A 60,948-nucleotide genomic window follows, 5' to 3' on the forward strand; every position below is an offset into this window, starting at 1 on the left:
TTTGGATGAGTTGTGATTTTCTGGACGTGTAGCTTTTTACGGAATCGAAATCGGGGGTCCGGAAGGCCTCCAACGGCGAAAAATGCGGGTAATCCTGCATTCTGTTCGTGTTAGCGCAGGAACAACTTTCTGTCTTGCGTTAACCGGTTAACCCAGGGTGTTAACCAGTTAACACTGTTATGATAATTAAAATAATTAATTTCTGTCTTGCGTTAACCGGTTAACCCAGGGTGTTAACCGGTTAACACTGTTAAAATTTGCCAGGAAGCGCGTTCTGTTTTGCGTTAACCGGTTAACCCAGTGCGTTAACCGGTTAACACTGTTTGAAAAGTGAAAAATTGATGATTGGCCTATATTGGTGTATGATATAGTAGGGACCTTTTCCCGTTGTTTTGAACAGTATAGGTATTAGTAGAGTGTGTTAATACGGTGATTTATTATTTGACATGACATGATATGATTCTGTGATAAATATGCTGATGATGTATGATGGTATGCATAATGCTGTGAATATATCTATTGTGGATTGGAGTGTGATGTATGTATGATGTATGATGGACTGTTTATGGCTTAAAGTGTGAGCATATGTCCATTGTGGATTGTCGTTGATGTTTGCATGCTAGGTGATTTAGCGTGCATAGCATGGCCTTTATGGTGGTAGCTAATTCCCATGGTGAGGAATTAGTGAGTGAGTCACTAGGTCTCAAATGAGTGGGACTAGTGAGCTTGGTAGCCGTATCTGGGTTTGATCGGTGAGGTTGAACTATGTGTTCACGAATAGTCGGTACCGCATGCATGGAGTCTCATTGCATAATGTATGTATGGCGTATAATATTAATGAATGTATTCCAATATTATACGTGTGTTTTGTGTTTGTGTTGAGTATGATTTTGAGTTGATGTTGCCGTTGCTGAATGTGTGATCTGATTAGGGTGATGAATGTGTTAATTTACTTAGCATTACATGATATTTTATAATGCTTATTATATCGATTGAGGAACTCACCCTTACAACTATGTTTCAGGTAACGAGCAGTGATTGAGTAGAAGCTAGTGCTTGGAGTCTAGTGTAGTTCCTTAGTGGGTCATGCTCTGGTATATGTAACATCGGGACGGGATGTTTACTTTGTTTTCATTTGTGGTTGTTGAACAGTTTTACATGTAATGTGATTACATGGTTTGCATGTTGTTAGATTTCTATCCGCTGCGAATTATGCAATGTTTTCATTTTGATTAATAAATGAGCATGACCAGTTATTTTGATGAATGGTGTGAAGTGTCAAGTGTGACACCCTGAAATTGCATATCTACTCTGATTTATATTTTGTTGTTTTAATTAATTATTGGGGTATTTTAGAAGGGTGTTACAGCAAGTGGACTCCAAACTATGAAGGTCCATATGTTGTTAAGAGAGCCTTTTCAGGCGGTGCTTTGATGCTCACAACTATGGATGGGGAGGATTTCACTCGTCCTGTGAATTCAGATGCAGTCAAGAAATACTTCGCCTAAAAAGAAAAAAGAATAGCTCGCTAAGTTGAAAACCCGAAAGGGCGGCTTAGGCAAAAATGAGCGTCTCGGTGGATAACCCGAAAGGGTGATCCAGGCAAAAATTAGAGATATGAAAAAAAGTATTTGCATCCCGCTAGATTGAGTACCTCACCCTGGGGAAATCTAGGCAAAAATTAGGGATTTGGCAAGTAACTGCATCCTGACAAGACTTTCTGTTTCACAGCCGTCTGTTCGTCAGAGATTCTTGATTCGTCGTCGACTGAAGCTTCGAATACATCGGATTCAAATTGGTAGAGAAATGGTCATTATGTTCAATGTAGCCCTCTTCCAATATATATCACCGATTTCAAATTTGTACAGATCTATGGAGTCTTGCCATTTGCAGGCTACCATTCCATCAAATAAATTTGAGCTTTTATCCAATTATTTGCACTCTTATTTGTTTCAATTCAACAAATGTTTTGCATGTTTTAATTGATAAAATGTCATTGTTTTAAACAATAAAAAAAAAATTCAAAATTGTTTTTAAACAAAGTGAACATTCACAATGATAAAAGGATACTTAAGAATTTCTCAGTGCTCTCCCAAGGGTGGCATGATTTCCAACAGGGTAAGACATTTGTTTATATTCCTGGCATGGCTATATCCTCTTTCTCCAGATTGTTATTGGGGTTGTTCCCCCAAGCAGAGCTTCTGTTGAGATTTTGTGTTCTCAGAGCAGAGTGCTTGTTGGAAACTTCAGTTTTCCTCTCCAGCAGCATTCTATCCCCGACATGGGTGCTTTCCTTTTGGAAGATTCGGTAATTGGTGGGTTGATACCCTAGTACCTCGTCACTCTCCTCAGTGAAGTCGCCAGCTGAGTTGTTGGTATGATGTACTTCATCTATGATATCTCTCCATCAGAGTGCTTGTTGAGGCTTTCACCTCCACTCCCTTCAGCAGAGCAGTGATTTCTTTCCTCCTCAGCAGTTGTGGTCCCTTTTGGAAGTTTTGGTATTTGGTGGTTGATCCCCATTTCTCCTTCTCTGCCTCAGATAAATCCCCAGTAGATTTGTGGTATGGTGGATTGTATCTGTGATGATTTTCTCTCCTGCAGAGATTTGGTGATTTCCTGATGCTTTTGATCCCCAGTAGAGTTGCTTATGTGCAGAATCTACTTGTGTGATCTATTCTCCCTCAGTGGATTTATCCCCAATGGAGTTGCTGACAGTATCCCCAGTAGAGTTGCTTGTGCGGCCAGATTCTACTTGTGTGTTCTGTTCTCTTCAGCAGTTTCTGTTTATACAGTAAACTCCTGTTTCCCAGCTGAGACTGGTGATTCCCCTTGCATAAGTCTCGTGATTTCTCCGCTTCCCCAACAAATTTGTCTTTTGTGGCAGTTGTTGCCTGTTGTGAACTTCTGTTCCCCAGTGGGTTGATTGATGATCCATCACTCAGAGATTTTGTGATTTCTTGATATCTCTGATTTTCCCAGTGGATCTTTGCTTTTTAGCATTTAGATCTCCAGCAGTTTGGCTTTCCAGTCGGATTTCTTGGGTTTTCCTCTGGAAGTGTAGTACCGGGCGTTTGATTCCTGGACCTGTTTGTGTTAGACATGTCTGTTTTGTCAGCATTCATCAAACATAAATCACGCATATTCATGCATACTTTCAACATTTAGATATTCATGTTGCATTTTTGCCATATATCTTTTGTTTGTTGTCTCCTGCTATTGGTGATATAGATCTCTCTAGTAGATCTTCCCAAGCAGATGTCGAGTGTTTAATCTCTCAATATAGAGTCAGCCCCATAAGCAGAAAGTGTCTGTCATTCCTTCTGCAGTTCCCCACTGAGATATATCCTCGTGGATGACGGTTGTTTCCGTTTCCTCCCAACACATATATTGGGATGGGTTTTCCCTATTGAGTTATTTCCTCATTAGGATGAGTCTTGATTCAGTTTGCCTTTTTGGTTTGATCCTGAATTGGCATTTTTACTGTCTCTTGTGATTCCCTGTGGAATAAATGAATAAATTGCCCAGTAACCGGCAATAGTTCATTTTATCCCCAGCGGAGTTTTGGGCCTTCTACCCAGTAACCGGTAGTTATAACTCCTATCTTTGCGGTTTTCTACCCAGTAACCGGTAGTTGTACATCCTGCATACCTTTTTCCCTTTTGTGCAATCTGTGGTTGTGAACTTTTTGTTCCTCAACAAGATGTTTGTTGGTTTTCTACCCAGTATTCGGTAGTCGTAAATCCTATTTTCTTGCTCTCCAGCAGTTTGTGGTTTTCTACCCAGTAACTGGTAGTTATAAACCCTATTTTGTTTTCCCGTGCGGAGTTGTGATCCTTTCACTCCCCACGCAGAGGCTTTGGTTTTCTACCCAGTATTCGGTAGTTGTAAACCCTACTTTTGTATCCTCATCAGAGTTGTGGCCTTCTACCTAGTAGCCGACAGTTATAAGTCCTATCTCTATTCCCTTAGCAGAGGTAACCTTTGTGGTTCATTCTGGTTGATGGTGGATTTTGTGGTCTTCTACCCAGTATTCGGTAGTTGTAAATCCTATGTTGTTGTTGTCTCCCTAGTGGAGTCTGTGCTTTCTTGTGGATAATTGTCGTATGCTAGCAACCTTATCCTTAGCTGAGTCTTTGGTTTTCTACCCAGTAGTCGGTAATGATAAACCTCTTGTTTCCTCAGCTAGAGTCTTTGGTCTTCTACCCAGTATTCGGTAGTTGTAAATCCTTTGTTCTCCCCTTTGCAGAGTTAACCTTGTTGTTCATCCTAACCGATGACGGTTACTCTTTGTGGTTATCCTCATCCAGTATTCGATGTTGATATTCCTCTGTTCTGGGCATTTGCTCTGAGTAAGCAGTTGTATCCCCAACAAGTTTTTGTGGATAATTGCCGGATGCTAGCAATTTTATCCTCAGTGGGTCCTTTCACCGTATGCCAGTGATTTGTTCCCAGGATCATTGATTTTTGTATCAATGCATCCCCGGTGAGTCCTCTTTCATTTACCCTTTTGTTGGTAATGTTTGTTGCTCCCTTTGATTGGTCATCATTATATACCTAGTTTTGGTATCCCGATGCCTTTCTTTTCGGTTGATTTATCCTTTATTAACCCAGTAACCGGTTGTGGATAATCTTCCATGCGAGTGTGTTATCCACGTTCTGACGGTAATGGATAATATATCTCATGCACTCTTCAGTCAAAGCCTATTGTGTTTCCCCAGTCGAGTAAGATTCGTGTTTCCTTTTGCGGAATCGAATGTTCATTGTTTCCCCTTTTGTTGAGCGTATCTCCTAGTAACCGGTGATATGTCTCCTGGATAGTTGTCGGATGCTTGCAATTTATCCACAGCGAGTTATCTTTCGTCTACCCTGTTGTCGTTGGTAACGATTGTTTCTCTTTTCGGTCGGCCACCTATTATATACCCAGTAACCGGTATCCCTGGTGTTCCTTCCATGCGAGTATATTATCTATGTTCTGACGGTAATAGATAATATATCTCATGCACTCCTTGGTCAAATCTTTTGATTTTTTTCTCCAGCGGAGTAAGATTCGTATTCTTTGTAGAATCGAATATCCATCCTTTAAACAAGTTTGCGTTTTGCTCTCTTCAGGATGATGAGTGTTTTGGCAGTAAAAACCAATTCACGTCTTGGTTGATCACCTATTATATGCCCAGTAACCGGTATCCCTGGTGATTCTTCCTTTCGAGTATATTATTTATGTTCTGACGGTAATAGATAATATATCTCATGCGAGTGTACTATCCACGTTCTGACGGTAATGGATATTATATCTCATGCGCTCTTTGGTTGAAGTCTTTTGTCCTTCCCCATTTTGAGTAAGATTCGTTTTCCCGTTGCGGAGTCGAATGTCCATCCTGTAAGTCGATTTGCTTTTTCAAGCCCTCCTTTCGGATGATGAGTGTTTTGGCATATATACCAATTCACGCTTTGGTCGGTCACCTATTATATACCCAGTAACCGGTATCCCTGGTGTTCCTTCCTTTCTGCTCCCTATTATGACCTTGGTCCCCTGTGGAGTCAGATTTTCCTGAGTCGATGTACCTTTTTCAGGTCTTTCTCAGATGTTTGGTTGATTGATATCTCTCACCCTTATACCGGTCTTAGATATTCATTCTTCCTGAGCTTGTTGTTCTTTCACCCAGTAACCGGTGTTTAGATCACATGTCTCTTTGAGCTTGTTACCCAGTAACCGGTAACACCCCATCTTGCAGTTTTTCCCCTGGAGAGTCTCTTTGTTAGACATTCCCCAACGGAGTTTCTGTTGTGATTTTACCCTTTTGCTGTATTGGCGTTTTCCCCAATATATGCAATTTTCCCCGACAGGGAGGTTCTGTGTGAATCTTTTTCCCCAGTCCGAGTCCGGATTTTCATCCGAAGTATCCTTTGTGGATAGTTGTGATGTATTGGTGTTTTCCCCAATACACGCATCTTTGAGTCAGCTTGAGTCTTTCCAATGGATGTGTTCCCTTTGGAAACTTCTTCTTTTCCCCAGTTTAAGTCCTTTACTCCCCAGTAGGTCTCCAGTCCAGTCGTGTCCTGCTCACGCAGTGTTAGTTTGTTTCCCCCTAATTCAGAGTCGTGTCTCACTCACGCATTCTTTTTCTTATCCCCATGAGAGCCCTGTTAGAGTCTCTGTTCCTGGTGAGTGTATTACTCCGATGGATCGTCTTTTTCTTCTTTGTGGACCTATATTCCCCACATAGTTTTGTTTCTTTTGCATTCATACATTTTGCATCATGAGGTCTCTTAGGGACCAATATTTGTCTCATTACTGTTATTTAAGCTCATTCTACCGCGTCGAGATGAAGATTTTAACCTTCACTTCTCCGGTTAGAATGACCTTAAATAGGGGCATCTGTAAGACCCCAATTTTGTCCCTAAGATCCCTCATGGCATCATATCATAACATTGCATTGCCTCAAGGATCATTGGACACCTTGCTTCCTTCCCTGTGGGTGGGATCCCTTTGAGAGTGATTCTTGATCACCAAGCATTTCTTGCATTTTTATGTCATTGCTTTTCTTTTTATCACTAACCAAAATGTACAAAAATATGTCATTAACTTTTGTTACTTGCAGCTTAAGCAATCAACAGTCAAGGCAGTTCAAGTGAATCTTGTGTGCAAGAGATGAAGTTTCCATTGAGATATGGATCATATGATCATTATTTGGAGCTTATGTGAGCTATAGGTTCATTTTGGACCAAATCCCCAAGTGGTTGAAGCTCAAGTTCATCAGAACATGTTCAGGTCATCTAAGGGCCTATGCAGTCAACTGAAAAGTTAACTGTGGGTTTTGAGAGTGGGAATTGAGTTTCTTCATCCCATTCATGTTCAAATCATGCTTATTCATCATTTCAAAGATCAAGGTTGAAGAATTTGAAGTCAAGTCAAAACTTTCCAAAAATGGAAAGTGACCTATGATTTCAACTTTCCAAAAATGGCAAGTTTTTGATCCAACTTCAACTCAACTTTCCAATATCAAATAAGCTTCAAATGAAATTTTGTCCAACATGAAAGTTGAAGATATCCCTCTCACATTTCCAAAAAGTCCAAGATCATGAGCATCTGATGAATGGTTGAGGAGATATGATCAAAGCATTGCCAAGTATACATGAAACTTCAAATGAGCATATCTTTTGAACCAAAGCTCCAAATTGAGTGGTTCTTTTTGCAATATTACATAAAATCTCATCACATGATCACTTGCATATCCATGCCTTTTTTGGAGGGAAATTGCAAAATTCAAAATGGTGCATTGTATGGACTTTCTACCATTGCCATTGAGTTTAAAAAAGGATTTTAAGTGAAAATGATCAAAGGAATGGTACTGTTCACGTGTAATTATCCCATGCACCATGCATTTTAAATTTTTTGCAAAACACCTTATTTCACTTAACCAAACTAAACATGGATTAGCAAGGTGATTAGTAGAGCATATATATATACTCTAATCATAACAAAATTGAAGGAGGTTAATCACAATTCTGGATCTAGATCTCACATTCTTCTCTCCCTCCAAAAATTTCTCACAATCAAATTTCAAAATTCTTCAACATAACACCTTATTTTTGTTGAAGATTCGTGATCAGAGAGTGGAATTGAGTGTGAATTCATCATTAGTTTGAAGATTTCGTGCCAGATTCATGCATGCTTGAAGCTTGAAAGTGTTGATGGCAACTTCAAATTAAGCTAGATCCACACGTGTTTGAGCTTCAATTTCTTCATCAATCATCATAACAAGGATTCTGGAGCAGCTTTGGAGCATTTAGAGCTGTGGATCGTGCAAAACAAGAACCTACTCTTCAAGAGGTAGGATTTTTGACCTTCACAATTCTCCAATTCATGTACATATTTGTGTAGATCTAGGTTTGCTGATCATTCTGGTAGAAAAATCAATTGAAATGGTGTAGTATTCATTGAGTTATACGCGTTTGAAGTTTGAGATGCAAAAATGTTCATGCTCGATTCTCACTTGTTATGATGAATTAAGATTAGGTGTTGATTGATCTGTGTTCTACATTGTGTAAGCTTTGATTTGGTATGCTTCTTGTTGAATTCTGGACATTTCTGGAATTTTCTGGAAAATGGATGCATGAAGTTCATCATCTTCATCTTCATCTTCATGAAGAAGATGAAGATCATCATTAGCGACGGATTTTGCCTCATTAGCGACGGATTCTGGAATTTTTCGCTGGCTTAGGGTTTTAGACAAAATGGTGTCGTTTTGTGTATTGGCGCGCGCGTTTCATTTGAATTTGACCAGGGATCGATTCCCAGCGTGTGCAGTTTTCAAATCCATTTAGCATTTTCACATTTCCTCATATTTTCCATGTATATGTCCATTTTGATTTTTATTTTTCTCTCCAACTTAGAAAATCCATATTAAATTGAAAAATGCATCAATTCACTCCCAATTTTTTGCAAAATGTTCCTTGTGATGTCTAGTTTCTTATGATCATGATTTCAAAAGTTATGCATGGCTGGAATTTTATTTGTGCTAGGTTGATTGATCATGTGTGCATGTATGACCTTGCCTTGTTCATCTTATTGTGAAATGCTTGATTTTAATCCAATGGACATGAAATTTTACATGATGATTCTAGACATGTTAATGGATGTTTTAGGCTTGGGTTGGTATTTTTCTCATTTACCATTTCTGTTTTATGCCTGTGTTAACATGGTGTGACAATTTGTGTCACACATTTGATTGTCCTAACTTGTTCAATTTAATTTCCATGCCAAATGACCTCTAATGATTCTGATTTTTTGTATGTTGATCATGTTAGATGTTTTGAGTGCTCATGATTTTTTCCAGAATTATTTGAATCATTTCTGTTTTGATTTGGAATTTTCATTCATGATGATCAAATATGAGCTTTGAAATTGTCTTTGACTTCCCTTGCTCATTACTTGCCTTTGATGGATGATTTTGATGTGAGCCTTTTTAGGATATGTTAATATGTGTTTGAAGTTGCATTGTGTTGAATTTCAGATCCTGTTTTGAATTTTTTTCTTCACCTTTGACCCTAGGCTTTGACCTAGTGGTTTGTTGCTTACATGTGAGCTTTGATTTCAGGTTTAAGCATGCAAATGCCATGGTTGATGATGCTTCATCATTTTAATGTTGATATTTGCTTTTGATTACTAACATTTGTTGTTTTGTAGGTGGTTGATAAGTCACTTGAGTTTGCCTCATGGCTTATGTGTTGCTCATTGGGATTGTCTGTTTGTTATTGACTGTTGTCTGTTTGTCTGAGTATTGTACTGATTTGTTTAGTTGTTTCCACAGGTACTTAAGTTGCTTTAAGTTCATTTGAACTTTGCTTTGCTTTTGCTTGTGGTTGGCATACCACTTAGGTATAATCTCTAATCTTCATGTAGTCTGGAAGACCTACTGTTATTGGTAGGCACCTGTCTGAAGCCCTCCTTAAGAGGCCATGTTTTTGTTTGTTTATCTTTGTGCCAAGCAGGTAAAGTCCTCTTAAGAGGCAATTGGCAGATAAAAGGGATGTGTAATCCATCCCCTGCTATTCAGTTGTGTCATTCACTTTGCTCACACCATGTGTTGATGTATTGTGAATAAGAACCCAAGATCTTATAGAGTCCATCATTTATGGAGAAGAGTTCCTTCTTTTTGAACTCCCACACTTTCTATTGTTTAAAGCTCTCCCAGGCCAGGGATAAGAGCTATGAGGCATAAGCCTCATCTCCATTTCATCTGCTTCACCCTAACTCTCAATGTTAGGGTTAAGAGCTCAAAACACCCCATTCCAGTTGGCTTGTTTCTAAAGCCTAACCTTGCTTGAGCCTATTGGTTGTGTATAGTGTGTGCTAATTGGTTGCTTGTTGTTTGTTTGCCCATATGTGCATAATTGTTTGTGTGTGCCTTTGTGCATTTGCTTTCATTAATTGTATATCATATCATGATCATTGTTCATATTTTGTGACATTTTGTTGTGTCCATTGAGGAGTCAATTGTAAGACCATTTATTGGCAATTGTTTCCTGTGATCTGGTAGGAGTTGGGACTAAGACCATTGATTGGCATCCCATTTCCTTGGAGTCGAGTGTAAGACCATTTATTGGCAACTTGTTTCCTCTTGCTTATTGCATTTGTTATTTGTTTCTTGTGAGGAGTCAATTGTAAGTCCATTTATTGGCAGTTGTTTCCTATGATCATTCCTTGGAGATTGATGTAAGTCCATTGATTGGCATCCGGTATCCATCTTTGTTTTGGGAGACTAGTATAAATCCATTGATTGGTATCCGGTATCCTTGTTTTCTTTGTTCTGTGAGATTGGTGTAAGTCCATTGATTGGCATCCGGTATCCATTTATGTTATTTATATTGTCATTGCTTGTTGCCTTTTCCAAAGGAATCACTTGGATCATCTACATATGATCTCAAGAGGTGAACATCTAAGAAGTTTTACATCCCTTAACCTCCCACCTTTTGTTTCTTTAAACCTCCATTTGCATGTTAACTCAAACCAGAAAACTTTGTGCAAACATTTTCACTTCTTTTCAAACTAGAAACCTAGGCCTTAAGCCTTTGATTTTCAAACTTCATTTTCATAATACTTCTTCTGAATTGAATTCTAATCATACTTTGACCATCATTTTGTGAATAATTCTAATTGATTAATTTCACTCATTCAATTGTTTTGTGGCTTTGTCCATTCTTAATAAGTTTTCATACATTAGCCATAGATCTCAATTATCTTAGTGGTTGATGTGAATCTCACCTTTTGTCCTTAGTGATTGAATTGTAAGACTTCCTTGCTTATTATAGGGCATGGTCCCTCACTAGCAAGTTGAAGCTTTTCTCACATGGTGGACTTGTGGTTATATAGGTTGAGTTTTCTCCCGTGGATAATGAAAGACCTTAGGGCTTTTGTTTAAAATCAATCCACTTACTTTTTGAAATCTTTTAGCCGAACTACGGCGTTTTGATCCTTACCTTCCATGGAAAGGTACGTAGGCAACGGGTTCATCCGTTCAAACACAAAAACAATAAAAATTGTATATTCTTTTCTCATCCTCCCAATCAATGTTTGCACAATAAATATTTTCATAAACAATATCTTTTGCAACAATTTGTGAAAAGGGTTCCCTAGGAGTACCTAGGATGCTTTGGGTGCCTAACACCTTCCCTTTGCATAATTACCCCCTTACCCAGATCTATGACCTTTCATTAGTTTTCTATGTGTAAAACTTCTTAGGCTTTTGTTCGCTTTTTAGCCATTCCTTTGGATAAATAAAAGTGCGGTGGCGACTCTATCTTTGTATGCTTTGCTTTTGATTTAATCAATAAATCATAAAGTGATGAATACACCGCTACAGAAAAGTGGCGACTCCACTGGGGATTTTGAAATTTCCTAGTGGGTTTGCCTACTTTTCACAATTGTTGTGATATATTATTTATGACATATTTTTGTACAATTTGGGATTACTGTATTGCTTGTAATGATTGATTTGCTTGATATATCAATTGCTTGCTTGATATATTCCTTAGCAAGTTGACTTGCGAGTTCATTCACTTGGTGGAGGTCATGTTGGATTAATGATGTCACACAAGTTATATGTGGTTAGGCATTATTCTTCCGATATGTGCCGTAGAAGCCAAGGACCTTAGTTTACCAAGCCCATCTTGGCCTATTTTTAGGACGTAGTGCGGAGGTCGTTCAGATGTAAGATCTGATGCAATTGTTACGCGATACTACACTCATAAGAGTCTCTCTTGAGAATATTTTTGGAATACGAGTATTCGTTCCTCCGATAATATTCGAAAGATGGGATGATGACTATGGGAACCTCTGGTAGAACATGTTCGGCAGGTTTAAACCGTAGTAAACTCCCTTTGGGTGGTTCTTAACCGAGACTCCATGCTCGTGACTCACAACAAACCCGTGATTCATGGTTGAGTCGTTCAGACATCCTTAATATCAATGGAACTTGGGTGTCGATAAGGTGAAAACCATAATCCACCAAAATGGATGATAGATATTAAGGATGATTGAGCCGGTTCATGTATCGTTAATATCAATGGAACTTGGGTGTCGATAAGGTGAAAACCATAATCCACCAAAATGGATGATTGATATTAAGGATGCTATGAGCTTTCCCATGACCTTTGTCTGGTGTGCTTTGCTTGATCCTTGGGTGTGATTGTTGCACTCATGCATTCATCTGCATCCATATCATCAGAAAAAAAGAAAATTTTCAAGGAACTTAAGGGGTTTATTTGCAAAATTTTCAGATATGGAAAGACCAAAAAGGCATACAAAGAAGTACAACTTTAGATAGCCCGGTCTGAAAGAGTTAAGGAATCTGACATCTTATGTATTAGATCCCTTGGGTTTCAAGGCTCGTTATGGGAAGCTTCTGCCTCTGCTAACTACTCAGGTTGATGAGGGACTGATGGGAACCCTGGTTCAGTTCTATGATCCTCTGTATCATTGCTTCTCCTTTCCAGACTTTCAGCTATTGCCTACCCTTGAGGAGTATGCTCATCTTGTGGGTATTCCGATTCTGGATCAGGTGTCGTTCAGTGGCTTAGAGAGTATTCTGACTTCTCGAGAGATCGCAGACTTGTTGCACATAGATGAATCCTTGGTTAAAGCCCATATGACTTCCAAAGGTGGAATTCAAGGTCTTCCTTCTGAGTTCCTCATCGCTCAAGCTACTGTTTATGGGAAGGCCATGAGTGAGGATGCCTTTGAGGCCATATTTGTGCTTCTCATCTGTGGATTGGTATTATTCCCCAACATCGACAAATTTGTGGATGTGAACGCTATTAGGATCTTCTCTGTTCTTAATCCCGTTCCGACTCTGTTGGGTGATACCTATTTCTCTTTGCATCTGAGGAATACGAAGGGTAGTGGTACTATTGTGTGTTGTTTGCCTCTGTTGTATAAGTGGTTTATTTCTCACTTACCTCAGACGGTCGCTTTCAAGGAGAACAAGGGATGTCTACGGTGGTCTACGAGACTCATGTCTCTCACTAATGATGATATCTCTTGGTATGATCGTGCATATGACGGTGTCCAGATTATTGATTCTTGTGGTGAATTCTCCAATGTACCTCTTCTTGGTACATGTGGTGGGATTAGCTACAACCCCGTGCTAGCACGTCGTCAGCTTGGGTTCCCCCTAAAGGATAAACCTAATAACATTCTGTTAGAAGGTGTGTTCTTTCAGGAGGGTAAAGATCCCCAAGGCCTGAAAGCCAGGATGGTCCGCGCTTGGCGCAAGATTCACAAGAAGGGTAGAAGTGAGTTGGGTCCGAAGAATTGCATAGCTCTGGAGCCATACACTACTTGGGTGAGGAAGAGAGCATCTGAGTATCTCATGCCATATGATTATCCGAGACCTACACCGTTGGTGGTAGTTGGGCCTTCAACCCTCCCTAACCAAGGCGTAGAGGAGTTGAGAGAAGAAGACCTTTTACGTGCCTGGATCCGTGAAAGAGAGGAGTTGCTTCAGCAAATCAAGGAGAAAGATGCCATGATCGAGTTCCTCGAGCATCAGGTCATTGACGATCCGAATGATACTTGGACTTCTCTACTTCCTCAGTCTTCCAAGTTCTGGAAAAGGAGGTATGACAGACTCGCCAAAGATAAGGCGGATATGGAAGCAGCATATGAGAGAGAGATTAAGAGGCTTCGCGCAACTTATCTTCCGGCATCCCGAGCTTCTAGGGATCCATAGGATGTTTATTTTCCTTCTCTCTTGTAATGTAATTGATAATGTTGTACTTCTTTTGTTCAAAAATATTTGAGGAGATATTTTCCATATGCGATTAAATGCTTAATATTTCAAAAATTGCAAATAATACCCTAAAAGTTCATTCGAAAATAAAAATAAAGCATGTGCACAAGCATTGCATGCATCATTTGCATAAGCAGGTGTTGTTCCGGTCTTCTTGTTTGTGGCCTAACTCTGTGCTCTTCATTTATTTTAAAGACAAGCTGACTCATCGGTACTACACCAGAGCCAACTCTGCAAGAGTAATGGATCAACTTGAACAAGAGAATCGTGAGCTGAAAGAAGAGGTCGCCAGACTGAGCGCTCTGATGGAGCAGTTCCTAGCTGCTCAGAATCAACCGTCTCCACCATCTGCAACTCCTCCCCAGAGGACTGCTATATCTGAGATTGCTTCTTCAACAGTGCCAGCTGCCAGTGCCCATTTCGTGCCAACAGCCATGCCGCCCGGGTTCCCGTGGGGGATGCCTCCTGGTTATATGCCTGATATTCCAGCTCCAACATTTGCTTCCATGCCGGCATCTAGCCCGGTCCTTCAATGCCTCCTCCTGTCGTGCATACCATTCCCAGGGTAGATGACACCATATATCATTTTGAGTCGTCTGAGGGTCCAGATGTTAATGAAAAGATGGACGCAATGAACGACCAATTCCTTGAACTCCGTAAGGAATTGAAGACCCTTCGAGGGAAGAATTTGTTCGGAAAATCTGCTGCTGAATTATGTTTGGTTCCCGGTGTTAAGATACTTGTCAAATTCAAAGTCCCTGACTTTGAGAAGTATAAGGGGAACACCTGCCCACTCAGTCACCTGGTTATGTATGCCAGGAAAATGTCTACTCAGACAGATAATGGTCAATTGCTGATTCATTATTTCCATGATAGTTTGTCCGGTGCAGCTCTTCGGTGGTATATGAGCCTAGATAGTGCAAACATCCGTTCCTTCAATGATCTTGGCGAAGCCTTCGTCAAGCAATACAAATATAATGTGGATATGGCTCCTGACCGGGATCAGCTCAGAGCCATGTCCCAGAAGGACAAAGAGACATTCAAAGATCATGCCCAGAGGTGGCGAGAGCTGGCAACTCAGATTACTCCTCCGCTGGAAGAGAAGGAAATGACCAAAATCTTTTTGAAGACTCTTATTTCATTTTATTATGAGCGAATGATCGCTAGTGCTCCCTCTGATTTCACTGAGATGGTGAACATGGGGATGCGATTGGAGGAAGGAGTCCGTGAAGGACGGTTATCCAAGGATGAAGGCTCTTCTAGCAAGCGGTATAGAGCATTTGCTAAGAAGAAAGATGGGGAGGCACATGCTGTGCAATCCCATGCTAAATCCAGAAAACCCTCTGCCAAGAGGAAGCCTGTGCGTCATGCCAGCAGCCAGCATCAGGTGGCTCACATAGCACCTATTTTCCGTGATAATCAGCAACAGCATCGCCCTCAGCAACAGGCTTACCAGCCTCGCAACAGTAATCAGGCTAATTCGAATTATGAGAGGAAGAAGATCACTTTCGATCCAATTCCTGTATCATACGCAGAGCTGTATCCCTCTTTAATAGAGCGGAAATTGATTACTCCAAGGGATCCTCCGGCTGTACCTGTTAACCCGCAATGGTGGTACAAGCCTGATCAACATTGTGTTTATCATTCCGGTGCTCCGGGTCACAATGTAGAAAACTGTTATCCGTTGAAGACTAAGGTTCAAGACCTTATGAGATGCGGCATTCTAAGCTTTGAGGACTCAGGCCCTAATGTTACGAAGAACCCATTGCCCGAGCATGGGAAGTCGGTTAACATGGTCTAGGGTTGCCCTGGCAAATATAAGGTCAAATATGTAAGCCATATTCGACAGTCATTGGTTGAATTGCATCGTCTACTGTGTGATTACAGTCATATGGAGCATGACCATGACAAATGTCGTATCTGCTCTGTCAACAGATTAGGTTGCCGCCAAGTGTGTAGAGAGCTGCAAGAGTTGCTTGATGATGGGACTATTGAGATTCTTCAGAACAGAAATGTTGATGAAGACGAACCAGAGGTGAATGTGATTTCCCCGGTGTTCAAGATTCCTGAGCCTGTTGTCATCCGTTATGATGGTAGCAAGCCGAAGGTCTCTCCTTCTTTGGTGATTAAGCCTGCAGGCCCTGTGCCTTATTCGTCTGATAGAGTTGTTCCATTCTGCTATAATCCCGTTGCTGTAGAAGATGGGAAAGAAGTGCCTTTGCCTTCATCCTCTGTTGTTAGTATTGCTGATGTTAGTGGGTTGACCTGTAGTGGTCGTGTATTTTCAGCGCCGAAGCCGCAGGCTAAGGATGATTCTGTTGAGCGTCCGGTGGGGAATGTTGTTAGTCCTCCGAACCCGGCACCTGTTGCCAAACCCTCCTCTGTACAAAAGACTCCTACTTCTTCTGTTGGCCCAAGTGGCACTGTGAATGAAGACTGTGGTGAGATGCTGAGGCTCATCAAGAAAAGTGAGTACAATGCTTTGTTTCCACCAAACCCGACACCTGCTATTCCACCTGGCTATCATAAAAGAGCCCCTATTGCTCCACAATCACCTAGAAAGTCAAATTTGGAGATCATGATGGAAAACTTTATAAATACCCAAGCTCAATAAAATAAAGAATTTGCAAATCAAAACGCTCATACGAGTGAACTGATGAAACAATTATCAAATAAGTTTGATGCTATGGCTACCCATAACAAGATGTTAGAAACCCAGATCTCTCAAGTAGCCCAAAAACAGGCAGCAGTAGCAGCCCCAGCTGAATCATTTCCTGGTCAACCTCAACCAAATCCAAAAGGCCACGATAATGCTATCACGCTTTGGACTGGGACAAAACTAGATGAACCAACTGACCCAAAAATTCAAAACTCGGCCATGTATCAAAAATTTGGTAAAGGACCCGAAAAAGTAAAAGAACCAACCAATGATGGAAAGAAAGACGAAAGCGAAGAGGCAAAAGATAAAGAACCACCTTATGTGCCTCCACCACCATACAAACCACTTGTGCCTTATCCCCAAAGGCTTGTTAAATCCAAAAATGAAGGACAATTCAAGAAATTTATGGAACTTTTGAAGCAACTAAACATAACCATACCATTCACATAAGCCATTACTCAAATTCCTTCATATGCTAAATTCCTTACAGAGATTCTATCCAATAAGAAAAAGATTGAAGATGATGAAATTGTTATGCTTACTGTAGAATGTAGCGCTATCATTCAAAATAACATGCCTCATACATACTGATGTATGTGGACCACTGAACATACCAGCCAGAGGAGGTTTTCAGTACTTCATCATATTCATTGATGATTTCAGTAGATATGGTTATGTGTATTTAATGAAACACAAATTAGAGTCCTTTGAAAAGTTCAAGGATTTCAAGAATGAAGTAGAAAACCAACTAGGTGAGAATATTAAAACTCTTCGATCAGATCGAGGTGGTGAGTATTTAAGCCTAGAGTTTGATGACCATCTGAAAGAGTGTGGGATCCTATCCCAACTCACTCCTCCTGGAACACCCCAAAGGAATGGTGTATTTGAGAGAAGAAATGGAACCCTGTTAGACATGGTCCGATCCATGATGAGTCACACCGATCTTCCAAACTCCTTTTGAGGACATACACTATTGACATCAGCTTATACACTTAACCGTGTTCCATCCAAAAGGTTGAAAAGACACCATATGAGATATGGAGTGGTAAGAAACCACATATGTCTTACATGAAGATTTGGGGTTGCGAAGTTTATGTGAAACGATAAATTTCAACTAAGCTTGAGCCCAAATCTGACAAATGCTTATTTGTGGGGTATCCTAAAGAAACAAGAGGGTATTACTTCTACAATCCTTCTGAGGGCAAAGTGTTTGTCGCTCGAACTGGAGTTTTCCTAGAAAAGGATTTTAATTCCAAAGGAATCAGTGGAAGGAAAGTAGAGCTTGAAGAAATTCAAGAATCACAAGGCAGTGATACACCTATGGATGAATAAGAGCAGGAAACACAAATAGTTGTGTAAGAGCAACCACCTCATGTAGAATAAGACCAGCGTAGGTCAAGCAGGATACGTCACCTGCCTGAGAGATATGGATATCTCATAACAGATCAAGGTTATGTATTACTCATGGATCAAGATGAGCCTGTGACCTACTCATGGAATCTTCGTTTTGATGAAACAGTAAAACAATATGGATTCATCAAGAACGAAGATGAGCCTTGTGTCTACAAGAAGGTTAGTGGGAGCATGATCGTGTTCTTGGTATTATATGTAGATGACATATTACTCATTGGAAACGATATCCCTACCCTGCAACAAGTAAAATCTTGGTTGGGGAAATGCTTTTCTATGAAGGACCTAGGTGAAGCAGCCTATATATTAGGAATCAGAATCTATAGAGATAGATCACAAAATGCTTTGCCTAAGTCAGAGTACATAGACAAAGTGTTGAGACGCTTTAATATGAATGGTTCTAATGGTTATGTGTTTTTCTTAAATGGTGGCGCTATGAGCTAGAAAAGTTCAAAGCAAGATACAATTGCTGATTCTACAACCGAGGCCGAGTATATTGCTGCCTCAAGTGCAACAAAGGAAGTTGTTTGGATCAAAAAGTTCGTTTGTGAACTTGGCATAGTCCCTAGCATTGTGGATCCCATTGGTCTCTATTATGATAACAATGGTGCTATCGCACAAGCTAAGGAGCCTAGATCTCACCAACGATCCAAACACATACTTAGGCGTTATCATCTCATTCAAGAGATAATAGATAGAGAAGATGTGAAAATATGTAAAGTACCTACACTTGACAATATAGCTGACCCACTGACAAAGCCTCTTGCGTAGCAGAAGCATGATGGCCATACTAGATCAATGGGCATACGGGGTATGCCTGATTGGCTCTAGTGCTAGTAGGAGATTGTTGGTGTAAGCCCTAGAGGCCAATACTTTTGGTACTTGTATCGAATTATTTATTAATAATAAAAGACTTTTTCTTTATTATGGTTGATTAATAAAGTCCCTGGAATAGATAGTCCGTTTAATGTATTAAGTGTGACTTAATCATGAGAGCACATTAAACATAAGGACACTATTCTTAAAGTATCTGTAGTCGAGCTTTAGTGTGAAGTGGGATAACATTAAAGCATTAAGACTATTATGTTTGTAGACTAATGATCACATCTCATGGATCATGGATAAAGAGTTATCAAGTCTTAAACATAGGTATGAATACTAGGAGTAATATTTATACCGGATTGACCCACTATGAGAATACTATATAGAAAGTTATGCAAAGTGTCATAAGTTATTCTCATGGTGATAATAGTGTATACCACTATTCGACCTGAAACCACTATGGATCCTAGATGTAGAGTCGAGTGCTTTATTGCTGATCCAACATTGTCCGTAACTGGATAACCATAAAGACAGTTTATGGGTACTCCACAAAGCATGCTGAGGGACATGAGTGTCCTAGATGGAATTTGCCCATCCTGCGTAACAGGATAAATGTCTATGGGCCCAATATTGAACTGGACAAGGATGACACGGTCTATACCTTGTGTTCAATATAGACATAAGGGCAAAGGGGTAATTATACACATAATTATTATCACAGGAGGTTTTGTCAGATCACATGACATTTTCGTGTCTTGGGTAGCAGTGGTGTGTTGCTAGATACCGCTCACTGTTTATTATGTTAAATGTGTGATTTAATATAATTGCCAACGTCACGAAAACCTACAGGGTCACACACAAAGGACGGATTGATGAGAGATAGAGCAACTAAGGAACATCGTAAGGTACGGTGTACTTAAGTAGAATACGAAGTATGGTAAGGTACCAAATACTTAAGTGATTTTGGCATATTATGAGATATGGGCCAGAATACACTTAAGTGGCCTTTTTGGCTTGAAGCCCACACAAGTGGTTCTATAAATAGAACTCTTGTGCAGAAGCATTGTATGGGAATACAACACAACTGAAGAGTTGGAATGTTGTATCTCTCTTTCTCTCACTCAAAGCCTTCATTCCTAACAGCTAGCACTGCAATTGAAGGAACCCGTTTGTGTGGACTGAGTAGAGACGTTGTCATCGTTCAACGTTCGTGATCGCTCCGTGGATTTGTATCCAAGGTTTTGATTGTTATAAGGGATCTGCACCAAAGGTTTGAATCGCCACAAGAGGTAAAGATTCTATCACTGATCATGCCCATTCGTAAGGATCACTAAATGGAGAAAATTTTAAATTCCGCTGCGCCTTGGATGGCAATTCTCCTTCAGTGGTATCAGAGCCTGGTTACGAAACCATGAATCTGATAACTGTTTTTGTTCTGTATTAATATGATTAAAGACAAAATGAATCAAAGATTAAATTGAGATCGATCAAGTTACATATATATATGATATATGTAATCCTGATGCAAAATACATTATATATGATATAGTGTTCTCGTTTCGTTCATTCAAACACTCAATGATTATTTTCCTTTGAGCAATCAATGGTCGTTTGCTTCTTGATCTGACATTAGTATGGTGAAGAAATGACGTGTTGATCAATCATACTGAATTAACAATCGAGATGTGTTTGACGGTCTGAAATTGGTGCATCAGGGTTAGTGACGACACAAGGGTCGTGTTTTCAGAGAGTTATGTGATTGGGGTTTGACTGCACAAGAGTTGTGCTTTCTAAACACTTTTTGGAACAGTGTTAACCGGTTAACGTATATGGTTAACCGGATAACGCAATACGAAATAAAATTTTTGAGTTTTTCAAACAGTGTTAACCGGTTAACGCTTTTGGTTAACCGGTTAACGCAGGCGGAAAACAGTTTTCCAAGACATTTTCAAACAGTGTTAACCGGTTAACGCAAGGCAAAATTCACCCGTTTGGCTAACTCAGTGCTTTAAAAGTATCAAGTGTTGATACGAAAAGCGGCATCGATTTTAAATGAATTGTTCATTAAAATGTGGTGATCGGTCGTCGAAATTTAATTTGGTTTTAATTAATTAATGGAATTAATAATAATAATAATAAAGTGTTTATTATTGTCTTGTGGTGATCGATTATGGCCTTAGTTTTCCTTTATTCTGCTTTGGGTTTTAAAATATGACCTGCGTGTCATGCCTCTCTCTTAATCTCCCAAATGTAACTTCTTTTCTCATCTCACTCCCTCGTATGTAAAACGAGTTTCTTTATGTAATGTAATGATATGAAGAAAGCAAAGAAGTCAGTGCCAAAGGAGGACAACCTTGGAGATCTTGCTTGGAGAAGCTTAGATCGTTGTTAGGTTAGCTTAGGTTCTCTCATTGGCTTGGGAGAACAATTGCGCTAGGGGCCATAACTGTTTCATTATGTATGTATGTATGTTGATGCATGTGAATGTATGTTGATGCATGTGAGAGGCGATTTATATGATAAACAAGCCGGTGAGATCAGAAAACTTGCAATTCCCTCAAATTAAATATTAAGTTTATGCTTTCCAAGTTTTAACACTCATCAAGACTAGTATTGGATAATGTAGGTTTCGCCTACGCGAGGTGCATGTTCTATATTAGTAAGGTGCGATGGGATAATTGTAATATCCAACTGTTAAAACAATGGGTCAAACTTAACTAAACAAATTATAATAAGATTATATATATGTTTAGAAGCAAAAGTTGAGAATGATCCATATGATGGATTGGAATAAGGAGTTATTCACCCAACTGAAATTTTCGAGAGTTGTATGAGATACAATTGGAAGGAGTTCCTACCTAAATAACCTAGTTTTGTGTAATCCGCCTACGCGGACTTAAAACGAAGTGATCTATGGATCTCGACCCACTAGAAAATCTTCTTACGGGATTTTCCGAATCAAATGATGAGGGTCATTTGTTTTGAGTAAAATAGTGGGAGCATATTTGATTAAAGGCCTAATTAAATATGTCAATGATACTTATATTTTCATTAATTCTTATGTAGATTACCATGACAGAAAACACCTCTAACAATATTTTGCGATCAATCCTTGATAAGGACAAATTGTCTGGGACAACGTTTCTGGATTGGCACCGAAACTTGAGGATTGTCCTCAAACATGATAAAAAGTTGTATGTCTTGGAGACACCTGTTCCTGAAGAGGAACCTCCTAGTTCTGCACCTAAGGCAGAAAGAGATGCTTATAAGAAGCATGTCGATGATGCCAATGAAACTGCTTGTCTCATGCTAGCTACCATGAACTCAGAATTGCAAAAGCAACATGAGAACATGTCAGGGTTCGATATGATCGAACACCTGAAAATGCTCTATCAAGAGCAAGCAAGGCATGAGAGGTTTGAAGTTTCAAAAGCCCTTTTTCAAGGCAAGTTAGTTGAGGGAGCCTCTGTAGGTCCCCATGTACTCAAGATGATTGGGTATGTGGAAAACCTTGAGAGATTGGGTTTTCCCCTCGAAAAGGAACTTGCGACTGATTTGATCTTGCAATCGTTGCCAGATGGATTCAGTCAATTTGTCCTAAATTTCAATATGAATGAAATGGACAAATCTCTTCCTGAACTGCTCGCCATGTTAAGAACTGCCGAGCAGAATCTAAAGTCAAAAGGGAAGTCCATTCTAATGATCGGAAATGGAAAGAGACAGAACAAAAGGCCCACTAAGCAGGGTGATAAAGGGAAAGGCAAGGAAGTTGCCAAACCCAAACCCACTGTTGCTGCTTTAAAGCCTAGTGGAGGCATAGCAAAAGAAGGCACCTGCTTCCATTGCGGTAAGACCGAACACTGGAAGAGAAACTGCCCAAAGTACCTGGAAGATAAGAAGAATGGAGTAGAGACTTCAACTTCAGGTATTTTTGTTATTAAAATTAATCTACTTCTGCATCATGGGTATTAGATACTGGATGCGGTTCTCACATTTGTACTAATGTGCAGGGACTAAAAGGGAGTAAAGATTTGGCAAAAGGTGAAGTCGACCTACGAGTTGGCAATGGAGCAAAGGTTGCTGCCTTAGCCGTAGGAACTTATGTATTGACTTTACCTAGTGGTTTAATAATTCAGTTAGAGAATTGTTATTATGTACCTGCAATTAGCAGGAATATTAATTTCGTTTCTTGTTTGGACAACTTTTGGTTTTTCATTTACAATAAAGAACAATTGTTGCTCAATTTATTTGAATGAAATATTCTATGCTACTGCACAAATGAACAATGGACTATATGTCCTTGATCTTGAAATGCCTATTTATAACATTAATACTAAAAGGATGAAACCTAATGAGTTAAATCCAACTTACCTTTGGCATTGTCGATTAGGCCACATAAATGAGAAACGCATTTCCAAACTCCATAAAGATGGACTCTTGGACTCTTTTGATTATGAATCATATGAGACATGCAAATCTTGTTTAATTGGAAATATGACAAAGTCTCCATTCACGGTAAATGGTGAAAGAGCTAATGATCTTTTGGCCCTCATACATACTGATGTATGTGGACCACTAAACATACCAGCCAGAGGAGGTTTTCAGTACTTCATCATATTCACTGATGATTTTAGTAGATATGGTTATGTGTATTTAATGAAACACAAATCAGAGTCCTTTGAAAAGTTCAAGGAATTCAAGAATGAAGTACAAAACCAACTAGGTAAGAATATTAAAACTCTTCGATCAGATCGAGGTGGTGAGTATTTAAGCCTAGAGTTTGATGACCATCTAAAAGAGTGTGGGATCCTATCCCAACTCACTCCTCCTGGAACACCCCAAAGGAATGGTGTATCTGAGAGAAGAAATCGAACCCTGTTAGACATGGTCCGATCCATGATGAGTCACACCGATCTTCCAAACTCCTTTTGAGGACATACACTATTGACATCAGCTTATACACTTAACCGTGTTCCATCCAAAAGGTTGAAAAGACACCATATGAGATATGGAGTGGTAAGAAACCACATATGTCTTACATGAAGATTTGGGGTTGCGAAGTTTATGTGAAACGACAAATTTCAACTAAGCTTGAGCCCAAATCTGACAAATGCTTATTTGTGGGGTATCCTAAAGAAACAAGAGGGTATTACTTCTACAATGCTTCTGAGGGCAAAGTGTTTGTCGCTCGAACTGGAGTTTTCCTAGAAAAGGATTTTAATTCCAAAGGAATCAGTGGGAGGAAAGTAGAGCTTGAAGAAATTCAAGAATCACAAGGTAGTGATACACCTATGGATGAATAAGAGCAGGAAACACAAATAGTTGTGTAAGAGCAACCACCTCAAGTAGAACAAGACCAGCGTAGGTCAAGCAGGATACGTCACCTGCCTGACAGATATGGATATCTCATAATAGATCAAGGTGATGTATTACTCATGGATCAAGATGAGCCTGTGACCTACTCATGGAATCTTCGTTTTGATGAAACAGTAAAACAATATGGATTCATCAAGAACGAAGATGAGCCTTGTGTCTACAAGAAGGTTAGTGGGAGCATGATCGTGTTCCTGGTATTATATGTAGATGACATATTACTCATTGGAAACGATATCCCTACCCTGCAACAAGTAAAGTCTTGGTTGGGGAAATGCTTTTCTATGAAGGACCTAGGTGAAGCAGCCTATATATTAGGAATCAAAATCTATAGAGATAGATCACAAAATGCTTGGCCTAAGTCAGAGTACATAGACAAAGTGCTGAGACGCTTTAATATGAATGGTTCCAATGGTTATGTGTTTTGCTTAAATGGTGGCGCTGTGAGTTAGAAAAGTTCAAAGCAAGATACAATTGCTGATTCTACAACCGAGGCCGAGTATATTGCTGCCTCAAGTGCAACAAAGGAAGTTGTTTGGATCAAAATGTTCATTAGTTAACTTGGCATAGTCCCTAGCATTGTGGATCCCATTGGTCTCTATTATGATAACAATGGTGCTATCGCACAAGCTAAGGAGCCTAGATCTCACCAACGATCCAAACACATACTTAGGCGTTATCATCTCATTCAAGAGATAATAGATAGAGGAGATGTGAAAATATGTAAAGTACCTACACTTGACAATATAGTTGACCCACTGACAAAGCCTCTTGCGCAGCAGAAGCATGATGGCCATACTAGATCAATGGGCATACGGGGTGTGCCTGATTGGCTCTAGTGCTAGTGGGAGATTGTTGGTGTAAGCCCTAGAGGCCAATACTTTTGGTACTTGTATCGAATTATTTATTAAAAATAAAAGGCTTTTTCTTTATTATGGTTGATTAATAAAGTCCCTGGAATAGATAGTCTGTTTAATGTATTAAGTGTGACTTAATCATGAGAGCACATTAAACATAAGGACACTATTCTTAAAGTATCTGTAGTCGAGCTTTAGTGTGAAGTGGGATAACATTAAAGCATTAAGACTATTATGTTTGTAGACTGATGATCACATCTCATGGATCATGGATAAAGAGTTATCAAGTCTTAAACATAGGTATGAATATTAGGAGTAATATTTATACCGGATTGACCCACTATGAGAATACTATATAGAAAGTTATGCAAAGTGTCATAAGTTATTCTCATGGTGATAATAGTGTATACCACTCTTCGACCTGAAACCACTATGGATCCTAGATGTAGAGTCGAGTGCTTTATTGCTGATCCAACATTGTCCGTAACTGGATAACCATAAAGATAGTTGATGGGTACTCCACAAAGCATGCTGAGGGACATGAGTGTCCTAGATGGAATTTGCCCATCCTGCGTAACAGGATAAATGTCTATGGGCCCAATATTGAACTGGACAAGGATGACACGGTCTATACCTTGTGTTCAATATAGACATAAAGGCAAAGGGGTAATTATACACATAATTATTATCACAGGAGGTTTTGTCAGATCACATGACATTTTCGTGTCTTGGGTAGCAGTGGTGTGTTGCTAGATACCGCTCACTGTTTATTATGTTAAATGTGTGATTTAATATAATTGCCAACGTCACGAAAACCTACAGGGTCACACACAAAGGACGGATTGATGAGAGATAGAGCAACTAAGGAACATCGTAAGGTACGGTGTATCTAAGTAGAATACGAAGTATGGTAAGGTACCAAATACTTAAGTGATTTTGGCATATTATGAGATATGGGCCAGAATACACTTAAGTGGGCTTTTTGGCTTGAAGCCCACACAAGTGGTTCTATAAATAGAACTCTTGTGCAGAAGCATTGTATGGGAATACAACACAATTGAAGAGTTGGAATTTCGTATCTCTCTTTCTCTCACTCAAAGCCTTCATTCCTAACAGCTAGCATTGCGATTGAAGGAACCCGTTCGTGTGGACTGAGTAGAGACGTTGTCATCGTTCAACGTTCGTGATCGCTCCGTGGATTTGTATCCAAGGTTTTGATCGTTACAAGGGATCTGCACCAAAGGTTTGAATCGCCACAAGAGGTAACGATTCTATCACTGATCATGCCCAGTTGTGCAGTACACAGACACACTGAAAGCAAATGGTGACAGTCAAGAAGAGATTAGACTACGTTTTTTTCCCTTTTTTCTTAAGAGCTAGAGCTAGAGCTTGGCTTCAGTCTCTACCTTCAAACTCAATAACCACATGGGATAAATTGAAGAAAGTCTTCTTAGCCCGATACTTTCCACCCAGCAAAACAGCTATGCTAAGAGCTCAAATCAATGGATTTAAGCAAAAAGACAATGAATCTCTTTTCGATGCTTGGGAAAGATACAAGGACATGATGCGACTCTGTCCACACCATGGACTTGAAGAATACTTAATTATCCATACTTTCTATAATGGTCTGCTGTATAACACCAAGATGAATTTAAGCGTTGCCGCTGGCAGTGCTCTAATGGACAAACCTTATGGCTCAAAATCATTTCTAATGGGGAGGAGAATGTGCTGCTGTAGAGAAACAAACTACGAAAAGCGGAATGTATGAAGTCAATGGCATAAACCGCATCAATGCTAAAGTGGATGCGCTTACTCAAAAGATTGAAAGCTTGGTCGTACCACCAGCAGCTACCGTAGATGTTATAACACCAAACTATGAATTATGTGGAACCACTGGCACACTAATGCTGATTATCAGTTATTGGCTGGTGTACCCACCGACCAAGTAAACTATGCCCAAGGAAACCCATATTCAAACACTTACAATCCTAGTTGGAGGAACCATCCAAACTTTTCCTATAAAAGTAACAATGCTTTGTTTCCACCAAACCCGACACCTGCTATTCCACCTGGCTATCAGAAAAGAGCCCCTATTGCTCCACAATCACCTAGAAAGTCAAATTTGGAGATCATGATGGAAAACTTTATAAATACCCAAGCTCAATAAAATAAAGAATTTGCAAATCAAAACGCTCATACGAGTGAACTGATGAAACAATTGTCAAATAAGTTTGATGTTATGGCTACCCATAACAAGATGTTAGAAACCCAGATCTCTCAAGTAGCCCAAAAACAAGCAGCAGTAGCAGCCCCAGCTGAATCATTTCCTGGTCAACCTCAACCAAATCCAAAAGGCCACGATAATGCTATCACACTTTGGACTGGGACAAAACTAGATGAACCAACTGACCCAAAAATTCAAAACTCGGCCATGTATCAAAATTTCGGTAAAGGACCCGAAAAAGTAAAAGAACCAACCAATGATGGAAAGAAAGACGAAAGCGAAGAGGCAAAAGATAAAGAACCACCTTATGTGCCTCCACCACCATACAAACCACTTGTGCCTTATCCCCAAAGGCTTGTTAAATCCAAAAATGAAGGACAATTCAAGAAATTTATGGAACTTTTGAAGCAACTAAACATAACCATACCATTCACATAAGCCATTACTCAAATGCCTTCATATGCTAAATTCCTTACAGAGATTCTATCCAACAAGAAAAAGATTGAAGATGATGAAATTGTTATGCTTACTGTAGAATGTAGCGCTATCATTCAAAATAACATGCCTCATAAACTGAAAGACCCTGGTAGTTTTTCCATACCATGTGAAATCGGAAAGTTTATCATAGACAAAGCTCTATGTGATTTAGGAGCCAGTGTTAGTTTAATGCCCTTATCCACGTGCGAAAAATTCAATTTGGGAGAATTAAGACCAACAAAGATGTCTCTACTACTAGCTGACTGTTCCGTTAAATTTCCCGTAGGTATGCTAGAGAACGTTTTCGTTCGTATAGGACAATTATATATTCATACTGACTTTGTGATAATGGATATAAAGGAGGATTCCCACATCCCTATTATTTTAGGAAGACGCTTTTTAGCCACAGCCGGAGCCATCATAGATGTGAAGAAAGGAAGGCTGACATTCAAAGTCGGAGAAGAAAAAGTTGAATTTCTCTTAGCTAAATTCCTACAAGCACCAGCTATAGATGACTCATGTTGTCTCTTAGACGTCATAGACGAATGTGTGAAAGAAATGGAGAAGGAACCATTTAAGTATACTGAAGTACTAAAGATTCCAACATCTTCTATATTAGAATATGATGATTGTCATGAGGCATACGTAGATGACAGTATGAGAGAATGTCTAGCACTAACCCCAAATCCAATACCATGCCCCGAGAAACCTTCATTAGAACTTAAAACACTACCCAAAGATATAAGGTATGAATTCCTAGATACCGAGCTTGAAAGACCAGTTATAGTCAACGCTGACTTAGGACAGATATAAACCGAAAAATTACTCCATGTCTTAAGAAAATATCCAACAACTCTAGGTTATAACATCTTCGACTTAAAAGGAATAACCCCCTTTATATGTATGCATCGAATTATGCTAGAGGAGGGTTGTAAAACCTCTAGAGAGCATCAGAGAAGAGTAAATCCCATCTTGAGTGATGTAGTCAAAAGGGAGGTACAAAAGCTATTAGAAGTATGAATCATATACCCGAGATCCGAAAGTAACTGGGTCAGCCTGATACATGTCGTTCCAAAGAAGGGAGGTGTTACCATTATTAGTAATGAGAAGGGAGAATCTGTTGCTAAAAGAACTCAAACTGGATGGAGAATATGCATAGACTATAGGAAATTAAATAAAGACACTCGTAAAGATCACTTTCCATTACCTTTCATTGATCAAATGCTTGAATGACTAGCTAAACATTCTCACTTCTTCTATTTAGACGGATACTCAGGATTTTTTCAGATTCCTATCCATCCTGATGACCAAGAAAAGACTACTTTCACATGCCCTTATGGTACATTCGCCTATCGACGAATGCCATTTGGATTGTGTAATGCCCCTGCAACATTTCGGAGATGCATGATGTCGATATTTACTGACTTTATAGACGACATGATTGAAGTGTTTACGGATGACTTCTCTGTTTTTGGGCAAAGCTTTGAAGGATGTCTTTCGAACCTAGAAATGGTACTTGAGAGATGCGTTAAGGTAAATCTCGTGTTAAATTGGGAAAAATGCCATTTCATGGTCCGACAAGGAATTATACTCGGGCATGTCATATCCAATCGAGGAATTGAAGTGGATAAAGCGAAAATTGAAATTATAGAACATCTTCAACCTCCGAATACCGTTAGAGAAATTCGCAGTTTCTTAGGACAAGACGGTTTCTACCGACGATTCATTAAGGATTTCTCTAAGATGACAAAACCACTGACACGTTTATTAATGAAAGACGCTGAATTCATATTCGACAAAAAATTCTTAAAAGCGTTCGAACCTCTAAAAAATGCTCTTATTTCATCACCCATTATGAGACCACCTGATTGGAGTAAGTCATTCGAAATAATGTGTGACACTAGTGATTACGCTGTTGGCCCAGTCTTAAGACAAAGAAGATAAAAAGCTTCATGCTATTTATTACGTAAGTAGAACCCTAGACGACGCGCAGATGAACTACCCCACCACAGAAAAAGAAGTCCTAGTCGTTGTGTTCACTTTAGATAAATTTTGTTCCTACTTAGTGGGAGAAAAAATAATTGTCTATACCAACCATGCCGCAATTAGGTACCTGTTAAGTGAGAAGGATGCTAAGCCAAGGCTTTTAAGATGGATCCTACTCTTACAAGAATTCAATATAGAGATCGAAGACAAGAAAGACACCGAGAATGTAGTTGCAGATCACCTATCTAGGATAGAGGAACTAAAACTTGAAAGAGTGCCCATCAATGATGATTTCCCCTACGATCGACTTGTAGCCCAATTAGAAGTCGAAAGCGAAACGATCGAAAGCTCTTTAATATATAATGATGCAGAAACCAATGAAGTTATGGAATATATTTGCACCAAGACCACACTGCCATGGTATGCTGACTTTGTCAACTACCTAGCCGCTAAAGTGCTTCCACCAAACCTAACATACCAACAAAAGAAGAAATTTTTCCACGATCTTAAACACTATTATTGGGATGAACCACTACTTTTCAAAAGGGGAGACGATGTTATTTTCCATCGATGTGTCCCTGACTCAGAAGTAAATGACATCATATCCCACTACCACTCTGCATCCTATGGAGGGCACGCAAGCACCTCGAAGACTTGTGCGAAAATCCTACAATTTGGCCTCTTTTGACCTAATATATGGAAAGATGTCCACATCGCGATAAAAAATTGAGACCGGTGCCAACGCACTGACAACATCTCCAGACGCGATGAGATGTCACTGAAAGGTATCCTGGAGTTATAAGTCTTTAATGTTTGGGGTATAGATTTCTGATGGTTCGTCTAGCTATATATAAAATATAGTCTGTCGGGTACTTGACTGCAAGTGCACAGTCCAGTCGCTTTAGTTTTGAAAGATATCGATCCCACAGGGACTTATGGTCAAACTAGTGTTACTAACGTCACTATGTTTAGCAAAGAGAATTGATTAGTAGAAGTTCGGGGGTAATATAGTAAATCTAAGGGGAACTTTTGGTTTTAAGAAAGAATAAATGGAAGGAATCAGTATGCAGCGCATTAATTGTCAGGGATTCGATAAGTCACCGGTGAATATTTTAAATGCCAAATATCTCTCAGTAGAAAATGTTTATTTAAAAGAGTTTATCTCACACTCTCGTGGTTATTGATTCGGCCTATAATTTTAAGTCAGAATGTACGCTCTCGCTGTCCCATTTGAAGTCAACATTACTTTTTGAAAATAAATAAGTTCTAATTGCTTTTAAAGTGCTCTCGCTGTTTTTAAACTCAATGCCTAATTTTTACTATCCAGCTCGAGCCTCACGCTCTCGCGATTGTTGGTTCTCACCTTAGTTAATTTCCCACTCTCGTAACAAAACCGTATTAAATAGCTTTTCACGCTCTTGTGATAAAGTTAATTAAATTTAGATTAAAAACTTCAGCCTAAAAGGTTATTTGAGAAAAAGGGTTTTCACCGGTTATTATTAAATCCCATCAAATTAAGTTGCTACATACCGATACCGGTAGTTTAGCCGGACATATTAATTAAAGCAAACGCAAGGCATAAACAGATCAACATTGCGGCAAACATACTTATAATAATAAATGGGCAATAATAATAATAATTCAAAAAAAACCTGGAGATCGAAGTACACAGGTTAGCGATTCTTGGAGTACTTGAGCAGTCCTCCACAAGTCGGTAGGCTTTGCTTCTTCGATACAAATTACTACTAAAATTAAATAAAGTGTAGTAGTTCCCCAGTGTAGGAAACTACTACTATGGCTAACTGGAAAACTAACTGGAAAAAGGGAAACTATAAAAATAATGGCGAATACAATAAGGCATCGGAAACAAGGTTGCTGGAAAGAAAGAAAAAATGCTGAAAGCTAGAAAGCTGAAAGTTAAATTGCAGAGCGTAAATCTCAAAGTAGGCGTCCTTAATTTTTCCCATTTGAGTCCTTTATATAGTGTCCATTAGGTCTTGGTAATTGAGAAAATCAAGGAAGACTTGGTCTTGAGTGAGGAATCCGTGGGAATAAGTTTGTTGAGGAAATTTAGGCACGTATGGGTGTTGTGGCTGACTGTTTCAAAGCGCACTTTGTGGCCGCGTGACGCTCGTCATGGGCCTGTGACGGTCGTCACAGTCTGGGTCGTGACGAGCGTCATGAATGTGTGGCGGTTGTCACATCAGCAAAATCTGCATGATCTGTTTTTCTGGTTTTTCTGTGCTTTTTCACCTGTTTCTTCTTCTTTTTCTTCCTTTTCTTCATTTGGCTCTTTAGTGTGTGGAGATTCAAATACCTGCAAAGACAACACGAATACTTGCGCAATAATCGGGATATTAATCAAAATGGTGTGATCTTTGAGTGTAAATTAAGGAAATTATCTGATGTGTTTTCGCGTTATCAAACTCCCCTAAACTTGAATCTTTGCTTGTCCTCAAGCAAACACAATTTGAAAACAAAATTAAACGCGAATACATTACCTGTTCGTACGTGGTTGTCAGGTGGATTAGTAGGATGTCCGATATTGAGTAAAACACCAAAGATATTGTGACGACACGAGCTTTCAGCTTTAGCATAGATCTCCCCTTTACACAAGCCAGTTCAAATCATGCTATTATAGCTCGACCTAGTGTCTCTGTCTCTATTTCACCCGGTTTCATTCTAGCGCAATCACATTAAGCCCTTTGCCTCCGCACGCACTTAGTGAAGTAGCCGGTTAGTGACTTTGATCCTTTTCTTAGCACGGGGGTCTGGTACACTAGTATGGTACCCCTTTATATATCCCATTTTTGAAGGTTGTGGGGGATCAAATCGTAGTTCGCCCTACCGAGTCCAGTACCAGGTACCTCTGGACCAACCAACTAGGGTTTCTATCCCTTCTTTTTGCATAGCTTTGCAACTTTTTGTATTGTTCGTTTATCAATTTTCTTGATAGCAACAGTATGAAGGAATTTCTTAATTTGTAGGCATCAAACACTTATATTCATCGGCTTTCCACGTGGTTTGCGCTTGAGACGGTGCTGACTGCTAGTATAAACTACTAGGGGTTAATCTAGAATGGAGACTTAAGGTGTCGGTATAATGGTTATTCAAACTGATCTCGTAGAAATAAGGGATATAGGGTGTCGGGACGGTATCAATCTTGTTAGATCTTTCTCAGTTTTCCTGACAAATCCTCCGCGGGACAACCTATGTACTCGTAGGGTATGCATTTAATCTTAAGGAAAAAAAAATTGTTATGCCAAAATATGTATAAATGATTGAAAAGGACAAGCAAAATTTTTTGTATTGGCTGAAAATATTAGCAATAGAAACAAGTAAAGGAGTGATAAGGATTTCCTCCCACATTTAAACAATGCATTATCCTCAATGCGACCGTATACAAAAGTAAAAAGGAAAGAAACAAAAGTCGCTGCTCGTCATTACGCGGCTGGCTTCTTCGTGCTCTGACTCTTACTCTTGCGCGCTCACCTCTTCCTCGTTGGGTAGGATCCAATCCTACGTGTTGAGTGTATTCCTGGATGGCATCTACGCGATCAGTCAGGGCACTTATCTGGTCTGAAAGTTCCACCATCCCCTGATCATGCCAGTGAGCATAATCGTGCTGATCCTGCTGCATTTGCTGGATCGCTTGCATCATTTCTGTTTGGCGGTCTTCCATTATTTGGTTGTGTCGTAACATCTCGGCGTAGATGTTTTCCATGGAGGCGGGTCTTCGTTTGCTTCTTCGTCGTCCTCGGGAAGAATTCTTTGCAGCGTGCTCTTGAGGTGGTTGAGGCATGCCTCTGTCAAGCTCCTCTTCGACTTCATCTGTACCATTACCAGGATTTCCATCATTTGGCTCGGGGGCTTCCAGATCAAAAGTCCAATTTGTCATTTCTCTTGGATCTGTGCGGTTCCTATTGGGCATGATGATGCTTCATACTGTCTTGTTTCTGACAACTGGATGATACTTCCCATCATCTCTTGCTTTGATTAGGTGTGAGGCACGGCAATAGTCGATGTCGAGGAATTCTGCTTCCAGGGCTGGTAAGTTGGCTAGCCTATCTCCCAGGTTCAAGCCTAATGCTATGGAGGTGATAATTCCCCCATAACATAACGCCTGGATGCCTCTCATGCAAGCAGCCTGGATGTTGGCTAGTAGGAACGGAGTAACATTGAATGCAATTTGGGCAAACACACAGTGGAGAAGGAAAAGTTCCTTGGAGTTTACCTTGTGGTTGTTGACTCTTCCAAAAACGGTGTGCCCTAAGACTCGATGAAAGTATCTAATGGCTGGGTTGTGGATATAAGTTGCGTTAAGCGTATCCCGGCTCGTTGCATTCATGTTGGTGAGGTTGTGCCAAACTTGGAATGCTATCTCTGAACATCCTTCTAGAATGCAGCAGTGAATTCCTTCTCCATGTCGGAAACCAAGCATTCTCGCTATCTGGGTTTGATTAAGGGAATACTCTGTGCCGAACATTCTAAATGTGGCTACACCGGTGAGATATTGGGTAGCTCCAGGTGGAGTGATGTATAAGTAGGAACTTAGAAATTCCAGGGTCAGCACTTCGTAGGTTGGCTGCGGTGTGGTACAAAGCTGCGTCAAGCTGGAGGCAGCTAGCATCCATTCCACACCCTCCAAAAGTCCTAACTCTTTTAGGCATTCTGTAAGAACAAAAATTGTTCTACAACAGATTCCTTGATTTTGATGATAACAAAGGATGAAACCAAAAATGGCACCCTAACGAAAAGTTTCTAAGTGTGCAGGGTTCTAAAGAAAGAAGTAAGAAATCTGATGATGTCATCAGATAGAGTATCAGATCAGAAGCATATTATCAAATGATCAGAAGCTCTGAAGTAGAAACAAGCTCAAGAAAGTCTAACTCTGAACTAAACAACAAGTATCAGAAGCATCTGAACAAGAAGTAAGTCCTAGAACCTCTGACTCTGAACAACGCTATCTGAAGAATCTATTTAGATCAACATCAGAAGCAAGATTCCAAGGTTCTCCAGAAACACAAATACTCTGATTATGGATTTGCTAATCATGAAAGAGTAACGTTGAAGACAAGTAAAGATTTTCAAATGGATTTCCTAATTGAGAAAGAGACGTTAATCTCCAATCTCAATAAAGAAAATACTACTTGTGGTAAGTAGTCATTTCAAGAAGAAAAAGTCATCCTGCATTAGCTAATTATGTGATGGCGTAACTTCATCTCAATATCCACCAGTTTCAACTACTACTTCAACTGATCTATATAAAGGATTGAAAATCAATTTTCAGTAACACATATACGAGGAAAAATCATACTGAAACATCAACAAGAAAAACACTCTTGCTCTCTATCTCACAAAGCTTTTGCTTATTACGTGAAAAACTCTTGTTCTTAATTTTGTAATACTTGCTTTCTTAGAAGCACTCTAGTTTACATAAATCCTTCTTCTATTGTTTGTTGATTTCCTCAAGTGACTCTGTGTAGTCTGTATACTTGAGAGGGCTAAGAGATTTTTATCTTAGACGTTGTTTGTAATCTTTCAAGATTAGTGGATTAAGTCCTTGTTGAAGGCGAAATCACCTTGGCCGGGTGGACTGGAGTAGCTTTGTGTTATAAGCGAACCAGTATAAAATCATTGTGTGATTTTCATTTTGAAAAGCGCTTATTTTTCCAAACAATTCAAACCCCCCCTTTCTTGTTTTTCTCACCTTCAGTTGGTATCAGAGCTCCGGCTCTGTTATTGATTTTCTAATCAAACACTTAACCGTGTAGAGAGATCCAGTACGAGAAAAACAATGGCCCACTCAAATGAAAGAGATTCTTACAATGCCAAGCCTCCTGTTTTTGATGGAGAAAAATTTGATTACTGGAAAGATAGAATCGAAAGTTTCTTTCTTGGTTATGACGCTGACCTCTGGGACATTGTCACAGATGGATACACACCTCCAGTCTTAAATGGAGCTGAAGTTCCCAGAAGTAAGATGTCAGAAGATCATAAACGTGTCTTCAAAAATCACCACAAGGCCAGAACAATACTTCTAAATGCTATATCATACAACGAATATGAAAAGATCACCAACAGAGAGACAGCCAAAGATATACTTGACTCTCTGAGGATGACTCATGAAGGAAACTCTCAAGTCAAAGAGACAAAGGCTCTGGCACTTATCCAGAAATACGAAGCCTTCAAAATGGAAGATGATGAAGCTATAGAGGCTATGTTTTCTAGATTCCAAACTCTTATTGCAGGTCTCAAGGTGCTGGACAAAGGATACACAACTGCAGATCATGTTAAAAAGATAGTCAGAAGTCTGCCAAAGAAATGGAGACCTATGGTTACTGCTCTGAAGCTGTCAAAGGATCTGAACAATATCAGCCTTGAAGAACTTGTTAGTTCTCTCAGAAGCCATGAGATAGAACTAGAGGAGGATGAGCCTCAGAAAAAGAACAAGTCAGTAGCGCTGAAGTCCAGATCTGAAAGACGGAAACCTGACAGAACCAAAGCTCTCCAGGCAGAAGCTGAAGATACGGACGATTCTGAACCAGAAGACTCTGATGATGAAGAAGAGTTGTCCCTACTAACCAGAAGAGTCAAGCAACTCTGGAAAAAGAGGAACAACAACAACTTCGGAAGATCAAGACCCAGAGGGGATCGATCAGAGTCAACTTCAAAAGGTAAAGCTAACAAAGATATTACCTGTTATGAATGTAAAGAAACAGGTCATTACAGAAATGAATGCCCCAAGTTGAAGAAAGACAACCCTAGAAAAGAAAGCTTCAAGAAAAACACTTTCAGAACAAAGAAAGGACTGATGGCCACCTGGGACGATAGTGAATCTGGATCATCAGAATCTGACTCTGATGAACAGGCCAACGTAGCACTTATGGCTATCACATCCAGCAGCTCAGATGAAGAATCTGAAGAGATATCCTATGCAGCAGAGTTCAGACACCAGTCATGGTACCTGGACTCTGGATGCTCGCGACACATGACGGGAAGAAAGTCTATGTTCCAAAGCCTGGAACTTAAAGATGCTGGATTCGTAGGTTTCGGAGGAGATCAGAAAGGAAGGATCAGAGGCTCCGGAACTATTGGTAATGGTACTCTTCCCTCTATATCTGATGTTCTTTATGTAGAAGGATTAATGCATAACTTGTTATCCATAAGTCAATTAAGTGATAACGGTTATGATGTAATCTTCAATCAAAAAACATGTAAAGCCATTAATCAGAACGATGGTTCTGTCCTTTTCACAGGCAAGAGGAAAAACAACATTTACAAAATAAATCTTTCTGATTTAAAAGATCAAAATGTTAAATGTCTAATGTCAGTTCACGAAGAGCAATGGGTATGGCATAGACGCTTGGGCCACATTAGCATGAGGAAACTTTCTCAGCTAACTAAACTCGAGTTAGTCAGAGGCCTACCTAAACTGAAGTTTTCTTCAGATGCTCTGTGTGAAGCTTGTCAGAAAGGAAAATTTTCAAAAACATCTTTTAAAAAGAAAAATGTTGTTTCTACCTCCAAGCCTCTGGAACTTCTTCACATTGACTTATTTGGTCCTGTGAAAACAGCATCAGTTAATGGAAAGAAGTATGGACTAGTCATTGTAGATGATTACAGTCGCTGGACATGGTTAAAATTCCTTAAGCACAAGAGTGAGTCTCACTCTGTATTCACTAGTTTCTGTTCCAAAGTGCAAAAAGAATTTGACTCTAAAATTATTAGAGTCAGAAGTGATCATGGTGGAGAATTTGAAAACAAAGATTTTGAAGAATTATTTGACTCTAATGGAATATCCCATGATTTCTCCTGCCCTAGAACTCCACAACAAAATGGAGTTGTAGAGAGGAAGAATAGGACACTCCAAGAGATGGCCAGAACCATGATCAATGAAACTAATGTAGCAAAGCACTTTTGGGCAGAAGCTGTAAATACAGCGTGTTACATTCAGAATAGAATCTCTATAAGACCTATTCTAGAAAAGACTCCCTATGAACTGTGTAAAGGAAGAAAACCAAACATTTCTTATTTTCATCATTTTGGATGTTCTTGTTTTATATTAAATACTAAAGAACATCTGAACAAGTTTGATTCCAAAGCACAAAAAGGTATTATGTTAGGATACTCAGAACGCTCTAAAGGCTATAGAGTATACAACACAGAAACCAAAATTGTGGAAGAATCAATTCATGTCAGATTTGATGATAAGCTTGACCCTGAAAAGTCAAAGCTAGTTGAAAAGTTTGCAGATTTGGAAATCACTCTTGTAGAATCTGATAAAACTCCAGAAGCAACTGTCACTCAGAACTCTGAAGAAATAAAATCTCCAGAAATCCCAAAGAAAGTCAAAAGTCGTATCAATGTATCTGAAGATTTGATTCTGGGAAACAAGGACGAACCTGTCAGAACCAGATCTACCTTCAGAACCTCTGAAGATATTCCTCTGGGACTAGTGTCTCTGATTGAGCCTACGTCTTATGATGAAGCACTTCAGGATAACGACTGGGTGGCAGCTATGCAAGAAGAATTGGATCAATTCTCAAAGAATGATGTCTGGGATCTCGTTCCTAAACCCAGAGGCACTCATGTCATTGGAACCAGATGGGTTTTCAGAAACAAGCTGAACGAGAAAGGAGAAGTTGTCAGAAACAAAGCACGACTGGTAGCTCAAGGTTATAGTCAACAAGAAGGTATTGATTATAATGAAACTTTTGCTCCAGTCGCGAGGTTAGAATCTATTCGTCTTCTTGTATCTTTTGCTATTAATCACTCTATCAAATTATATCAAATGGATGTCAAGAGTGCATTTCTTAATGGTTATATTTCAGAAGAAGTGTATGTCAATCAACCTCCAGGCTTTGAAAACTCAAATTTTCCAGAACATGTTTTTAAACTTAAGAAATCCTTATATGGACTCAAACAAGCTCCCAGAGCTTGGTATGAACGATTAAGCAATTTTCTTCTGGAACAAAATTTTATCAGAGGGAAAGTTGATTCTACACTCTTCTGTAAAAACCTTAATAATGATCTCATGATATGCCAGATTTATGTTGATGATATTATTTTTGGTTCTGCTAATATCTCTGTTTGCCAAGAATTTTCTAAGTTAATGCAGGCAGAATTTGAGATGAGTTTAATGCAAGAACTAAAGTTCTTTCTGGGAATTAAAATTAATCAAACTCCAGAAGTCACGTACGTCCATCAAAGTAAATATATTAAAGACGTTCTGAAGAAGTTTGACATGACTGAATGCAACTCTGCAAAAACTCCCATGCACCCAACTTGCATTCTGGAAAAAGAAGAGGTAAGCAACAAGGTTTGTCAGAAGCTCTATCGAGGTATGATAGGCTCCCTTCTCTATCTGACTGCTACTCGTCCTGATATTCTTTTTAGTGTCTGTCTTTGTGCCAGATTCCAATCAGATCCTAGAGAATCTCATTTAACAGCAGTTAAGAGAATTCTTAAGTACCTGAAAGGAACTCCTAACCTGGGCCTGATGTATGAGAAAACATCAGAGTATAGACTCTCGGGTTATTGTGATGCAGATTATGCAGGAGATAGAATAGAATGAAAAAGCACTTCTGGAAATTGCCAGCTTCTGGGAAACAATCTGATATCCTGGGCTAGCAAAAGACAATCAACAATTGCTCTATCAACTGCAGAAGCAGAATATATCTCAGCGTCACTGTGCACAACTCAGATGCTCTGGATGAAGCATCAGTTAGAAGATCTGCAAATCTTTGAGAGTAACATTCCTATCTTTTGTGATAATACTGCTGCTATTTGTTTAAGTAAGAATCCCATTCTACATTCCAGAGCCAAACACATAGAAATAAAACATCATTTTATCAGAGACTATGTTCAGAAAGGGATAGTAACTTTGAAGTTCATTGATACAGAACATCAATGGGCAGATATCTTTACTAAGCCTCTAGCTGAAGATAGATTTCTTTTTATCTTAAAAAATCTGAACATTCAAAATTGCCCAGAATGAAGTATGGCTCTGAAAAAAGTAAAATGAGACTCTGATGTAAACAAATGTATTTCTGCCTCTGACTCTGATACTTCTACCAAGTTAAGAGGATATCTGAGTTAGAAATCTTCAGAAACCAATCCTTTGGTATTCCTGAAGATCAGATACATCAACACGTGGAGCTCTAAGCGTCTAACCCTAGAACTTCTAGACAGCTGTCAAAAGAAATCAAAGGTCAGAACGTTTGAAATCTCCTAGAGCAGTGTGCGTACTGTTGGGATTAGACATTCATTTATTAGCTGTAATCATTTTTCCCCTCAAACGTGCTATTTTGATTTTTGTGCTAACGCTGGAATGTGTGTCGTTTTGCATGTGTTTACTTAGAGTATATAAACACTTTCTCTCACTTTTCACACTTATCACTCTCACTCACTCTAAAACCCTAAACCCTCTTTCGAAGCATTCTCTGCAAGTTCGTCATCAATCTTCTTCTTCTTCTTCATGGATGCTCAACAACAAGAAGTTTTTAACTTCTCTCAACAGATGGAATCAAGTTCTAATCCCCAAACCTCAAACACTCAAACTCCAACCGTTACAGGCGTCACCATCACCCCTGTCTACAAAGAACCCCACGTTCTTGACCGAGAACGCCATATCAACCTTTCAACTCCTTTTGAAGGTTTGGACGTGCTGTGTGAATCGTTGGTTGATTTCGACAATCTAAGAAGAAATGGCGTTGATCTAACTGGAGAACTTCGTCAACAAGGGTGGGAGAACTATTTCCAAAGGTTGTATGGTCCTATTTACCCACTTCTAGTCAAGGAGTTCTGGAGACATGCAGATGCAGATGACAACTTCATCGTCTCATATGTTCTGGGGGTGAAAATTGTTATTACTGAAGCGTCTATTGCTTCCTTGTTAAACATGGAGCAAAGTGGAGGAAAAAGGATTTACAACATTCCTCCTAGGTCAAAACGCATCACTGAAGTCATCAATCCAACAATCTTCAAACCCAACGTTGAAGGAAACCCCTCTAAGAACAAGGAGCTGCACCAGAACCTCAGAGTGTGGCTGAAGATTATTCTGGGAACAATTCACCATCGTCCAGCCTCTAACTCTTCTGATTACATCAATGCAGACTAGAAATGCATTCTGTACTGCATTCAGAAGGGTATAAAGATCTCTCTCCCTGTTCTCCTCTTCAGATATCTGAGAGATTCAGTCAGAGAAACCAGAAACAATATGAAGCCCAGATCCTACATTCCTCTGGGAAGATTGTTATCTGACGTCTTCATTGAGCATGGACTAGTAGATGAGCTGGAAAAGACCAAGCTGATGGATGATCTGGCAATAGATGTGGGGAAGCCTCTGAATGCCAGAAACCTCAAGAGTATGGGGATAATAAAGAAAATTCAAGTCAGGCCAACTCTGGATATATCCTGGGATAGCTTGAAAGATCAGAGGAAGATGCCTCATGGCCTTGCCAGATTCTTCAAGAATGAACCCAGAGATGTTGTTGCTATCTATCTTCAGCGTCTGCTGGATGAAGGTGTTGACGTATCTGATTTCAGCCTCGATGACTGTCTGGATTCTGAAGAAGATTTCGTCAGATACAAGAGAGGTCTTTCTGAAAAGAAGGTAGCATCTCAGGCAAAGAAGGCCAGACTCGGAGAAACTTCTGGAAGCAAATCTTCAGCGCCTCTGAATATCTCAACTGGTAAGTCTGTTCCTCCTGTTACCTCTGAATTTATGATGGCTTCCTCTAACCCTCTCTCCTCTCAACCCATTTATACCACCTCTGATATTTCACCCTCAATCACCAGAACCTCCCAACCTACACCAGTTCTAAATATAGCCCGCACCTTCATACCTCCCTCTAAACCTGCACAAACTCACCAAAGCACTTCATCTTCATCATCCTCAATGCCAGAATCACCACCTTATGTTTCTGTCTCTTCTGACCCTGCATTTTCTGATCCTGAATCCCCAACCATAGCCACACTTTATGCTCATAGACTTGCTTCACAACAAACACAAACACAATCTGAAGTAACTTCACCTCCACCACAACAAACAACCACCATACCTTCTGAAAACCAACCCTCTGACCATCCCACTTCTGATATCACCCCACCAAACATCTCCGCTGCACCTAAAGCAGAATCTGAACCCTTAGACTTAAACCCTCTTTACGCTTCACCTCAATCTTCTGAACCTCAACCTGAACCAGAAACTGAACCAGAACCTCTCACTTTAAATCTCAGCCCTCCAAACTCTCCACCTCACACCTCTGAACCAGAACCTGAACCTGAGCTTTCTAAACCTACCCTTAAGGAAGCCATCTTTATGATTGCAGAGGCTTCAGCTCAAAAGGTTGATTCTCTGGTCACTAACTCTGAAATCAGTGATGATCCTGAATCTGTAAGGACACACTGGAACAGAGTCATTGGCTGGATGACATCTGAGTCCTTTAGGCTGAAGAGCATATCTGAACAAGTCAGAAATGACTACATCAGAAATGCTGAGGCAAGACTCCAGGAGAGACTTGCCAGAGAGGCTGAAGCCAGAAGGCTAGAGGAAGAGAGAATTGCAAGAGAAGCAGAAGAAGCAAGAAGGCTAGAAGAGGAAAGAATTGCTAAGGAAGCTGAAATCCTAAGGCAAAAGGAAGCTGAAGCCAAGGCTCTGGCGGATGCAGAAGCTCAAGCTGCTGCAGAAGCTGAAGCTCAGCAGGCTCTGACTCTGGGGGAGTCCTCTTCAGTGATCCCTATGGTTCTTCAGACTCTGAAAGAACTCAAGCAAGATCAGAATGAACTCCGGGCCAGAATGGACAAGCAAGATACTGTCAACAACAACATCCAGAATATGCTTGCAATGCTGCTTCAGAGAATGCCTCCGCCTCCGAACCCTTAGGCACTTTGGATTTATTTTGCTTGCCTATTTTTTTTGCTTCTGTCTTCTTTTGAATCTGATGTTTTTTCTTGTTCCTTTTGAATCTGATGTTTTGTTTGTTGCCTTTGTGCTTCTATCTATGAATTTCAAGTTTTTCTCTTTATTTATTTTCTCTTTACTTTTTTACTATGTCTTTTTGATTCTGACAAAAAGGGGGAGAAGTAATTATTAGCTCTGATGAAAATATTGTCTAAAACCTTAAGCATTCTGCAACATATTTTTCATATAAATAAAATTATCTAACTTGGACTTAAGAAATTGCAGAGAACTTCAGAAACCTCCTTACTTAAGAAACTCTGGTAAGAACTTCTGAACTCCCTAGCATTATCTCAGGGGGAGCTTCTGTCTATCTGATCTAATTTTATTCATGTTTCATCTGCTAATTTAAGTTGTTTTGTCATCATCAAAAGGGGGAGATTGTAAGAACAAAAATTGTTCTACAACAGATTCCTTGATTTTGATGATAACAAAGGATGAAACCAAAAATGGCACCCTAACGAAAAGTTTCTAAGTGTGCAGGGTTCTAAAGAAAGAAGTAAGAAATCTGATGATGTCATCAGATAGAGTATCAGATCAGAAGCATATTATCAAATGATCAGAAGCTCTGAAGTAGAAACAAGCTCAAGAAAGTCTAACTCTGAACTAAACAACAAGTATCAGAAGCATCTGAACAAGAAGTAAGTCCTAGAACCTCTGACTCTGAACAACGCTATCTGAAGAATCTATTTAGATCAACATCAGAAGCAAGATTCCAAGGTTCTCCAGAAACACAAATACTCTGATTATGGATTTGCTAATCATGAAAGAGTAACGTTGAAGACAAGTAAAGATTTTCAAATGGATTTCCTAATTGAGAAAGAGACGTTAATCTCCAATCTCAATAAAGAAAATACTACTTGTGGTAAGTAGTCATTTCAAGAAGAAAAAGTCATCCTGCATTAGCTAATTATGTGATGGCGTAACTTCATCTCAATATCCACCAGTTTCAACTACTACTTCAACTGATCTATATAAAGGATTGAAAATCAATTTTCAGTAACACATATACGAGGAAAAATCATACTGAAACATCAACAAGAAAAACACTCTTGCTCTCTATCTCACGAAGCTTTTGCTTATTACGTGAAAAACTCTTGTTCTTAATTTTGTAATACTTGCTTTCTTAGAAGCACTCTAGTTTACATAAATCCTTCTTCTATTGTTTGTTGATTTCCTCAAGTGACTCTGTGTAGTCTGTATACTTGAGAGGGCTAAGAGATTTTTATCTTAGACGTTGTTTGTAATCTTTCAAGATTAGTGGATTAAGTCCTTGTTGAAGGCGAAATCACCTTGGTCGGGTGGACTGGAGTAGCTTTGTGTTATAAACGAACCAGTATAAAATCATTGTGTGATTTTCATTTTGAAAAGCGCTTATTTTTCCAAACAATTCAAACCCCCCCTTTCTTGTTTTTCTCACCTTCACATTCATGATCAACATACTTCGTGGCTTGAACGGAGCGTTGGTAGAACTTGAGGTAGTTGCTTCTTTGGGGTTCGCCGGCTTCTCCGTTTCGGAATATGATGGTTGAAAGGTCGGGAGTGCCTCTTTCTTGACGGGCCATCGATGAGTTGTATGAAACTTTTGGTGTTGGTGGGTGAGGTGGGATATTTGTGAGTTACACGCTTGAAGAAGATGTGAAGAATTTAATAGATGAAGATCAGAATGTAAGAGAGTGATAATTTGTGAGGAAAAAGGGAGAAAGAGCGCCTGCATTTATAGGCGAGCTCTCTGGAATTCGTGACGGTCGTCACAGGGGTGTGACGATCGTCACGCGCAACGGATGCGTAACGGTCGTCTACAACGGTCATATGATTGTAACGGTCACTTTCATGTGTGTGACTGTCGTGGCAGATCCGTGACGGTCGTCACATCTGTGAGACGGGCGTCACCCTATAGTGACGGTCGTCACACGCTGAATTTCAAAAAAATTCTCTAACATAGGTTGCAGCAGAGTTTGATAACAGTATAAATAATAGCTAAGCAATTTTAATTTTTAACAACATAAATGCAGAAATAAATAAATGGATGAAATAAGCATAATTAAATGGATAGCAATTGAATTAACAAATTGAAATTAAATGTAACATAGGAAAAAGATTGTAGCGATAACATAGCAAACAAAAGCAATAGAACAAAAGTAATGAAATAAATGAATTCAATAGAACAAAAGTAATAAAATCAATAAATATGCTCCCTCCCCACACAAAACAAAGCAGTGTCCTCATTGCTCAGTGCGAGTAGGAGAAATCAGTGGTCAGTATTATTAGCCACGTTTTTGTCCCAATGCGGCGACAGCTTCGTTCAGATAATGAAACTACTCAACGGCTATATCCATCAGGCCTAGGACATCAAAGTGTATGAGCTTTATCTCTTCTTTCACAATGGTGATGTCAGCTTGGAAAGCATTCAGACGGGTGATGAGCATGGCATGATTATCAGCACAAGATGGAGGGACCGGTTCAACAATGTTATAATAGTTAGGAGGTGTCTCAGGGTCAGATTCTTCCTTACGGATAGGGTCATTGACACACTCATATTTAGGTGGGGTCGCAGGAGGTGAAGGTGGATCGATAGGGTGTTCCTCTAAGTCGTAGAGCCAGTTATCTCGGTTGTGAACACTCATTTTCTCATGGTTAGGCAAGGTGAATAGTCGAACCACTTCATTATTGATTAGATAATCAAAGGTATCTGTTCCAATGTTTCCTGTGATTCTGCGGTCAAAGCAAAATTCGATATCCATTGGACGGATGTTTCCAAAAGGTACAAGCTCATAAAGTGGGCGCACAAGTCCTATGGCGTCTGCTATCATGGTTACTAGGCCACCTATGATTATCGGGGTACGGTTATTCTTAGCAAGGTGTACAAATCTTTCCATCATGAATGTTACTATATTGACGTGTCGACCTTTATCGACACAAAGCAGGATGAAGACTTCATCGTGGGACACTAAGGTGTTATTCTCTTCCTTACCAAATAAGGTGTGGGCTAGTATTTTATGAAAGTATCGGATAACAGGGTTATGGATATTTTGTGAGTGCATCTCATTTGGGTTTGGGTTGGATTCTCCGGATATGCAACCCTAGAAGTCATCGAGGTCAATGTCATCGATAAGGTCCTCCTGGCGTGTAGTAAAAATGAAAGGGCCACTAGGGAATCCTAAGAGGTCAGCAAGGTCTCGACGGGTGTAGGTGAAGTCCATGCTAAATAACCTAAAGGATATCAACCCTTTGTTAAGTCTGTAACCATGCTCAGGGATGTATACAAGGGAGCTCAGGAATTCTAAGGTTAGTTCACGGTACGTGACAAACCGTCTCTTAATGGCTGCATTCTCCCACCCAAGCTGGTTAAACATATATAGGATGTTATCTCGGATGCCTAATTTATCCATGGTTGGTCCATCATAATATATGGTCAATGCCATATCCTTCCGGGCTAGATAATCATACCGCCTGCATTGAACTCTACCTTTGAAAACTGTCTCTGGTTGTTGCATGATGAAAGTAATTAGTTAGTAATTTTCCTGTTTGTCAGTATCCAATATGTCTAAGTTAGTTACTAGAAACAACAAGAGTGATTGCAAAGAATCAAGAAGAGGGGAGCAAACAAAATAAAGAGGAAAATCAAAGAAGGGAAAATAGAATGTAAGAAAAATAACGAAAAGAAAAAAGGTGGGTTGTCTCCCACCAAGCACTTTGTTTAATGTCACAAGTTCGACAGTAGTGTCGCGTTGTACTAGGTTTGGGGTTGAGCGGGCAGCTCTATGAGTCTGAGACTGTTCGAATAGTCTCTGTTTTCTATATTGTGATAATGCTTTAGTCGCTGCCCGTTTACTATGAAAGGGTCACTATTTCTACCTTTTATTTCTATCGCGCCACTAGTGAGAACCTTGGTGATCTCGAAAGGGCCAGACCACCGAGATTTGAGTTTTCCTGGAAAAAGTTTAAGTCTTGAATTAAATAGCAGCACTATGTCGCCGACTTTAAACTCCTTCCTAGAAATGTGTTTGTCATGCCATCTTTTGGTTCGTTCTTTAGATCCTGGCATTCTCATAAGTGTCCAATCTCAGCTCTTCTAATTCGTGGATGTCCAGAATCCGTTTCTCGCCTGCGGAAGTGTAGTTTATGTTAAGGGTTTTAATTGCCCAATACGCTTTATATTCCAATTCTACAGGGAGGTGGCATGATTTACCATAAACTAGTTTGAAGGGTGTGGTTCCTATCGGGGTTTTGTAAGCCGTCCTGTAGGCCCACAAAGCTTCGTTTAGTTTGGATGACCAGTCTTTTCTGGATATTCCTACAGTCTTCTCAAGAATTTGTTTTATTTCTCGATTCGAGACTTCGACTTGCCCGCTAGTTTATGGATGATACGGTGTTGCTACACGGTGTCGGACTCCATACTTCAGAAGGAGTTTTCCAAATATATTCGATATGAAGTGGGAGCCACTGTCACTGACTACTAATTTTGGCACACCGAATCTGGGAAAGATAATGTTTTTGAATAACTTGATCACTACTCGTGTGTCATTTGTTGGAGAGGCTACAGCCTCGATCCATTTTGAGACATAGTCGACAGCAACGAGTATGTATTTATTACCAAAAGAAGCTGGGAACGGTCCCATGAAGTCAATCCCCCATACGTCAAAAACTTCGACTTCTAAGATTCCTGTTTGTGGCATTTCATCGCGTCTTGAGATGTTGCCAGTGCGTTGGCACCGGTCGCATTTTATAACTGCGTTATGGATGTCTTTCCATAGAGTAGGCCAAAATAGGCCGGATTACAGGATCTTAGTGAAGGTCTTTGAGGTACTTGCATGCCCTCCATAGGGGGAGAAATGGCAATTAGAGATTATATCATCGATTTCATCCTCAGGAACACATCGACGGAAAATACCGTCGGTCCCTCTTTTGAAAAGAAGAGGTTCATCCTAGTAATACTGCTTTAGGTCATGAAAGAACTTTTTCTTTTGTTGATCAGATAGGTCCGGTGGAAGTACCCCGACGGCTAGGTTGTTGACAAAGTCAGCGTACCATGGCAGAGTTGCATTCGCGTGTACTTCTTCCATGGATTCTTCTATTTCTGTATCGTTTAATGTCAGTTCAGACATATCACTTTCCATTTGGGATATGAGTCGTTCGTAAGGGAAATCATCATTAATTGGGATTTGTTCAGGCTTGTTCCCTTCGATACGAGATAAGTGGTCTGCTACTACGTTTTCAGTACCTTTCTTATCTTTTATTTCTAAATCAAATTCTTGTAAGAGCAGGATCCATCTTAAAAGTCTTGGTTTGGCATCCTTCTTACTTAACAAATATCGAATAGCGGCGTGGTCGGTATAGATGATAATTTTTGCCCCTACCAGGTAGGAACGAAATTTGTCCAAAGCGAACACGACAACTAGAAGTTCTTTTTCAGTGGTGGCGTAGTTCATTTGGGCAGGATCAAGCGTTCTACTCGCATAGTAAATAGCATGAAGCTTCTTATCCTTCCTTTGTCCTAGTACTGCGTCTACTACGTAATCACTCGCATCGCACATGATTTCAAATGCTAATCTCCAGTCAGGTGGTTGCATTATGGGTGCGGTGATTAAAGATGTTTTCAGTTGGTTGAACACTGTTAAGCATTTTTCATCGAATATGAAGTCAGCGTCTTTCATTAATAATCATGTAAGTGGCTTGGTTATTTTTGAGAAATCTTTAATAAAACGTCGGTAGAAACTGGCGTGTCCTAGAAAGCTTCTTATTTCTCGAACGGTTTTCGGAGGTTGAAGGTTCTCTATAATTTCAATTTTAGCTTTGTCCACTTCAATTCCTCTGTCAGATACCACGTGACCTAATACAATTCCTTCTTGAACCATGAAATGGCATTTCTCCCAGTTTAAAACGAGGTTTACTTTCACGCATCTTTCGAGTACCATTTCGAGGTTAGATAGACATTCTTCAAAACTCTGCCCGCAAATGGAAAATCGTCCATAAAGACTTCCATGATGTCGTCTATAAAATCGGCGAAGATTGCCATCACGCGTCTTTGAAATGTTGCGGGAGCGTTACATAGGCCAAATGGAATTCGTCGGTAGGCGAATGTACCATAAGGGCATGTGAAGTTAGTCTTTTCTTGGTCGTCAGGATGGATTGGGATTTGAAAGAATCCTAAATAACCGTCTAGATAGCAGAAGTGAGAATGCTTAGCCAATCGTTCAAGCATTTGATTAATGAAAGGTAGAGGGAAATGATCTTTCCGAGTGGCTTTGTTTAGTTTTCTATAGTCAATGCACATTCTACTTTCGGTCACAACTCTTTGTGCTATGGACTCGCCCTTCTCATTCTTAACAACTGTAACACCTCCTTTCTTGGGTACTACATGAACGGGGCTAACCCATTGACTATCGGAGATCGGGTATATGATTCCAGCGTCTAGAAGTTTCTTTACTTCATCCTTGACTACGGTACTTAGGATTGGGTTGATCCTTCTCTGGTGTTCTCTAGAGGTTTTACAATCTTCCTCCAGCATAATGCGATGCATACAGCTAGAAGGACTTATTCCTTTAAGATCGACGATGTTATATCCTAACGCTGTTGGATATTTTCTTAGGATATCTAGTAATTTCTCAATTTCCATCTGTCTTAAGTCAGCGTTGACTATTACTGGTCTTTTCAGTTCAGTGTCTAGGAATTCATATCTTAGGTTCTTTGGTAGTGTTTTTAGTTCCAAGTTAGGTTTCTTTGGGCATGGCATGTGGTCGGGTGAAAGTGCTAAGCATTCGCTTAGACTTTCGTTTTGGTATGGTTCATGCCAATTATTGTCTTCAAGGATTGGAGGGATTTGGATTTTCATTATTTCAGAGTATGTGGTTTCTTCCATCTCCGTCTCTCTAACGCATTCGTCTATGACATCAAGCAGATAGCAGGTGTCGTCTATAGCTGGCGCTTGTAAGAATTGGGTTAAGATGAATTCAACCTTTTCCTCTCCAACTTCGAATGTCAGCTTACCTCTCTTTACGTTTATTATTGATCTTGCGGTAGCCAAGAATGGCCTTCCTAGTATGATAGGTGTACTGGCATCTTCTTTGATGTCCATGATTATGAAATCGGTAGGAATGTAAAATTTTCCTACACAAACTGGGACATTCTCTAGTATACCGACAGGATATTTGATTGAGCGGTCAGCTAATTGAACAGACATCTTGGTCTGTCTTAATTCTCCCATACTGAGCCTTTTGCAGATGGTTAAGGGAATTACACTAATGATGGCTCCTAGATCGCATAGAGCTTTGTCTATGACGAATTTTCCAATGACTCAGGGTATGGAGAAACTACCTGGGTCCTTTAGTTTGGGAGGCATGTTATTCTGGATTATGGCGCTACACTCGGCAGTAAGTGTAACTGTTTCGTCATCCTCGATCTTTTTCTTATTGGATAGGATTTCCTTAAGAAATTTGGCATAGGAGGGCATTTGTGTGATGGCTTCTGTAAAGGGTATCGTAATGTTTAGTTGCTTCAGAAGCTCAACAAATTTCCTAAATTGACTCGCAGTTTTAGAACTTTTGAGTCTTTGAGGATACGGAATGGGTGGTTTATAAGGAGGTGGAGGCACATAAGGTTTCTCTTTATCTTCGGCCTCCTGGGTATTATCTTTTGTTTCCTTTGGTTCATTCACCTGCTCAGTTGAGGTTTTATCTGGTTTTTGGTACATGGCAGGGTTTTGGAGTCTTGGATCTACGGGTCCGTCTGTAACACCCCAATAAAAAAATAAGATAATTATTTGATTTAAATTAATATTATATTTATTAATTTAATTAAATAATTGGAATTATTGGATTATTATTATTATTATTATTATTGGAATAATAATTATTTGGAAAATATATAAGATGGAATTAAGGAAAAGAGTCTCATTTGGTAAAAAGAGTTTTACGTGAAACAGAGAAGCGGCTGAAAAGTGGAAAGTGGAGAAAAGGCAAAGAGGAAGAGCAAGGGCAAAGGTTGGAGAAGAGAAAAGCTTGGAGCTTAGAGATTGCCGGATTAACTCAGGTAAGGGGGGTTTATCGTCGTTTAATGGGTATTATGGGTTAGCATGTAATGGGTAGTGATAAGCCGTTGAATTGACCCTAATTGGGATTTTGGAATGCTGAAAAGTTGTGATGGATAAGTTGTGTTAAAACTGGAATTGAACCTGTATTTGAGTGTGTTGTAAATTCCCGAACGTAGAGCTTTTTACGGAATTGGAATCGGAGGTCCGGAAGTCCTCCAACAGCGGAAAATGCGGAGAATTCTGCATTCTGCTTTGTGTTAGCGCAGGAACTGCTGTTTTGTCTGCGTTAACCGGTTAACACTGTTGCGAATTGTGAAATTAGTACTGTTTTGCCTGCGTTAACCGGTTAACCCAGGGCGTTAACCGGTTAACACTGTTAAGTTTTGGGCAGTAAGTGTGTTTGTGATGCGTTAACCGGTTAACCCAGGGCGTTAACCGGTTAACACTGTTGAAAAGTGAGAAAATTGACATTTTAATGTTGTGTACATAATTGATGTTTGGCCTATAGTGGCGTATGATGTAATAGGGATTAATTCCCGCTATTTTGAGCAGTATAGGTATTAGTAGAGTGTGCTAATACTGTGGTTAATTAATTGACACGATATGATGTTTTGATACATGTGTTGATGATGTTTGATGGTATGCATAATGTTGTGAATGTACCTGTTATGTATGCAATTGTGAATGGACTGTTGTATGGATTAGAGTGTGAGCATATGTCCATTGTGGATTTTGTTGTTGATGTTGTATTGCTAAATGATTAGCATGCATATTGTGGCCTTTATGGTGGTAGCTAATTCCCATGGTGAGGAATTAGTGATGTTAGTCATTTGGACTGTTTGATGTTTGCATGCTAGGTGAATTAGCGTGCATAGCATGGCCCTTGGGGTGGTAGCTAATTCCCATGGTGAGGAATTAGTGATGTGAGTCACTAGGTCTCAAATGAGTGGGACTAGTGAGCTTGGTAGCCGTACCTGGATTTGGTCGGTGAAGTTGAACTATATGTTCACGAATAGTCGGTACCGCATGCATGGAGTCTCATTGCATAATATATGTGTAGTGTATAATATGAATGGATGTATTCCAATGTTATACGTGTGTTGTGTTGGCATTGAGCATGAGTATGAATTGTGTGGATATTGAGTATGATATTTGAGTGGATGTGCCGTTACTGAATGTGTGATACGATTAGGGCGATTAATGTGTTAAATTACTTAACATGACATTATATTCTATAATGCTTATTATATCGATTGAGGAACTCACCCTTACAACTATTTTTCAGGTAACGAGCAGTGATTGAGTAGAAGCTAATGCTTGGAGTCTAGTGTAGTCTCCTTAGGGGGTCATGCTCTGATAGATGTAACATCGGGAGGGAACATTTTAATGGTGTTGTTGATGTTGTTGAACCAGTTTACATGTAGTATGTTACATGTTTTGAATGGTCGATTTGATCTCTATCCGCTGCGTATTGTGCAATGCTTTATGTTCTGAATTAAATAATGAGCATGACTAAATATTATGATGAATGGTGTGAAATAATTGTGTGACACCCTTGATTGCATATTACTCTGATTGATATGTTGTTATTTTAATTAAATATTTGGGGTTTTTTAGAAGGGTGTTACATTAGTGGTATCAGAGCATAGTCGGTCGAGTCGAGTCGTAATTATTCTGTTTCCCTGTACGGGATAGGTGTTGTGTAACCCTATCAGTACTTATTGTTTTAGCTTGTTGGGTTTTCAGAATAGAGATGGCTGGAAGAGGTAGAGATGATGCTGCGATTGCTGAGGCTCTGGGTATGCTAGCTGGAGTACTTGGAGGAAATCCGAATGTTGTGGGAATGGGAGCTGCTCGTCAACTGAGTGAGTTCCAGAAGAACAATCCTCCAATGTTCAAGGGAGCATACGATCCAGATGGTGCTCAGAAGTGGTTGAAGGAGATCGAGAGGATCTTCCGAGTGACTGAGTGTGCCGATAACCAGAAGGTCAGGTTCGGTACGCATATGCTGTCGGAAGAGGCTGATGATTGGTGGGTTGCTACCCGCACTGAGTTGGAAACCGCTGGGAATGCTGAGATCACTTGGGCTGTGTTCAGAGAGAGATTCCTGAGGAAGTACTTTCCAGAGGATGTCAGAGGAAAGAAAGAGATAGAGTTCTTGGAATTGAAGCAGGGCAATCAGTCTGTTATTGAGTATGTTGCTAAGTTCACAGAGCTGTCGAAGTATTACACTCCCTATAATGAGGCTGCTGGAGAATTTTCAAAATGTGTGAAGTTTGAGAACGGGTTACGTCCTGAGTTCAAGCAGGCTATTGGGTATCAGCGGATTAGAGTGTTTTCTGATTTGGTTGACTGTTGCAGGATTTTTGAACAGGATACCAAGGCCAGAGCAGAGAGCTATCAGCAAAGGGTTGATAGGAAAGGCAAGAATCAGAATGATCGTGGGAAACCGTATGCAGCTGGCAAAGGTTTCCAGAAGCAGAGTGGGATGAAGAGGCCTAGTGGGGGAGACTCTAGTGCTCCTGCTAAGTGTTATAGATGTGGTCAGGCTGGACATCGTTTCCATGAGTGTACCAGTGCTGAGAAGAAGTGTTTCAAGTGTGGCAAAGGTGGTCATTTGGCTACAGAGTGCCGGTTGAAGACTCTGACTTGCTTCAACTGTGGAGAGGTGGGTCATATCAGTCCACAATGTCCTAAGCCGAAGAAAGAGAACCAGTCGGGAGGCAAGGTCTTTGCTTTATCGGGTTCTGAGACTTCTGCAGATGATCGTTTGATCCGAGGTACGTGTTATATTAATGGCTTTCCTCTTGTAGCTATTATTGACACAGGTGCGACTCATTCCTTTATATCTTTGAATTGTGCTGTGAAACTTGAGTTAGAGATATCTGAGATGCGTGGTAGTATGGTGATTGATACTCCTGCGAAGGGTTCAGTGACTACTACTTCAGTTTGTTTGAATTGTCCTTTGAGTATTTTTGGTAGAGACTTTGGGATAGACCTTGTGTGTCTTCCCCTAGTGCAGATTGATGTTATCTTAGGTATGAACTGGTTGGTGTTTAACCGAGTTTCTATCAACTGTTTTGATAAGACTGTGATAATTCCTGAGATTGAGGAAGGAAAGAGTTTGTTTCTATCTGCAAGGCAGGTGAATGAGGAAGTAGTAGGTGGGGCAGAGTTGTTTATGCTGTTAGCGACTTTGGAGGCTAAAGATAAACTGGTGATTGGCGATCTAGCCGTGGTGTGTGATTTTCCTGATGTGTTTCCTGAAGAAGTGAATGAATTGCCGCCAGAGCGTGAAGTTGAATTCTCGATTGATTTGGTACCTGGTACTAGACCGATATCGATGGCTCCGTACCGTATGTCTGCTGTTGAGCTAACTGAATTGAAGAGTCAGTTGGAAGATCTGTTGGATAAGAAATTTATTCGTCCGAGTGTGTCACCGTGGGGTGCACCAGTGTTGTTGGTTAAGAAGAAAGAAGGTACTATGAGGTTGTGTGTGGACTACAAGCAACTGAATAAAGTGACGATCAAGAATCGGTATCCTTTGCCGAGGATTGATGATTTGATGGATCAGTTGGTTGGTGCGAGTGTGTTCAGCAAGATAGATTTGAGATCTGGGTATCATCAGATACGTGTGAAAACTGAGGATATTCAGAAGACTGCCTTCAGAACAAGGTATGGACATTATGAGTATTCTGTAATGCCTTTTGGTGTGACTAATGCGCCTGGAGTATTTATGGAGTATATGAATAGGATTTTCCATCCGTACCTAGATAAGTTTGTTGTGGTGTTTATTGATGACATATTGGTGTATTCGAAATCTGAAGAAGAGCATGCTGAGCATTTGAGAGTGGTTTTAGAAGTTCTACGAGAAAAGAAGTTATTTGCTAAACTCTCTAAATGTGAATTTTGGTTAGAAGAGGTCAGTTTTCTTGGTCATGTGATTTCAAGAGGTGGTGTTGCTGTTGATCCTTCTAAGATAGAAGCGGTATCTAAGTGGGAAGCTCCTAAGTCTGTTGCTGAGATTCGAAGTTTCCTTGGATTGGCTGGTTACTATAGGAAATTCATTGAGGGATTTTCTAAGTTGGCGTTACCGTTGACGATGTTGACTAGAAAGGGGCAAGCGTTTGTGTGGGACTCAAAATGTGAAGAAGGTTTCCAAGAGTTAAAGAGAAGATTGACTACTGCTCCTATTCTGATATTACCGAGTTCGTCGGAATCTTTTGAGGTTTACTGTGATGCTTCATTGTTGGGTTTGGGAGGTGTGTTGATGCAGAATAAGCAGGTTATAGCTTATGCTTCGAGACAACTGAGGATTCATGAAAGGAACTATCCGACACACGATTTAGAGTTGGCAGCTGTGGTTTTTGTCCTGAAGTTGTGGAGGCATTACTTGTATGGGTCAAGATTTGAGGTTTTCAGTGACCATAAGAGTTTAAAGTATTTGTTTGATCAGAAAGAGCTGAATATGAGACAGAGGAGATGGTTGGAGTTTCTGAAGGATTATGACTTTGGTTTGAATTACCATCCGGGTAAAGCAAACGTAGTGGCTGATGCATTGAGTCGGAAATCATTGCATATGTCTATGTTGATGGTTAAGGAATTGGATTTGATTGAGCAGTTTAGAGACTTGAGTTTGGTGTGTGAGAGTACTCACAATAGTGTTAAATTGGGAATGTTGAAGTTAACGAGTGGTATTCTGGATGAGATTAGAGAGGGTCAGAAATCAGATATGCTTTTGGTTGATAAGTTGACTCTAGTGAATCAAGGTCAAGGTGGTGAATTCAGAGTTGATGAGAATGGTGTTTTGAGATTTGGTAATCGGGTGTGTATTCCGGATGTTGCCGAACTTAAGAAGAGCATTCTTGAGGAAGGACATCGTAGTGGCCTGAGTATTCATCCTGGAGCTACGAAGATGTATCATGATTTGAAGAAGTTATTTTGGTGGCCGGGAATGAAAAGAGAAATTGCGAGTTTTGTTTATTCCTGTTTGACTTGTCAGAAGTCAAAGATTGAGCATCAGAAGCCGTCTGGGCTAATGCAACCGTTGGCTATTCCAGAGTGGAAGTGGGATAGTATCAGTATGGATTTTGTTTCTGGTTTACCGAGGATAAGTAGGAATTTTGAAGCTATTTGGGTGATTGTTGATAGATTGACGAAATCGGCTCATTTCATCCCGATCAGAATGGATTATCCGTTAGAGAGATTAGCTGAGTTGTATATTGAGAAGATTGTAAGTTTGCATGGTATTCCGTCGAGTATTGTTTCGGACAGAGATCCTAGATTTACATCGAAGTTCTGGGAAGGTTTGCAGAGGGCTTTGGGAACTAAGCTGAGATTGAGTTCTGCATATCATCCGCAGACTGATGGTCAGACTGAGAGGACGATTCAGTCACTAGAGGATCTTTTGAGGGCTTGTGTTTTGGAAAAAGGAGGTGTTTGGGATTGTTATTTGCCTTTGATTGAGTTTACCTACAACAATAGTTTTCATTCGAGCATTGGTATGGCACCGTTTGAAGCTTTGTATGGTAGGAGATGTCGGACACCTTTATGTTGGTATGAGTCCGGTGAGAGTGCTGTGGTTGGACCGGAGATTGTTCAACAAACTACGGAAAAGATTAAGATGATTCAGGAGAAAATGAGAATTGCTCAGAGTCGTCAGAAGAGTTATCACGACAAGAGGAGGAAGTCACTTGAGTTTCAAGAGGGAGATCATGTGTTTCTTCGTGTCACTCCGATAACTGGTGTTGGTCGAGCTTTGAAGTCGAAGAAGTTGACACCTCGATTTATTGGTCCTTATCAGATTTTGGAGAGGATAGGGGAGGTAGCCTATCGTATCGCTTTACCGCCGTCGCTTGCGAATTTGCATGAGGTTTTTCATGTGTCTCAGTTGAGGAGGTACATTCCTGATCCGTCGCATGTGGTCCAAGTAGATGATGTACAGGTGAGAGATAACCTGACTGTTGAAACATCACCTATGAGGATCGAGGATCGAGAGTTGAAGCAGTTGCGGGGTAAAGAGATTGCCTTGGTGAAGGTAGCTTGGGGAGGACCAGCAGGTGGCAATGTGACTTGGGAACTGGAGAGTCAGATGAAGGAGTCTTATCCGGAGTTATTCGCTTGAGGTATGTTTTCGAGGACGAAAACTCTTTTAGTGGGGGAGAGTTGTAACACCCCAATAAAAAAATAAGATAATTATTTGATTTAAACTAATATTATATTTATTAATTTAATTAAATAATTGGAATTATTGGATTATTATTATTATTATTATTATTGGAATAATAATTATTTGGAAAATATATAAGATGGAATTAAGGAAAAGAGTCTCATTTGGTAAAAAGAGTTTTACGTGAAACAGAGAAGCGGCTGAAAAGTGGAAAGTGGAGAAAAGGCAAAGAGGAAGAGCAAGGGCAAAGGTTGGAGAAGAGAAAAGCTTGGAGCTTAGAGATTGCCGGATTAACTCAGGTAAGGGGGGTTTATCGTCGTTTAATGGGTATTATGGGTTAGCATGTAATGGGTAGTGATAAGCCGTTGAATTGACCCTAATTGGGATTTTGGAATGCTGAAAAGTTGTGATGGATAAGTTGTGTTAAAACTGGAATTGAACCTGTATTTGAGTGTGTTGTAAATTCCCGAACGTAGAGCTTTTTACGGAATTGGAATCGGAGGTCCGGAAGTCCTCCAACGGCGGAAAATGCGGAGAATTCTGCATTCTACTTTGTGTTAGCGCAGGAACTGCTGTTTTGTCTGCGTTAACCGGTTAACCCAGGGTGTTAACCGGTTAACACTGTTGCGAATTGTGAAATTAGTACTGTTTTGCCTGCGTTAACCGGTTAACCCAGGGCGTTAACCGGTTAACACTGTTAAGTTTTGGGCAGTAAGTGTGTTTGTGCTGCGTTAACCGGTTAACCCAGGGCGTTAACCGGTTAACACTGTTGAAAAGTGAGAAAATTGACATTTTAATGTTGTGTACATAATTGATGTTTGGCCTATAGTGGCGTATGATATAATAGGGATTAATTCCCGCTATTTTGAGCAGTATATGTATTAGTAGAGTGTGCTAATACTGTGGTTAATTAATTGACACGATATGATGTTTTGATACATGTGTTGATGATGTTTGATGGTATGCATAATGTTGTGAATGTACCTGTTATGTATGCAATTGTGAATGGACTGTTGTATGGCTTAGAGTGTGAGCATATGTCCATTGTGGATTTTGTTGTTGATGTTGTATTGCTAAATGATTAGCATGCATATTGTGGCCTTTATGGTGGTAGCTAATTCCCATGGTGAGGAATTAGTGATGTTAGTCATTTGGACTGTTTGATGTTTGCATGCTAGGTGAATTAGCGTGCATAGCATGGCCCTTGGGGTGGTAGCTAATTCCCATGGTGAGGAATTAGTGATGTGAGTCACTAGGTCTCAAATGAGTGGGTACCGCATGCATGGAGTCTCATTGCATAATATATGTGTAGTGTATAATATGAATGGATGTATTCCAATGTTATACGTGTGTTGTGTTGGCATTGAGCATGAGTATGAATTGTGTGGATATTGAGTATGGTATTTGAGTGGATGTGCCGTTACTGAATGTGTGATACGATTAGGGCGATTAATGTGTTAAATTACTTAACATGACATTATATTCTATAATGCTTATTATATCGATTGAGGAACTCACCCTTACAACTATTTTTCAGGTAACGAGCAGTGATTGAGTAGAAGCTAATGCTTGGAGTCTAGTGTAGTCTCCTTAGGGGGTCATGCTCTGATAGATGTAACATCGGGAGGGAACATTTTAATGGTGTTGTTGATGTTGTTGAACCAGTTTACATGTAGTATGTTACATGTTTTGAATGATCGATTTGATCTCTATCCGTTGCGTATTGTGCAATGCTTTATGTTCTGAATTAAATAATGAGCATGACTAAATATTATGATGAATGGTGTGAAATAATTGTGTGACACCCTTGATTGCATATTACTCTGATTGATATGTTGTTATTTTAATTAAATATTTGGGGTTTTTTAGAAGGGTGTTACACCGTCTACTTCTTTTCCACTCCTCAGTATAACGGCATTTGCATGTCCCTTTGGATTAGGTTGCGGCTGTCCAGGAAATGTCCCAGCTGGAGCGGCTGTAGATGCTTGGTGTTGAGCCACTTGTGAAATCTGTGTTTCAAGCATTTTATTGTGGGTGGCTAAGGCGTCTACTTTATTCGCTAGTTGTTTAAGTTGCTCGCTAGTATGTATGTTTTGGTTCAAGAAGTCCTTGTTTGTTTGAGCTTGGGTAGCTATGAAGCTTTCCATCATCAATTAGAGATTTGACTTCCTAGGCATGTTAGGAGCATTATTAGCTGGCTTTTGATATCCAGGCGGAACAGCTGGTGCTTGGCCAGGTGCATACAGGGCATTGTTATTCTTAAACGAGAAATTAGGATGGTTTTTCCAACCTGGGTTGTAGGATTTTGAATAGGGATTTCCTTGTGTGTAGTTCACTTGATTGGTTGGGACTCCTGCTAATATTTGACATTCTTGTGCAGTGTGTCCAGGGTTTCCACATAGCTCACAGTTTGGAGTTACAGCAGCTATGGTGGCAGCGGGTGGTATGGTCAAGTTATCTAATTTTTGGACAAGGGAATCTACCTTTGCATGAACATGGTCAAGGCTACTGATTTCGTACATTCCACCCTTCGTCTGGGACTTTTCCACTGGAGTTCGTTCACCTCCCCATTGGCAATGGTTTTGGGCTATGTTTTCAATGAGTTGATAGCCTTCGGTGTATGGCTTATCCATAAGTGCACCGCCCGCGCAGCGTCTATTGTAAGTCTTGTGTTATATAGAAGCCCATTATAAAATGTGTGAATGATCACCCAGTCTTCTAGACCGTGATGTGGACATATCCTCATCATGTCCTTGTATCTCTCTCACGCTTCGTAGAGAGATTCCACGTCTTTTTTTCGAAATCCGTTGATTTGAGCTCTCAGCATAGCAGTTTTGCTCGGCGGAAAGTATCAGGATAAGAAGACGTTCTTCAGTTCTTACCATGTTGTAACGGAGTTAGAGGGCAAGGATTGCAACCAAGCCCAAGCTCTGTCTCTTAGTGAGAAAGGAAAGAGGCGCAGTCTTATCGCATCTTGAGATACACCATTCGCCTTTACAGTATCGGCGTACTGCACAAACTTGGTCAGGTGTTCATTAGGATCTTCCGTAGGATTTCCAGCAAATTGATGTTGTTGGACGGCTGATAATAGTGAGGGTTTCAGCTCGAAATCGTTTCGATTTATGGCGGGGGCAGCAATGATGTTGTGAGGTTCTTGTTGAGACGGGGTAGCGTAGAATTTAAGAGGACGATTATGGGGTCCTTCTTCAGCCATGTTTGGTTTTTCTTCTGATTTAGGAGGAAAGGAGATATCGGGAATACCGTACTTTTGTTGATATTCGTGTATTCGGCGTCTCAGGTATAAGAAACACTCTAATTCAGGGATTGGTGGTGCTAAGTTATCGCCTTGTGAGCGAGTACTTGGCATACAATCAGGGAAAGAAGGGAGAGAAGATTAGTTTTATTTTTACCTTAGTCTATACCGTGCAACAAAAGAATCGCACTATTTGACTAAAACAGATCCCCGGCAATGGCACCAAAAACTTGATGGTTCGTCTGGCTATACATAAAATATAGTCTGTCGGGTACTTGACTGCAAGTGCACAGTCCAGTCACTTTAGTTTTAAAAGATATCGATCCCACAGGGACCTATGGTCAAACTAGTGTTACTAACGTCACTATGTTTAGCTAAGGGAATTGATTAGTAGAAGTTCGGGGGTAATATAGTAAATCTAAGGGGAATTTTTGGTTTTAAGAAAGAATAAATGGAAGGAATCAGTATGCAACGCATTAATTGTCAGGGATTCGATAAGTCACCAATGAATATTTTAAATGCCAAATATCTCTCAGTAGAAAATGTTTATTTAAAAGACTTTATCTCACACTCTCGTGGTTGTTGATTCGACCTATAATTTTAAGTCAGAATGTACGCTCTCGCTGTCCCATTTGAAGTCAACATTACTTTTTGAAAATAAATAAGTTCTAATTGCTTTTAAAGTGCTCTCGCTGTTTTTAAACTCAATGCCTAATTTTTACTATCCAGCTCGAGCCTCACGCTCTCGCGATTGTTGGTTCTCACCTTAGTTAATTTCCCACTCTCGTAACAAAACCGTATTAAATAGCTTTTCACGCTCTTGTGATAAAGTTAATTAAATTTAGATTAAAAACTTCAGCCTAAAAGGTTATTTGAGAAAAAGGGTTTTCACCGGTTATTATTAAATCCCATCAAATTAAGTTGCTACA

The 60,948-nt window shown here is 39.9% G+C and overlaps 1 protein-coding gene and 2 non-coding genes across 3 annotated transcripts; 2 read left to right on the plus strand and 1 right to left on the minus strand.

The window, feature by feature from the left end:
* Nucleotides 1–26,397: 26,397 nt before the first annotated feature.
* On the minus strand, nucleotides 26,398–26,504 carry LOC127133657 (small nucleolar RNA R71). Its single transcript, XR_007807609.1, has one exon. It is a non-coding gene; the product is annotated as a small nucleolar RNA R71 (small nucleolar RNA).
* A 1,084-nt stretch (nucleotides 26,505–27,588) lies between these two features.
* Nucleotides 27,589–28,428, plus strand: LOC127129422 (uncharacterized). Its single transcript, XM_051058609.1, has one exon. The coding sequence runs from the start codon at nucleotides 27,589–27,591 to the stop codon at nucleotides 28,426–28,428; it is 840 nt and encodes a 279-aa protein (XP_050914566.1).
* A 31,058-nt stretch (nucleotides 28,429–59,486) lies between these two features.
* On the plus strand, nucleotides 59,487–59,593 carry LOC127133970 (small nucleolar RNA R71). The gene has a single exon (XR_007807759.1). It is a non-coding gene; the product is annotated as a small nucleolar RNA R71 (small nucleolar RNA).
* The last annotated feature ends 1,355 nt before the right edge of the window (nucleotides 59,594–60,948 follow it).

Source organism: Lathyrus oleraceus, chromosome 3, assembly GCF_024323335.1.
Source record: "Lathyrus oleraceus cultivar Zhongwan6 chromosome 3, CAAS_Psat_ZW6_1.0, whole genome shotgun sequence".
In the NCBI taxonomy this organism is placed as follows: domain Eukaryota; kingdom Viridiplantae; phylum Streptophyta; class Magnoliopsida; order Fabales; family Fabaceae; genus Lathyrus; species Lathyrus oleraceus.

Excerpts from the sequence above, each read along its gene's own strand:
- LOC127129422 (XM_051058609.1), top strand. The coding sequence starts at position 27,589 with ATGCCTTCATATGCTAAATTCCTTACAGAGATTCTATCCAACAAGAAA.